The sequence below is a fragment of the Triticum urartu genome, chromosome 7 (genome assembly GCF_003073215.2).
Source record: "Triticum urartu cultivar G1812 chromosome 7, Tu2.1, whole genome shotgun sequence".
In the NCBI taxonomy this organism is placed as follows: Eukaryota; Viridiplantae; Streptophyta; class Magnoliopsida; order Poales; family Poaceae; genus Triticum; species Triticum urartu.
The window spans coordinates 552,897,301-552,965,992 of record NC_053028.1 but is presented as its reverse complement, the minus strand read 5'-3'; the positions used below and the strand labels follow the sequence as shown (position 1 = coordinate 552,965,992).

Here is a 68,692-nt window from a genome sequence, read left to right as displayed (position 1 = left end):
GTGTTGGTTGCGAGTAGCTATCGCTTTGTGCAGGTACGAGGGACTTGAGCGTGGCCTCCTACTGGATCGATACCTTGGTTCTCAAAAACTGAGGGAAATACTTACGCTACTCTGCTGCATCATCCCTTCCTCTTCGGGGAAAACCAACGCAAGCTCAAGATACGACTCACTATAGGGCGAATTCGAGCTCGGTACCCGGGGATCCTCTAGAGTCGACCTGCAGGCATGCAAGCTTTAGAGTTTGGCACAAACAAATTAACTTGGAACGGCAAGTAGATACCGTATATAGGCAGGTATGGTGGACTCATATGGAACAACTTTGGGGTTTATGGAGTTGGATGCACAAGCAGTATTCCCGCTTAGTACAAGTGAAGGCTAGAAAAAGACTGGGAAGCGACCAACTAGAGAGCGACAACAGTCATGAACATGCATTAAAATTAATCAACACCGAATGCAAGCATGAGTAGGATATAATGCACCATGAACATAAATATCGTAGAGGCTATGTTGATTTTGTTTCAACTACATGCGTGAACATGTGCCAAGTCAAGCCACTCGAATCGTTCAAAGGAGGATACCACCCTATCATACCACGTCACAACCATTTTAATAGCATGTTGGCATGCAAGGTAAACCATTATAAGATCCTAGCTAATTAAGCATGGCATAAGTAACTATAATCTCTAATTGTCATTGCAAATATGTTTCTTTCATAATAGGCTGAATCATGAACGACGAATTAATCATATTTACAAAAACAAGAGAAGTCGAGTTCATACCAGCTTTTCTCATCTCAATAAGTTCATCGTATAATCATCATTATCGCCTTTCACTTGCACGACCGAATGGTGTGGATAATAATAATAGTGCATGTGCATTGGACTAAGCTGGAATCTGCAAGCATTCAATTCAAGAGAGAAGACAAGGTAATATGGGATCTTTGTTAGATCAACAATAATGCATATAAGAGCCACTCAACATTTTCATTATGGTCTTCTCCTCTCGACCCCCAAAGAAAAGAAAAGAAACAAAACTATTTACACGGGAAAGCTCCCAACAAGCAAAAGAAGAACGAGAAATCTTTTTGGGGTTTCTTTTTAATTACTACTACTACAGACATGGAAAGTAAACTAACTAAAAGCTACAACTATTTTTTTTGTTTTTTCTTAAGGTTTATCAAACACACAAGAAGAAAGCATAAAAAGGGAAATAAACTAGCATGGATATTACAATGAAAAAGTATGAGCACCGACAACTAGTATGAGTGTGTGAACAGGAATGTAATGTCGGTGAGAAATACGTACTCCCCAAGCTTAGGCTTTTGGCCTAAGTTGGTCTATGCCTATGGATGGCCCAGTGGATATCCGAAGTTGTAACTGGGGTCGTACTGAGAAGGAGCCTCGGGTTGCCACTGGTTGGCAATCTCCTCCGGATCCCACTGGTAAACAGACTGTCGTGAAGGATCAAATTGTGGTTCCGGCTCTGGCTCTGTAGCTGATGTGGGGTTTCGGTAGGCATGAATGGCCTCCGGTGGAACAAGGTACTTGCCTGCAGATAAGTCAAACAAGGAAGGAGCAGGCAAAGTGATAGTCTCAGGGTGATTTTTATCAAAAATCAGCTTGTATGTAAGCATCTTTTCCTTATTCTTAACGATAAAATCATGTGCTACCATACTCTTATAGTCTAGAAAAACAGGAGGGAGCAACTTTTCTTCTTTCTCATAATGTCTAATAGGTATGTTAAAACGTGCAGCGAGGCGCGAGGCGAAGATGCTTCCAAGGACGGGGCCCTTAGTACGGTTCAGGTTTAACCGCTTTGCAACAATAGCGCCCATACTAAATGTGTCATCACGAAACAAGGCATGGCACAAAATAACAATATCAGGAGCACTAAGGTTGCCACAGCTTCCACGACCAATCAAGCATCTACTAGTACATATTGCAAAGTAACATAGAATAGCAAAATGTATGCTAGTGATTCTTGCATCGGAAACCTTCCTAGTTTCCCCTACAACAATCATATCAATAAACCCTTCCACATCACTACAATGTGGTTCTTCTATGCTGCCTGTAAAGGGTATCTTACAGACCTGGCAGAAATCAAAAAGGGACATCTCCTTATACTCATCATATAAATAGAAATCCACCGAAGGTGGTGACCTCCTAGCATGGAAATGAAAATTTTGCACAAAAATATTAGTGAGTAAGAGATAATGTTCGCGTTGGTCGTGGAGGAAGTCGGTGAGGCCTGCATTCTCAGCCAACTCATAAAAATCATCATAAATCCCGGCTGCTCTCAAGAAATCATCACAAGGCCATTCACACGGCCGAACTTCCACGGTGCGAGGGAGATTATATTTGGGCCTCTTATCCTCCTCACTTTGCTTATACTTCGAGCTTCGGCTCGATGAGCCTCTCAAAAATCTCTTCATCTTTTTCTGAAAATTTCTAAAAAATTTAGCAACTTCAAAATAAAAGTGAACCAAACTCAACAAAATTGATAGCAACTACTCCTACAAGTGCCTAGAGGATATATCATGCATTAAAACTACTTTTGACCATATAAATTTGACATGCAAGCTCAAGAACACGGTCACCTAAGCAGCAAAATTTTGCAATGAATAAAGCACTAGAACATAAACTAATTGGACCATTGGAGAAGTCACATACCAAAGAACAATCGCCCAAAGCAGTTTTGTGAATGGAGCTTTGAGCTAGGAGATCGAAAATGGCAGCAAGATGAGCTAAAACTCGTGCTTGAGCTGGTTGGTGATTTTTTTGGGAGGAAGAAGGTGTGGTGGCTGGAATAAGTGGAGGGGACCCCACGTGGGGTCCACGAGGCAGGGGCGCGCCCTCCACCCTCGTGGGCATGTGGCTGCTCCCCCTGCTATGTTTTCAGAGCCAGATATTCTCAAATATTCTAGAAAAAAATCATATTTAATTTTCAGGGCATTTGGAGAACTTTTATTTTTGGGGTATTTTTTATTGCACGGATAATTCAGAAAACGGACAGAAATGCTATTTTTGCTTTATTTGGTATAAATAACAGAAAGTAAAAGGAGGGTACAGAAAGTTGTGTTTTATAAATTCACCCATCTCATGCTCATCAAAAGGAATCCACTAACAAGGTTGATCATGTCTTGTTAACAAACTCATTTCGAATAACATGAAACCGGAGAATTTTCGAATAACACTAGCTTACCTCAACGGGGATATGCACATCCCCAACAACAAGAATATCATATTTCTTCTTGATAGTAGGAAGAGGAAATTCAAAACCTCCAATAGTAATTGTTGAAATTTTTCCAATAGAATTGATGCTCTGGACTTGAGGTTGTTTCCTCAGAAAGTGTACCATATGCTCATTACCATTAACATGAAAAGTGACATTGCCTTTGTTGCAATCAATAACTGCTCCTGCAGTATTCAAAAAGGGTCTTCCAAGAATAATAAACATACTATCGTCCTCGGGAATATCAAGAATAACAAAGTCCATTAAAATAGTAACGTTTGCAACCACAACAGGCACATCCTCACAAATACCGATAGGTATAGCAGTTGATTTGTCAGCCATTTGCAAAGATATTTTAGTAGGTGTCAACTTATTCAAATCAAGTCTACGATATAAAGAGAGAGTCATAACACTAACACCGGCTCCAAGATCACATAAAGCAGTTTTAACATAGTTTCTTTTAATGGAGCATGGTATAGTTGGTACTCCTGGATCTCCAAGTTTCTTTGGTATTCCACCCTTAAAAGTATAATTAGCAAGAATGGTGAAAATTTCAGCTTCCGGTATCTTTCTCTTATTTGTAACAATATCTTTCATATATTTAGCGTAAGGATTCATTTTAAGCATATCAGTCAAACGCATACGCAAAAAGATAGGTCTAATCATTTCAGCAAAGCGCTCAAAATCCTCATCATCCTTTTTCTTGGATGGTTTAGGAGGAAAATGCATGGGTTTCTGAACCCATGGTTCTCTTTCTTTACCGTGCTTCCTAGCAACAAAGTCTCTCTTATCATAACATTGATTCTTTGATTGGGTTATCAAGATCAACAGCAGGTTCAATTTCTACATCATTATTATTGCTAGGTTGAGCATCAACATGAACATCATCATTAACATTATCACTAGGTTCATGTTCATTACCAGATTGTGTTTCAGCATCAGAGATAGAAATATCATCGAGATTCTCAGGTGTGTCTACAACATGTTCACTAGAAGCATGCAAAGTCCTATCATTTTTCTTTTTCTTCCTCTTAGAAGGACTAGGTGCATCAATATTAATTCTCTGAGAATCTTGCTCAATTCTCTTAGGATGGCCCTCTGGATACAAAGGTTCCCGAGTCATTTTACCACCTATAGTCATAACTCTAACAACATTATCATTATTCTTACTATTCAATTCATTGAGCAAATCATTCTGAGCTTTAAGTACTTATTCTACTTGAGTGGTAACCATAGAAGCATGTTTACTAATAAGTTTAAGTTCACCTTTAACACTAGCCATATAATCACTCAAGTGTTCAATCATATAAGCATTATGTTTCAATTGTCTACCAACATAACCATTAAAATCTTCTTGATTAACCATAAAGTTATCAAATTCATCCAAACATTGGCTATCAAACTTAGCATGAGGGATTTCAGCTTTATCATATCTATAGAGATAATTTACCTTTACTACGTGTGTCGGGTTATCAAGATCATGTGTTTCTTCAATAGGTAATGAATTAAAACCATGTATTTCTTCAACAGGAGGTAAATTTTTAACATCTTCAGCTTTTATACCTTTTTCTTTCATAGATTTCTTTGCCTCTTGAATATCTTCAGGACTGAGAAATAGAATACCCCTTTTCTTCAGAGTTGGCTTAGGAGTTGGTTCAGGAAGTGTCCAATTATTTTCATTGGTCAACATATTATTCAATAGAATTTCATCTTGATCAATTGTTCTTTCCCTGAAAACACAACCAGCACAACTATCTAGGTAATCTCTGGAAGCATCGGTTAGTCCATTATAAAAGATATCAAGTATTTCATTTTTCTTGAGAGGATGATCAGGCAAAGCATTAAGTAATTGGAGAAGCCTCCCTCAAGCTTGTGGGAGAATCTCTTCTTTGATTTGCACAAAATTATATATTTCCCTCAAAGCAGCTTGTTTCTTATGAGCGGGGAAATATTTAGCAGAGAAGTAGTAAATCATATCCTGGGGACTACGCACACAACCAAGATCAAGAAAATTAAACCATATCTTAGCATCACCCTTTAATGAGAACGGAAATAATTTAAGGATATAATAGTAGCGATTATTCTCATCATTAGTGAACAGGGTAGCTATATCATTTAATTTAGTAAGATGCACCACAAGAGTTTCAGATTCATAGCCATAGAAAGGATCAGATTCAACCAAAGTAATTATATCAGGATCAATTGAGAAATCATAATCCTTATCAGTAATAAAGATAGATGGAGTAGCATAAGCAGGACCATAGTTCATTCTAGCATTCAGAGATTTTTCTTTAAGCTTAGCTAATAATTTCTTAAGATCACTTCTATCATTGCAGGCAAGAAAGTCTCTAGCAGTTTCTTCATCCATAACATAACCCTCAGGCACAACAGACAATTCATATCTAGGGGGAGAATCTTCATCATCACTTTCATCAAGGTTATCAGTTTCAATAATTTCATTCTCTCTAGCCCTAGCAAGTTGTTCATCAAGAAATTCACCAAGTGGCACAGTAGTATCAAGCATAGAAGTAGTTTCATCATAAGTATCATGCATAGCAGAAGTGGCATCATTAATAACATCGACATATTAGAATGAATAGCAGGTGTAGGTGTCGCAAGTTTACTCAAAACAGAAGGTGAATCAAGTGCAGAGCTAGATGGCAGTTCCTTACCTCCCCTCGTAGTTGAGGGACAAATCTTGGTTCTTGGATCTTTCAAGTTCTTCATAGTGATAAACAGATATAAATCCCAAGTGACTCAAAGAATAGAGCTATACTCCCCGGCAACGACGCTAGAAAATAGTCTTGATAACCCACAAGTATAGGGGATCGCAGCAGTTTTCGAGGGTAGAGTATTCAGCCCAAATTTATTGATTCGACACAAGGGGAGCCAAAGAATATTCTCAAGTATTTGCAGCTGAGTTGTCAATTCAACCACACCTGGATAACTTAATATCTGCAGCAAAGTGTTTAGTAGCAAAGTAATATGATAGTAGTGGTAACGGTGGCAAAAAGTAACGGTAGCAAAAGTAATATTTTTGGGTTCTATAGTGATTGTGACAATAGCAACGAAAAAGTAAATGAGCGAAGAACAATATATGAAAAGCTCATAGGCAATGGATCGGTGATGGAGAATTATGTCAGATGTGACCAATCATGCAACAGTTATAACATAGGGTGACACAGAACTAGCTCTAGTTCATCAATGTAATGTAGGCATGTATTCCGAATATAGTCATGCGTGCTTGTGGAAAAGAACCTGCATAACATCTTTTGTCCTACCCTCCCATTGTAGCGGGGTCCTACTGGAAACTAAGGGATATTAAGGCCTCCTTTTAATAGAGTACCGGACCAAAGCATTAACACTTAGTGAATACATGAACTCCTCAAACTACGGTCATCACCGGTAAGTATCCCGATTATTGTCACTTCGGGGTTAACGGATCATAACACATAATAGGTGACTATAGACTTGCAAGATAGGATCAAGAACTCACATATATTCATGAAAACATAATAGGTTCAGATCTGAAATCATGGCACTCGGGCTCTAGTGACAAGCATTAAGCATAGCAAAGTCATAGCAACATCAATAGAACATGGTGGATACTAGGGATCAAACCCTAACAAAACTAACTCGATTACATGATAAATCTCATCCAACCCATCACCGTCCAACAAGCCTACGATGGAATTACTCACGCACGGTAGTGAGTGATACGTCTCCAACATATCTATAATTTTTGATTGCTCCATGCTATATTATCTACTGTTTTGGACATTATTGGGCTTTATTATCCACTTTTATATTATTTTTGGGACTAACCTATTAACCGGAGGCCCAACCCAGAATTGCTGTTTTTTGCCTATTTTAGTGTTTCGGAGAAACAGAATATCAAACGGAGTCCAAACGGAATGAAACCTTAGAAAACATGATTTTCTCATCAGATAAGATCCAGGAGACTTGGACCCTCCGTCAAGAAAGCCACGAGGCGGCCACGAGGGTGGAGGGTGCGCCCCCCTAGGGCGCGCCCCCTGCCTCGTGGGCCCCTCGAAGCTCCACCAACGTACTTCTTCCTCCTATATATACCTACGTACCCCCAAACGATCAGGGGCGGAGCTAAAAACCTAATCCTGTTGGGGAACGTAGTAATTTCAAAAAACTTCATACGCACACGCAAGATCATGGTGATGCATAGCAACGAGAGGGGAGAGTGTTGTCTACATACCCTTGTAGACCGTTTGCGGAAGCGTTATATCAACACGGTTGATGTAGTCGTACGTTTTCACGATCCGACCGATCCAAGTACCGAAAGCATGACACCTCCGAGTTCTGCACACGTTCGGCTCGGTGACGTCCTCGCCTTCTCGATCCAGCAAGAGGGGCGAAGTAGTAGATGAGTTCCAGCAGCACGACGGCGTGGTGACGGTGTTGGTGAAGAACAATCTCCATAGGGCTTCGCCTAAGCACTACGAAAACTATGACGGAGGATAAACTAGAGGGGACGGGGTTGCCGGCACACGGCTTGGTGTTTCTTGATGTATTTTTGGTGCTAGCCCTGCCCCTCTATTTATATGTTGAGCCCTGGGGTCAAAACTTGGAGCAAAAGCCTCCTCAAAGTCAGTTTTTCCCGAAAGGCAAGAGTCCCACTCGGACTCCAGGAACAAACGCCACAATCCTTGGCGTCTGGCCCAGACACCATGGGCCTCGGCGTCTGGCCGAGGGCCAGACACCAGGGTCTCCGGCGTTTGGCCCCCTGGCCTCCGCAAAACTCCTTTTGCACCGACTTATAGCCCCATGGGCCTGACCCCTTGACCAAACCATATCATCCAATATATGAATATTTACCTCCGGACCATTACGGAGCTCCTCGTCATGTCCGTGATCTCATCCGGGACTCCGAACAACATTCGGTCACCAACATACATAACTCATAGTACTATATCGTCAACGAACATTAAGCGTGCGGACCCTACGGGTTCGAGAACTATGTAGACATGAACGAGACACCTCTCTGGTCAATAACCAATAGCGGGACCTGGATGCCCATATTGGCTCCTACGTATTCTACAAAGATCTTTATCGGTCAGACCGCATAACAACATACGTTGTTCCCTTTGTCATCGGTATGTTACTTGCCCGAGATTCGATCGTTGGTATCTCAATACCTAGTTCAATCTCGTTACTGGCAAGTCTCTTTACTCGTTCCGTAATACATCATCCCACAACTAACTCATTAGTTGCAATGCTTGCAAGGCTTATAGTGATGTGCATTACCGAGTGGGCCCAGAGATACCTCTCCGACAATCGGAGTGACAAATCCTAATCTCGAAATACGCCAACCCAACAAATACCTTTGGAGACACCTATAGAGCACCTTTATAATCACCCAGTTACGTTGTGATGTTTGGTGGCACACAAAGTGTTCCTCCGGTAAACGGGAGTTGCATAATCTCATAGTCATAGGAACATGTATAAGTCATGAAGAAAGCAATAGCAACAAACTAAATGATCAAGTGCTAAGCTAACGGAATGGGTCAAGTCAATCACATCATTCTCCTAATGATGTGATCCCGTTAATCAAATGACAACTCATTTCTATGGTTAGGAAACTTAACCATCTTTGATCAACGAGCTAGTCAAGTAGAGGCATACTAGTGACACTCTGTTTGTCTATGTATTCACACATGTATTATGTTTCCGGTTAATACAATTCTAGCATGAATAATAAACATTTATCATGATATGAGGAAATAAATAATAACTTTATTATTGCCTCTAGGGCATATTTCCTTCAGTCTCCCACTTGCACTAGAGTCAATAATCTAGTTCACATCGCCATGTGATTTAACATCAATAGTTCACATCACCATGTGATTAACACCCATAGTTCACATCGTCATGTGACCAACACCCAAAGGGTTTACTAGAGTAAATAATCTAGTTCACATCGATATGTGATTAACACCCAAAGAGTACTAAGGTGTGATCATGTTTTTCTTGTGAGAGAAGTTTAGTCAACAGGTCTGCCACATTCAGATCCGTAAGTATTTTGCAAATTTCTATGTCAACAATGCTCTGCACGGAGCTACTCTAGCTTATTGCTCCCACTTTCAATATGTATCCAGATTGAGACTTTGAGTCATTTCGATCAGTGTCAAAACTTGCATCCACGTAACCCTTTACGACGAACCTTTTGTCACCTCCATAATCGAGAAACATATCCTTATTCCACTAAGGATAATTTTGACCAATGTCCAGTGATCTACTCCTAGATCACTATTGTACTCCCTTGCCAAACTCAGGGCAGGGTATACAATAGGTCTGGTACACAGATGGCATATTTTATAGAACCTATGGCCAAGGCATAGGGAATGACTTTCATTCTCTTTCTATCTTCTGCCGTGGTCGGGCTTTGAGTCTTACTCAGTTTCACACCTTGTAACACAGGCAAGAACTCTTTCTTTGATTGTTCCATTTTGAACTACTTCAAAATCTCGTCAAGGTATGTACTCATTGAAAAACTTATCAAGCGTCTTGGTCTATCTCTATAGATCTTGATGCTCAACATGTAAGCAGCTTCACTAAGGTCTTTCTTTGAAAAACTCCTTTCCAACACTCCTTTATGCTTTGCAGAATAATTCTACATTATCTCCGATCAACAATATGTCATTCACATATACTTATCAGAAATGTTATAGTGCTCCCACTCACTTTCTTGTAAATACAGGCTTCACCGCAAGTCTGTATAAAACTATATGCTTTGATCAACTTATCAAAGCGTATATTCCAACTCCGAGATGCTTGCACCAGTCCATAGATGGATCGCTGGAGCTTGCATATTTTGTTAGCACCTTTAGGATTGACAAAACTTTCTTGTTGCATCATATACAACTCTTCTTTAATAAATCCATTAAGGAATGTAATTTTGTTTATCCATTTGCCAGATTTCATAAAATGTGGCAATTGCTAACATGATTCAGACAGACTTAAGCATAGATACGAGTGAGAAACTCTCATCGTAGTCAACACCTTGAACTTGTCGAAAACCTTTTTGCGACAATTCTAGCTTTGTAGATAGTAACACTACTATAAGCGTCCGTCTTCCTCTTGAAGATCCATTTAATCTCAATGGCTCGCCAATCATTGGGCAAGTCAATCAAAGTCCATACTTTGTTCTCATACATGGATCTCATCTCAGATTTCATGGCCTCAAGCCATTTCGTGGAATCTGGGCTCATCATCGCTTCCTCATAGTTTGTAGGTTTGTCATGGTCAAGTAACATGACCTCCAGAACAGGATTACCATACCACTCTGGTGTGGATCTCACTCTGGTTTACCTACGAGGTTCGGTAGTAACTTGATCTGAAGTTACATGATCATCATCATTAGCTTCCTCACTAATTGGTGTAGTAATCACATGAACAGTTTTCTGTGATGAACTACTTTCCAATAAGGGAGCAGGTACAGTTACCTCATCAAGTTCTTCTTTCCTCCCATTCACTTCTTTCGAGAGAAACTCCTTCTCTAGAAAGGATCCATTCTCATCAATGCATATCTTGCCTTCGGATCTGTGATAGAAGGTGTACCCAACATTTTTCTTTTGGGTATCCTATGAAGACGCATTTCTCTGATTTGGGTTTGAGCTTATCAGGTTGAAACTTTTTCACATAAGCATTGCAACCTCAAACTTTAAGAAACGACAACTTAGGTTTCTTGCCAAACCATAGTTCATATGGTGTCGTCTCAATGGATTTAGATGGTGCCCTATTTAACGTGAATGCAACTGTCTCTAATGCATAACCCCAAATCAATAGTGGTAAATCGGTAAGAAACATCATAGATTGCACTATATCAAATAAAGTACGGTTATGACGTTCGGACACACCATTACGCCGTGGTGTTCCAGGTGGCATGAGTAGAGAAACTATTTCACATTGTTTTAACTGAAGGCCAAACTCGTAACTCAAATATTTTACTTCTGCGATCATATCGTAGAAACTTTTATTTTTGTTACGATGATTCTCCACTTCACTCTAAAATTCTTTGAACTTTTCAAATGTTTCAGACTTGTGTTTCATCAAGTAGATATACTCATATCTGCTCAAATCATCTGTAAAGATCAGAAAATAATGATACCTGCCGTGAGCCTCAATATTCATCGGACCACATACATCAGTATGTATGATTTCCAACAAATCTGTTGCTCGCTCCATTGTTCCGGAGAACAGAGTCTTAGTCATCTTGCCCATGAGGCATGGTTCGCAAGCATCAACTGATTTATAATCAAGTGATTCTAAAAGCCATTCAGCATGGATTTTCTTCATGCGCTTTACACCAATATGACCTAAACGACAGTGCCATAAATAAGTTGCACTATCATTATTAACTTTGCATCTTTTGGCTTCAATATTATGAAAATGTGTATCACCACGATCGAGATCCAACAAACCATTTTTGTTGGGTGTATGACCATATAAGGTTTTATTCATGTAAACAGAACAACAATTATTCTCTAACTTACATGAATAACTGTATTGCAATAAACATGATCCAATCATATTCATGCTCAACGCAAACACTGAATAACATTTATTTTAGGTTTAACACTAATCCTGAAAGTATAGGGAGTGTGCGATGATGATCATATCAATCTTGGAACCATTTCCAATACACATCGCCACTTCACCCTTAACTAGTCTCTGTTCATTTTGCAACTCCCGTTTCGAGTTACTATTCTTAGCAACTGAACTAGTATCAAATACTGAGGGGTTGCTATAAACACTAGTAAAGTACACATCAATAACATGTATATCAAATATATCTATGTTCACTTTGCCATCCTTCTTATCCGCTAATTGCTTGGGTAGTTCCGCTTCCAGTGACCAGTTCCTTTGCAGTAGAAGCACTCAGTTTCAGGCTTAGGTTTAGACTTGGTTTTTTTCACTTGAGCAACAACTTGCTTGCCGTTTTTCTTGAAGTTCCCCTTTCTTCCCTTTGTCCCTTTACTTGAAACTAGTGGTTTTGTTTACCATCAACACTTGATGTTTTTCTTGATTTCTACCTCCGTCGATTTCAGCATCACGAAGAGCTTGGGAATCGTTTCCGTTATCCCTTGCATATTATAGTTCATCACAAAGTTCTACTAACTTGGTGATGGTGACTAGAGAATTCTGTCAATCACTATTTTATCTGGAAGATTAACTCCCACTTGATTCAAGCGATTGTAGTACCCAGACAATCTGAGCACATGCTCACTGCTTGAGCTATTCTCCTCCATCTTTTAGCTATAGAACTTGTTGGAGGCTTCATATCTCTCAACTCGGGTATTTGCTTGAAATATTAACTTCAACTCCTGGAACATCTCATATGGTCCATGACGTTCAAAACGTCTTTGAAGTCCCGATTCTAAGCCGTTTAAGCATGGTGCACTAAACTATCAAGTAGTCATCATATTGAGCTAGGCAAACGTTCGTAACATCTGCATCTGCTCCTGCAATAGGTTTGTCACCTAGCGGTGCATCAAGGATATAATTCTTCTATGCAGCAATGAGGATAAACCTCAGATCACGGATCCAATCCGCATCATTGCTACTAACATCTTTCAACTTAGTTTACTCTAGGAACATATCAAAAATAAAACAGGGGAGCTAAACGCGAGCTATTGATCTACAACATAGATATGCTAATACTACCAGGACTAAGATCATGATAAATTTAAGTTCAATTAATCATATTACTTAAGAACTCCCACTTAGATAGACATCCCTCTAATCCTCTAAGTGATCACGTGATCCAAATCAACTAAACCATGTCTGATCATCACGTGAGATGGAGTAGTTTCAATGGTGAACATCACTATGTTGATCATATCTACTATATGATTCATGCTCGACCTTTCGGTCTCCGTGTTCCGAGGCCATATCTGTTATATGCTAGGCTCGTCAAGTTTAACCTGAGTATTCCGCGTGTGCAACTGTTTTGCACCCATTGTATTTGAACATAGAGCCTATCACACCCAATCATCACGTGGTGTCTCAGCACGAAGAACTTCCGCAACGGTGCATACTCAGGGAGAACACTTATACCTTGATAATTTAGTGAGAGATCATCTTATAATGCTACCGTCAATCAAAGCAAGATAAGATACATAAAAGATAAACATCACATGAAATCAATATAAGTGATATGATATGGCCATCATCTTCTTGTGCTTGTGATCTCCATCTCCGAAGCACCGTCATGATTACCATCGTCACCGGCGCGACACCTTGATCTCCATCGTAGCATCGTTGTCGTCTCGCCAATCTTATGCTGGTACGACTATCGCTACCGCTTAGCGATAAAGTAAAGCATTACAGGGCGATTGCATTGCATACAATAAAGCGACAACCATATGGCTCCTGCCAGTTGCTGATAACTCGGTTACAAAACATGATCATCCCATACAATAAAATTTAGCATCATGTCTTGACCATATCACATCACAACATGTCCTGCAAAAACAAGTTAGACGTCCTCTACTTTGTTGTTGCAAGTTTTACGTGGCTGCTAATGGGCTTAGCAAGAACCGTTCTTACCTACGCATCAAAACCACAACGATAGTTCGTCAAGTTGGTGTTGTTTTAACCTTCGCAAGGACCGGGCGTAGCCACACTCGGTTCAACTAAAGTTGCAGAAACTAACACCCGCCAGCCACCTGTGTGCAAAGCAAGTCGGTAGAACCAGTCTCGCGTAAGCGTACGCGTAATGTCGGTCCGGGCCGCTTCATCCAACAATACCGCCGAACCAAAGTATGACATGCTGGTAAGCAGTATGACTTATATCGCCCACAAATCACTTGTGTTCTACTCGTGCATATGACATCTGCGCATAAAACCAGGCTCGGATGCCACTGTTGGGGAACGTAGTAATTTCAAAAAAATTCCTACGCACACGCAGGATCATGGTGATGCATAGCAACGAGAGGGGACAGTGTTGTCTACATACCCTTGTAGACCATTTGCGGAAGCGTTATATCAACGCGGTTGATGTAGTCGTACGTTTTCACGATCCGACCGATCCAAGTACCGAAAGCACGGCACCTCCAAGTTCTGCACACGTTCGGCTCGGTGACATCCTCGCCTTCTCGATCCAGCAAGAGGGGTGAAGTAGTAGATGAGTTCCAGCAGCACGACAGCGTGGTGACGGTGTTGGTGAAGAACAATCTCCATAGGGCTTCGCCTAAGCACTACGAAAACTATGACAGAGGATAAACTAGAGGGGACGGGGTTGTCGGCACACGGCTTGGTGTTTCTTCATGTGTTTTAGGTGCAAGCCCTGCCCCTCTATTTATATGTTGATCCATGGGGTCGAAACTTGGAGCAAAAGCCTCCTCAAAGTCGGTTTTGCCCGAAAGGCAAGAGTCCCACTCGGACTCCAGGACCAAACACCACAATCCTTGGCGTCTGGCCCAGGGCCAGACGCTAGGGTCTCCGGCGTTTGGCCCCCTGGCCTCCGCAAAATTCCTTTTGCACCGACTTATAGCCCCATGGGCCTGACCCCTTGGCCAAACCATATCATCCAATATATGAATCTTTACTTCCGAACCATTACGGAGCTCCTCGTCATGTCCGTGATCTCATTTGGGACTCCGAACAACATTCGGTCACCAACATACATAACTCATAGTACTATATCGTCAACGAACGTTAAGCGTGCGGACCCTATGGGTTCGAGAACTATGTAGGCATGACCGAGACACCTCTCTGGTCAATAACCAATAGCGGGACTTGTATGCCCATATTGGCTCCTACATATTCTACGAAGATCTTTATCGGTTAGACCGCATAACAACATACGTTGTTCCCTTTGTCATCGGTATGTTACTTGCCCGAGATTCGATCGTCGGTATCTCAATACCTAGTTCAATCTCGTTACCGGCAAGTCTGTTTACTCATTCCGTAATACATCATCCCGCAACTAACTCATTAGTTGCAATGCTTGCAAGGCTTATAGTGATGTGCATTACCGAGTGGGCCCAGAGATACCTCTCCGACAATCGGAGTGACAAATCCTAATCTCGAAATACGCCAACCCAACAAGTACCTTTGGAGACACCTTTAGATCACCTTTATAATCACCCAGTTATGTTGTGATGTTTGGTGGCACACAAAGTGTTCCTCCGGTAAACAGGAGTTGCATAATCTCATAGTCATAGGAACATGTATAAGTCATGAAGAAAGCAATAGCAACAAACTAAACGATCAAGTGCTAAGCTAATGGAATGGGTCAAGTCAATCACATCATTCTCCTAATGATGTGATCCTGTTAATCAAATGACAACTCATGTCTATGGTTAGGAAACTTAACCATCTTTGATCAACGAGCTAGTCAAGTTGAGGCATACTAGTGACACTCTGTTTGTCTATGTATTCACACATGTATTATGTTTCCGGTTAATACAATTCTAGCATGAATAATAAACATTTATCATGATATGAGGAAATAAATAATAACTTTATTATTGCCTCTAGGGCATATTTCCTTCAATTCCACCGCCGCAACTTTCTGTATCCACGAGATCCCATCTTGGGGCCTGTTCCGGAGCTTCGCCGGAGGGGGCATCGATCACGGAGGGCTTCTACATCATCATCCAAGCCCCTCCGATGAAGTGTGAGTAGTTTATTTCAGACCTACGGGTCCATAGTTAATAGCTAGATGGCTTCTTCTCTCTTTTTGGATCTCAATACAATGTTCTCCCCCTCTCTCGTGGAGATCTATTCGATGTAATTTTCTTTTTGCGGTGTGTTTGTTGAGACCGATGAATTGTGGGTTTATGATCAAGTCTATATATGAATAATATTTGAATCTTCTCTGAATTCTTTTATGTATGATTGGTTATCTTTGCAAGTCTCTTCGAATTATCAGTTTGGTTTGGCCTACTAGATTGGTTTTTCTTGCCATGGGAGAAGTGCTTAGCTTTGGGTTCGATCTTGCGGTGTCCTTTCCCAGTGACAGAAGGGGCAGCAAGACACGTATTGTATCGTTGCCATCGAGGATAACAAGATGTTTTTTATCATATTACATGAAATTACCCCTCTACATCATGTCATCTTGCTTAAGGCGTTACTCTGTTTTTAACTTAATACTCTAGATGCATGCTGGATAGCGGTTGATGAGTGGAGTAATAGTAGTAGATGCAGGCAGGAGTCGGTCTACTTGTCTCGGACGTGATGCCTATATACATGATCATACCTAGATATTCTCATAACTATGCTCAATTTTGTCAATTGCTCAACAGTAATTTGTTCACCCACCATAGAATACTTATGCTCTTGAGAGAAGCCACTAGTGAAACCTATGGCCCCCGGGTCTCTTAGTCATCATATCAATCTCCATCACTTTATTATTGCTTTGCTTTTACTTTGGTTTTACTTTTTACTTTGCATCTCTATACCAAAAATACCAAAAATATTATTTATCATCTCTATCAGATCTCACTTTCGTAAGTGACCGTGAAGGGATTGACAACCCCTAAGCGCGTTGGTTGCGTTGAGCTATTGTTTTTGTGTAGGTACGAGGGACTCACGCGTAGCCTCCTACTGGATTGATACATTGGTTCTCAAAAACTGAGGGAAATACTTACGCTACTTTGCTTCATCATCCTCTCCTCTTCGAGGAAATCCAACGCAGTGCTCAAGAGGTAGCAGTGAGCGTCATGAAATTGGTGATGGAGGAAGGTTGATGATGACGATGGCGACGGATTCCCCTCTCCGGAGCCCAGAACGGACTCCAGATCAGCCCTCCCGAGAGAGTTTAGGGCTTGGTGGCGGCTCCGTGATAACCCACAAGTATAGGGGATCGCAACAGTTTTCGATAAGTAAGAGTGTCGAACCCAACAAGGAGCTAAAGGTAGAACAAATATTCCCTCAAGTTCTATCGACCACCGATACAACTCTACGCACGCTTAACGTTCGCTTTACCTAGAACAAGTACAAAACTAGAAATACTTTGTAGGTGTTTTTGGATAGGTTTGCAAGATAATAAAGAGCACGTAAATAAAAGCTAGGGGCTGTTTAGATAAAGACACAACTAAGCTAGTTTTAGTAAAGAGCTTTTTGTTACGAGAAAGTTATTTGTCCCTAGGCAATCGATAACTAGACCGGTAATCATTATTGCAATTTTATTTGAGGGAGAGGCATAAGCTAACATACTTTATCTACTTGGATCATATGCACTTATGATTGGAACTCTAGCCAGCATCCGCAACTACTAAAGATCATTAAGGTAAAACCCAACCATAGCATTAAAGTATCAAGTCCTCTTTATCCCATACGCAACAACCCCCTTACTCGGGTTTGTGTTTCAGTCACTCACGCAACCCACTATAAGCGAATCATGAATGTATCGGGGATCCCTCACGCTTGTGCGGCACGGAGAGCACCATAGGAAACACCAATAATAAAACATGCAACTCAAACCAATCTTGATCATCAAATAGCCCATAGGACAAAACGGATCTACTCAAACATCATAGGATAGCCATACATCATTGGGAAATAATATATAGCGTTGAGCACCATGTTTAAGTAGAGATTACAGCGGGTAAGAGAGAGGTTACACTGCTGCATAGAGGGGGAAGAGTTGGTGATGATGGCGGTGAAGTTGTTGGTGAAGATTGCGGTGATGATGATGGCCACGGCAGCGTTCCGGCGCCACTGGAAGAGAAGGGGAGAGGGGGGCCCTTCGTCTTCTTATTTATTGACCTCCTCCCTAGATGGGAGAAAGGTTTCCCCTCTGGTCCTTGGCCTCCATGGCATGGGAGGGGAGAGAGCCCCTCCGAGATTGGATCTGTCTCTCTGTCTCTGTCTTTCTCTGTTTCTGCGTTGTGAGATTCTACCCTTCACCGTTTCTTATATTCCCGGAGATCCGTAACTCCGATTGGGCTGAAATTTTAACACGATATCTATCTGGATATTAGCTTTCTTGCGGCGAAAGAAGGCCACCAACCGCCTTACGGGGTGGCCACGAGGGTCAGGGGCGCGTCCCCTGCCTCGTGGCCCCCTCGGGCATCGTCTCGCGTGGATTTTTCTTCCCAAAAATCATATATATTCCAAAAAAACTCCATCAGTTTTTATCCTGTTTGGAGTCCGTTTGATATGGATATTCTGCGAAACAAAAAACATGCAACAAACAGGAACTGGCACTGGGCACTGGATCAATATGTTAGTCCCAAAAATAGCATAAAAAGTTGCCAAAAGTATATGAAAGTTGTAGAATATTGGCATGGAACAATCAAAAATTATAGATACGACGGAGACGTATCACTCCGTATCATAAAATGCGATGAATCCTTCTCTCTGATTTTTTCTCCCGAACACGAATATATGGAGTTGGAGTTGAGGTCGGTGGAGCGTCAGGGGGCCCACGAGGCAGGGGGCGCGCCCCCACCCTCGTGGACAGGGTGTGGGCCCCTTGACGTGGATCTTTTCGCCAATATTTTTTATATATTCCAAAAATAATCTCCGTTGATTTTCAGGTCATTCTGAGAACTTTTATTTCTGCACAAAAATAACACCATGGCAATTCTGCTGAAAACAGCGTCAGTCCGGGTTAGTTCCATTCAAATCATACAAGTTAGAGTCCAAAACAAAGGCAAAAGTGTTTGGAAAAGTAGATACGACGGAGACATATCAACCCACAAGTATAGGGGATCAATCGTAGTCCTTTCAATAAGTAAGAGTGTCGAACCCAACGAGGAGCAGAAGGAAATGACAAAGTAGTTTTCAGCAAGTGATACGTCTCCAATGTATCTATAATTTTTTATTGTTCCATACTATTATATATTTTGTTTTGGATGTTTAATGCGCTTCACTATACACTTTTATATTATTTTTGGGACTAACCTATTAACCCAAGGCCCAGTGCAAATTGCTGTTTTTTGTGCCTATTTCAGTGTTTCACAGAAAAGGAATATCAAACGGAGTCCAAACGGAATGAAACCTTTGGGAGCGTGATTTTTGGAAAAACGTGACCCAGAGGACTTGGACTGGATGTCAAGAAACAACCGAGGAGGCCACGAGGCAGGGGGCGCGCCCTCCCCCCTTGTGGGCCCCTCGTGGCTCAACCGACCTACTTCTTCCTCCTATATATACTCATATACCCTGAAAACATCCAGGAGCACCACGAAACCCTATTTCCACCGCCATAACCTTCTGTACCCAAGAGATCCCATCTTGGGGCCTTTTCCGGAGCTCCGCCGGAGGGGGCATCGATCACGGAGGGCCTCTACATCAACTCCATGGCCCCTCCGATGATGTGTGAGTAGTTTACTTCAGACCTTCGGGTCCATAGTTATTAGCTAGATGGCTTCTTCTCTCTCTTTGGATCTCAATACAAAGTTCTCCTCGATCTTCTTGGAGATCTATTCGATGTAACTCTTTTTGCGGTGTGTTTGTCGAGATCCGATGAATTGTGGGTTTATTATCAAGTCTATCTATGAACAATATTTAATTCTTCTCTGAATTTTTTAATGTATGATTGGTTATCTTTGCAAGTCTCTTCGAATTATCAGTTTGGTTTGGCCTACTAGATTGATCTTTCTTGAAATGGGAGAAGTGCTTAGCTTTGGGTTCAATCTTGCGGTGCTCGATCCCAGTGACAGAAAGGGAAATGACACTTATTGTATTGTTGCCATCGACGATAAAAAGATGGGGTTTATATCATATTGCTTGAGTTTATCCCACTATGTCATGTCATCTTACCTAATGCGTTACTCTATTCTTATGAACTTAATACTCTAGATGCATGCTGGATAGCGGTCGATGTGCGGAGTAATAGTAGTAGATGCAGGCAGGAGTCGGTCTACTTGTCACGGATGTGATGCCTATATACATGATCATGCCTAGATATTCTCATAATTATTCGTTTTTCTATCAATTGCTCGACAGTAATTTTTCACCCACCATAATACTTATGCTATCTTGAGAGAAGCCACTAGTGAAACCTATGGCCCCCGGGTCTATTCTCCATTATATTAATCTCCCGTCAACAAGCTATTTCTATTACCTTTTACTTTTCAATCTTTACTTTTAATCTTTACCATAAAAATACCAAAAATATTATCTTATCATCTCTATTAGATCTCACTCTCGTAAGTGACTGTGAAGGGACTGACAACCCCTTTATCGCGTTGGTTGCGAGGTTCTTATTTGTTTGTGTAGGTACGAGGGACTTATAACAAGACTTCTCCCATGTCCTCAGGAACAAACATAACTACTCACAAAGCATGTTCCAGATCAGAGGGGTAATAAATATCATTAAGGATTTGAACATATAATATTCCACCAACTAAACCAACTAGCATCAACTACAAGGAGTAATAAACACTACTAGCAACTCACTGGTACCAATCTGAGGTTCTGATACAAAGATTGAGTACAAGAGATGAACTAGGGTTTGAGAGGAGATGGTTCAGGTGAAGATGTTGATGAATATTGACCCTCCCTCCATGAGAGAATCGTTGGTGATGACGATGGCTTCAATTTCCCCCTCCTAGAGGCAAGTTTCCCCAGCATAATAGCTCCGCCAGAGTCCTAGATTGCTTTTGCCCAGGTTCCGCCTCGAGACGGCGACGCTTTGTCTCGAAAGCTTCCTTATGATTTTTCTAGGTCAAAACCCTCCATATAGTAGAAGATGGGAACCGGGGGTTGGCTAGGGGGGCCACAAGCTCAGGGGCGCCCTCAAGCTTGTGGCCACCTGGTGGGTCCCCTTCTGTTGTTTCTTCGCCCAATATTTTTATATATTCCAAAACAATTCTCCGTAAAGTTTCAAGACATTTGGAGTTGTGCAAAATAGGTATCTCAGATTTGCTCCTTTCCGTTCCACAATTCCAGTTGCCGGCATTCTCCCTCTTCATGTAAACCTTGTAAAATAAGAGAGAAAAGGCATAAGAATTGTATCTTAAACTATAAAAACACCCATAATGCAATAAATATCAACATAAAAACATGATGCAAAATGGACGTATCATGCTCATAGATGATATGGGTGCAATCATTTTTTCATCTTGCAGATAAGTTTTTTCTTGGAGAGATGCACTTGAAGCTAGATCGTCTGCATGCATGGAAGGCCTTTCATTTGCCATTCAAAGAAGTGAACTCCCAATTATAGTTGAGATGGATTCCATCTTGCAACAAAGCGCATTCAATCCAAGGGAATAGATAGATCGGTTTTTTCTTCTCTTGTCAAAGAAATTAGGTTTGTTTTGAGTCTTTGCGATTCTTGCATTACTCATGTAACTCGATCTCAAAATAGGGTTAGCGATAGTCTAGCTAAGTTTTCTCGTATTAAAGGGAGAACTATGACTTGGTTATGTTCTGGCTCCTTTTATTAAGATGCAAGGCCATTAGCAGCAAGATGAAAAATAATTGGTGACAAAAGCATCCTTTGTCTCAATTAAATGTGGTGAAACAAGGCTAATTTATCCATTGACTTTAAACGTCTACTCTTATCCACTATCACATTTCAATATCCATTCACACAAAGCACTTAGGGGCATTTTCTAATTCTATAATATTATATATGAATGGTCATTTTATTCAATCATAGGCCCTTCCAAATCAACTTTAAACTTGTAGTAGAATTTTTTTATAGTGTTCAAAGTCCCATGTAGCACCACACCCCTTTCATCATGTTCCTTCTTCAATAAAAGTTGTCTGGCCACTAAATATGGTATAGTCATCAACACTTTTATAATAATTTTAAATATCAGAAAAAAGTAACCAGATGGGCCTAATTCTTTGAATTCAAACAACATCTTTACCTTTAGGCACCAAAGTAATGACTCCAAAGTTCAATATGAATATCATCTATCCTCATTTAAGACCAAACTGGATAAGATCATAGGGAAAATAATATAACTTATCGTTAAATACATCAGGTCTAGGGATTTTTGTTATGATCCATTTCGAGCACCACTTTTCTTAGCTATTCCATGGTGAAGAGTTGAATCAAAGACACAACATTGGTTAACTCGGTTATTCCTTCAACATGCAAAGGCAATGAAGTTTGAGCATAGCGTCCAAAAAGACATTCTATAAAAGTTTGTACTCGTCGAGTTCTCTACCCCTCAATTTTCACCTTCTTGCTCAAGATAAACTATCCTAAATTTTCTCCTTCTCCCATTTGCTTTATAATGGTAATATCTAGTATTCTTGTCATCATCGTTTACAGCTTCCTCTTCGACCTTTGCAACCATGTCATCTCTTTCTTGATTTTCATGTATTTAAAAGTGCAACTCTAAGGATATTTTTATTTCCAAATCATTCAAACAATATTCAATTATGTTATATAGCTCACATGTTCCTTTAAAACTGCCATATTTCAATATTCTTGCATAATTCCTTTCCATCCCCTTAAAATTTGTCTTGCATTCCTTATTCTGGTTTGTCAATTATCAACACTAGTTTGTGTTCCTTCAGTGGATGTGGACCACACTTCGAAAGCAATGTCTCTCAAATCCTCCCTCATGTACCAGCTATTCTCAAACTTTAAAAAGTTGGATGTTGGAACATCTTCCCTATCTTCAAAAGCAAATCCACGTGATCAGACAAGACTACGCCAAGCAGTGATATGATTGTGGTTAAGGGGAATTAATCCTCTAGATCAGAACAAGTAAACCTCTAGGTGTCAAAATTCTCAAAGTTTGATCGACTTGGATGTTACTCCATGCAATTTTTCTGCCACTTAGATCCTTCTAACTCAATTTACATCTCTCAACATAGACATTTTTAAGTACATACTCTATCATGTAGAGTGTTTTTCTTTTCTTTTTTATCCCATACTTTCTAGTGATGTTGAAAATAACCTGCTACCATTTTTGGTCCACCAAAAGCCTGGAAGATATGAGGTTAGTTAATTAGGATTTCCTCCCCCTATAGTTTCACTAGATTTTGAGTAAATTCATCGTTCTTGTAACTCAATTTTAATTTCAAACAACACTTCCCATCCATATTACACAGAATATGCAAAGAGTAGTTCCTGATACCTACTAACACAACCCTAACAAAACCCCTAGATGGTATCCATTTTCAGTAAATAAAATATTGATTAATACCACTTAGATTTTTAAGCTCATAATTGTCGAATTGTTCTTTCCTTGTTTCGTAAAGCCCAACAAATTATAAATGTTTATTAAAGACAACTTCTCTGATCAACCTTTGTTTTCATATCACATATGCCCAAGACATTCCAAATTAAACCTCTTTGCTTCTATCCTCACAAAATTAGTTTTGGGTTTAACAAGGGCAATTCAAGGCTCTCACACATCTTTTTGTTTTTTACCAGAAGTGACTAAGTTTGCCTCCACATATAAGCTAGGGCTATCATCACCTGACAATACTTCTTTGGGTTATTCTCGCAAATCACTATAATTGTAAACCGATTTATTTTTAGCATTTTATGTAGCTCTAATTGTTTAGCAAAGTACATATCACACGAGCTTGCTCCATGTCTCCAACTAAAACAATATTAGAACCAATCCCCTATATAGCACAACACAGATAAACTCTCAGAACCAAAGCAATATTGAAGAGAGTAGGATTTGATTCAACAAGGAACTAAGGAAGGATTAGGTTCCATACCTTTTCCCACATCTAGGTTGTGTATTTGCGCCCCCTCAATTGCCATGCACATGGTTAAATCGGGTGGTGTTCCACCCATTTCGTCTATGTGGAGGCACGAGACCGCGACATACTGTTACTTCCTTTTGACCTTGCTCTTATTAGCCTTGCCTTGCCTCTTGACATGGAATCCTGGTCACCAATTTCTGGAGCCATTGCACAAAAGAACAGAAGCACAACAAATGAGGAGGTCAGAGCTCTCATCTAGATCTGCTTCCTAGTAGTTCCAGTTGACCGTTGTTCACATGGTGAAGGTTGTTATTGTGCCATAATGATTTGTATGTTTTATTTTCATTATTATTGAACTTCGTCGTACATATGGTTTCATTCAAGTAAAAAAAAGTAAAGGGATGGGAGCTCCTCTTGTTGATTTCTTTTTTTTAAGACTATACATTAACCAGATGCACTCCTTCCAAATTATAATATATTTTGGATATTTCTTTTGACAAATACATACAGACTGAAATGAGTGAACAAAGATAATTAGACGCGTCAATATACATCCGATTTAAGAAAATGTTAGGACATCTTATATTTGTGAACGGAGGGAATACATCGTGTATCCGCGCGACTTTGCAAAGTTGAGCCTCCCTAGTAGTCCCTGCATCCTTGGTTTTAAATTTCGGTACAATGTAAATTCTAGGCCTCACCAAAATATCCAAATTTTTGATAGTTTAGAAACTCGTTCGAGCTTGATTTTTTTTTCGAAGCGGGACTCGATGTTTCGAAATTCACTGAATTTTAACCAAATCTCGGGGTAACGAATATTTCAATACCCAGCAGAAACTTGTTTTGTTTAGAGCAGTCAAACTTGGCTGAAGTTTTGAACCCTGCCAGCATCTACGTGGCATCCCGGTAACTGCAACCACAAGAAGGGATCGATCATACGTGTCACTTGTCAGCAACCGATCATGGGGAGACGGTAATGGCCAGCCTCTAACTCCCCACCCACGCGCCCACGCGAGTCTCTCCTTCTTCCCATCGCCGCCGGCACGTCTGCCCGCCCGCCCGCGCGCGTTGTGTCGGTCGGTTCCTCGACCGACGTCGCGCCTAATCAGTTGGCGACGCGTGCAGTTCCCCCGGTGGTCTTAATCCCTTCTGTTTCGTCGATGCGACCGATCGGCCGTCCCGGAGATCGATCGGTAATTTCGCGGGGTCGATCGGGCCGCTGATCCGCGGGAGGAACTAGGAGCCGTCGGGCGCGGCCATTCAGCAATGGCGAGCTGCGTGCGGGGCTGCTGCTGCGTCCTGGTGCTGCTGCTCGTCGCGCTCGGCATCACGGCGGCCATCGTGTTCGTCCGCAACCGGAACGGCGGCGGCGGCGGCGACCGCCCCGTCCCCGGCTCCGTCGACCACAAGTACGCCGAGGCGCTCGCCGTGGCCCTCCAGTTCTTCCAGGTCCAGAAATGTACGCACGCATGACACGCACGCATTATCCTTCGCAATCTGCGTGGCATCTGAATTGGAATTTGTGCTGTTCTTGGTTTTGTTCGATCGGCGGTGAAGCCGGGAAGCTGGTGAAGAACGAGATCCCGTGGAGGGGGGACTCGGCGGTGGACGACGGGCAGGCGGCCGGGCTGGACCTCTCCCGGGGGATGTACGACGCCGGCGACCACATCAAGTTCGGGTTCCCGCTGGCGTTCACGGCCACCATGCTGTCGTGGTCCGTCCTCGAGTACGGCGGCGCCATGGAGGCCGCCAAGCAGCGGGACTCCGCCCTCGACGCGCTGCGCTGGATCATGGACTACCTCGTCAATGCGCACCCCGCCGACGACGTCCTCTACATCCAGGTGATCATGCAAAAAAAATATTATTTTTTGTTTCTTGACCATATCGTTTTGAAGTTCTTGATTTTTATAGACGCAAAAAACCAAGACACGCACCAAAAAATAAGGTCCTACCGAGACTTGAACTCGGGTTACTGGATTCAGAGTCCAATGTCCTAACCACTAGACCATAGGACCTCTTGATGTTCTTACTCAGTGGAAAATTGTACTTATTTATTCAAAGTTCATAGCCCCCTCACTAGTGATCTCCAATCTCACACACCCCGGAGCCACATGGAGTCAGATTTTACATAACGCATTATGGCAACCTTCCCTAGGTAGGACTGTGTGACTTAATTCACCGAACGTTGCACCCAATCAATCCTAAACTCCTGAAACTTTGTGAGCAAAACCTTAATCTCTTCAACAAGTTGCCCATTAGCTGAAAGATCATTTTCCTCGCTTCTAATATTTCAAACCACCTCTTTGTGAATTCGTCTTGAGAATCACCTTTTGGATGTTGAGTTCTTGCACCGAGTGGATGGACCTGCGATATGCGAGCAGCTCCCACCGTTTCTGAGTCGACGACGAGTGAAGAAAATGGCAAGCTCCAGCTATGAAGTTGCCATGGTTGTCCCAAAGGACAACACCTCCCCCACTAGAACCTTGATGTTTAGCTAGGGCGCCGTCGAAGTTGATCTTGAGACACCCATCCTCTGGTCTTCTCCAGCATTCCAGCTCACACAGCATTGGCGGCTGCACGGCCGCCACATCCCTGAGCCTTCACTCCCCAGCTAGCCGAACCACTCTGTCCTTGATGCATAACGACTCTTCAACATACTCCCTCCGTCCCAAAATAAGTGTCTCAACTTTATATTAATTTTAATACAAAGTTGCACTAAGGTTAAGACAGTTATTTTAGGATGGAGTGTGTTTCTGTCCATTAAATTGTTCTTAGCTAGCCAGAGTTCATACCAGGCCCGTATTACCATCTTCTTCTCTTCCGCACTCACTCTTCCCAGCCATTCTAGTATCCATGCACGCATGCACTCAACTGTCTCCATGTCCTTCCCACGATTGTTGGAGACAGCATTGCCTCTAAGCTAGGGTCGACATTTGCTGCCTCTAAGGTTAGCCAAAACGCTGCAATGTATGGCATTTTAGTGGAGCCTCTACAACAGTCCCACAAAAAAAAATCAAGTTGTTATGTGATTCACTTTTCAGTTGGGAGGCTCCACAAAAGGGATGACATATAGGGACAGATGAATACTTTAATTGAAACGAAAGCTAGGAGGCGATGCTAAGATTTTTTTTTGTTAGAGGCACCTCCATGCAATGTATGGAGGCAACCTCCAAAGGCTTAGAGGCGGCAAAACTGCACATTGTGGATGCTCTAGCGCCACAAACTCATCATGTAGCAGTTTTTAAAAATCAACAAAATATGTACAGTGCTAGAATTGATACGTAATGGCATCTTCTCTGCCACACACGACACAAAATATCTACGTTTTAATCATGCGCCTATGTAGTTCAATTCCTCCAGCTAAAACCATTCCAAATCATTCACCAAGCATGTATCTTCATCTTGTTTGGGACGTTGGCCTCGTGTCCATGTCCTCAGAATAGTGAACCTTAAGAACTCTTGCACAAAGTGAACTAGGAACCATCAGAATACGTCAAACTTGTTTAGAGTGCAGGGCTGGCTTAACTGCATGTTCGGAAGCTCTCCAGTCTCATAACTCCACTCCGCGTGAGGAGCTGGGTTCGAGCCGCTCCCTGCAATTATGTTGGCGCTCCCTCCGCTCCGGGAGCTGCAGTTGGGGAGTGGAGAGGATCCAAACAAGGCCTAAATATCTTGAAATCTCTTAGACCCATTCCCCACCTCGCTTCCTTCTACGCAATTAATCCAAGGTCATCCATTGTACTTTCTACTTGCCATCGGCTGCCATCCACCAAAATTTAGAAGAGATGGAATTCAAGTTACCGCACATCTTCCTGGATAATCAGATTCAGCGAACTCTTTTTTTGTTGTTTCTCTGACCACATCATTTTGAAGTTCTTGATTTCGAGATAGAAAAAGTAATTGTTTCTCTGACCATATCATTTTGAAGTTCTTAGTTCTTAGACGGAAAAGAAAATTTAGAAGAGATGGATTTCGTGTTACCGCATTTCTTCTTGGATAATCAGACTCAACGAACTCTTTTTTTTTGTTTCTCTGACTATATGATTTTGAAGTTCTTGATATTTAAACAGAAAAAAGTAGTTGTTTCTCTGACCATATCATTTCGAAGTTCTTAATTCTTAGACGGAAAAGAGTAAGATACAAAAGCCAAACAAAAAAAAAATAAGGTCCTACCGAGACTTGAACTCGGGTTACTGGATTCAGAGTCCAATGTCCTAACCACTAGACCATAGGACCATTTGATGTTATATATTCAGCTTAAAGCCTACAAATATGTTCCGTCTCAAAAGGTTATTAATTAATCCGACAAAAATACTGGGTCGACATTGCTGCCTCTAAGATTAGCCAAAACGCTGCAATGTATGGCATTTTAGTTCATCCTCTACATCGGTCACACAAAAACAGGGATGACATATAGGGACAGATGAATACTTTAGTTGAAACAAAAGCTTGTAGGCAGTCTCTTAGCTTGGAGGCGATGCTAAGGATTTTTTGTTAGAGGCACCTCCATGCAGTGTATAGAGGCAGCCTCAAGCTTAGAGACAACTATAGAAACTAACCTATCTTCCTTGTAAAGGATTTCTCCATAATGACCATTACCAGTTGCTCCTGTAGTGGCCAAATAAGGTTTAGCTGCTCTTATAACAAAGGAATTCATATTTACAATGAATTTTTGACCAAATTTTTTATGTGCGATTTAAATAGACATACATTTTCACAAATAAATTGTCCAATGTTTTACGTCAAGCAATACGTAGAGTAACTCCCAATATAGGAGTAAAAACAAGACGTAATAAAAAAAGATCGACGCGGAAAGTTCCGATTGAAATAGGATCTAAACAAAGAAGATCACTTGCCATTCGTTGGTTATTAGAAGCATTTCAAAAGCTTTAGGATTATATTCCGCGTCGAAGATTTGTGCTTGTGGGCGTGAATATAGCGGACTAGCGGATCTGGTAGTTGACAATCGTTTGGACTTAGTAAAGGTTGTCGCATCACCTGTAGTAGGACAGAGGACTTATCGATGCCCACAACAAAACTACACATTGTGGATGCTCTGGCGCCACAACCTCATCACATAGCAGTTTCCAAAAATGAACAGAATGAGGACAACGCCAGAATTGATGCATAATTGCATCTTCTCTGCACAAAATATCCTCGGTTTAATCATGCGCATGTGTAGTTCAATTCCTACAGCTAAACCATCCCAAATCATTCACCACACATGTATCTTCATCTTGTTTGGGACGTCGGCCTCGCGTCCATGTCCTCAAAATAGCGAGCCTTAAAAACTCTTGCACAAAATGACTAGGAACCATCAGAATACGTCAAACTTGTTTAGAGAGGAGGGCTTGATTAAATATCTTGAAATCTCTAAAACCCATTCCCCGCCTTGCTTCCTTCTACACATTTAATCCAAGGCCATCCAGTGGAAATAGTGGGCCTTAAGAACTCTTGCACAAAGTGAACTAGAAACCATCAGAATACGTCAAACTTGTTTAGAGAGAAGGGCTTGATTAAATATCTTGAAATCTCTAAAACCCATTCCCCGCCTCGCTTCTTTCTACACATTTAACCCAAGGCCATCCAGTGGAAATAGTGAGCCTTAAGAAATCTTGCACAAAGTGAACTAGGAACCATCAGAATACGTCAAACTTGTTTAGTGAGGAGGGCTTGATTAAATATCTTGAAATCTCTAAAACACATTCCCCACCTCACTTCCTTCTACACATTTAATCCAAGGCCATCCAGTGGACTTTTAGCTCGCCATCGGCTGCCCTCCACCAGAACTTAGAAGAGATGGAATTCAGGTTACCGCACACCTTCTTGGATAATCAAATTCATCGAACTCTTTTTTTGTTGTTTCTCTGACCACATCATTTTTAAGTTCTTACTTTTTAGACAGAAAAAGTAGTTGTTTCTCTGACCATATCATTTTAAAGTTATTAATTTTTAGACGGAAAAGAAAATTTAGAAGAGATGGATTTCAGGTTACTGTGCATCTTCTTGGATAATCAGATTCAGCGAACTCTTTTGTTTGTTGTTTCTCGACCATATGATTTTGAAGTTCTTGATATTTAAACAGGAAAAAGTGGTTGTTTCTCTAACCATATCATTTCGAAGTTCTTAATTTTTAGACAGAAAATAGTAAGATACAAAAGGCAAACAAAAAAAACAAGACGGAAAAGAGTAAGAAAACCAAGGTCCTACCGAGACTTGAACTCGGGTTACTGGATTCAGAGTCCAATGTCCTAACCACTAGACCATAGGACCAATTGATGCTATATGATCAGCTTAAATACTACAAATATATTCCTCCTCAAAAGCTTATATTAATTAATCTGACAAAAATGCGAACAATTCGAACTGGACCGTCGTGCAAAATAGTTCAGGACTGACGTGGATGACAAAAACTTGCAAAATGCATATGCGAATTTCAGAAGAACCGATTGTGAAGAGGGATATACACATGTGTTGTTGACTTGTTGTGCTCATCGACCAGGTAGGCGACCCTGAAGCGGACCACAAGTGCTGGGAGAGACCGGAGACCATGTCGGAGAAGCGGCCGCTGACCAAGATCACCGCGAACTCCCCCGGCAGCGACGTGGCGGCCGAGACGGCGGCGGCGATGGCCGCGGCGTCGCTGGTCTACAAGCCCATCGACGCGCCCTACTCGTCGTCCCTCCTGGGCCACGCGGAGCAGCTCTTCGCGTTCGCGGACCGGCACAGGGCCGCCTACACGCGCACCTTCCCGGAGCTCGCCAAGTACTACAACTCCACCACGTACCAGGACGAGCTGCTGTGGGCGAGCGGCTGGCTCTTCCACGCCACCGGCAACGGCAGCTACCTCGCCTACGCCACCGGCAAGAACGGCGAGGACTTCGCCGACCTCGGCAACCCACGCTACTTCAGCTGGGACGACAAGCGCCCGGGCACCCAGGTCCTCCTGTCGAGGGTGAGCTTCTTCGCGTCGCAGGGGGCCGATGTCGCCGACGACAACGAAGGCCTGGAGTCGTACAAGCAGACCGCCGACGCCGTCATGTGCATCCTTCTGCCGGACTCCGAAACCGCCGCGTTCAGAACGGAAGGTGGGTTGCTGTATGTGGCCGACTGGAACTCGCTCCAGCACCCCGTGGCCTCCGCCTTCCTCGCCGCCGTTTACGGCGACTACATGCTCACCTCGGGCAAGACGGAGCTCACCTGCGGCGGGCAGAGCTTCTCGCCGGCCGACCTGCGCAAGTTCGCCCAGTCCCAGGTCAGTGCTCTTCCCAGAAATCGTTCAGAGAAATGGCTATGTCAGTGCACTTTCCAGAGTATTTCTTCAGTCAGATTGTCAGAGCCTGAGAATGCGACCGATGTATGTTTGGCAATGGCAGGCGGACTACGTGCTGGGGGACAACCCGATGAAGCTGAGCTACCTGGTCGGGTACGGCGACAGCTACCCGCAGCGGGTGCACCACCGCGGCGCGTCCATCCCGGCGGACGTCAACACGGGCTGCGGCGGCCAGGAGTGGCTCGAGTCGCCGGACCCCAACCCGAACGTGGCCGCGGGCGCGCTCGTCGGGGGCCCCTTCAAGAACGACTCGTTCGTGGACGAGCGGCAGAACGTGATGCAGAACGAGGCCACCACGTACAACAGCGCCCTCATCGTCGGCCTCCTCTCCGGGCTCCTCTCCACGTCCTCCGTCGCGCAGTCCTTGTCGACCTGATCGGTTCATCGATTGCTGTATCCTAACCTGTTAACTGCTAGCTGACTGTTTTGTGTAGATCAACTCGTGGTCCATCTGAGTTGACGAACTGATCGATGAATTGATCAGTCATTTCTCAGTAGGGAGATCACCGTGTTGTTGTGTCATGGAGAAGTTCAGAATGTGTACATGTGTGTTATGATGAGGAGTTTCTTAGGAATTTTGTTTGCTTGGTAATATTGTTGTTGACATCATGATCTTCAACTTCAAATTGTTGCATCAGTTCAGTTGTCTGAGCCTATTAACATCGAATTTTACATGACAACAAAAACCCCATTAACGAAACAGAGTTCCGTGGTGTGTAAATTGTTCAGTAATTCAGGGTGAAAACTTTAGCTCCAAAAATTACCCAGGAAATACAATATACATGCATCCATCTACGATAATTTCATAATAATCACATACAAGCATACCATCGAAGCCATTGTAAGCAGCAATTATCCATCGATCTTCTTTTCCGGTCACCCATCCCTTATCTTACCCGCCGAGCTATCTATCAAGAAACCTAGGCACTCGCTCTCGCTAGGAGCCGCGCAGGACGTCCGTGGGCGCCAGCGGCGGTGCGTCGAGCTGGTAGAGCCCGGTGGCGGGCCCGACGAAGCGGAACAGGATCCAGGCGCCGGCCATGATGAAGATGGAGGCGTAGGCGAACTTGTTGAGCCAGAAGAGGGCGCCCTTCTCCCCGACGTACAGCTCGTAGGCCTTCTCGCCGAGGCTCATCTCGTCCCACGTCTTCTTCCGCTTCTCCTTCTCCCTCCTCGGCGCCGCGGAAGCGTTCGCCTTGCCCTTGCCCCTCATCATCTTCACCTCCACCGGGGGCAGGTACGGCTCCTGGACGCGGCGGGCCTGGTTCCTCGACCGGAGGCGGGTCTTGACGCTGGTGGTGCCGGAGTTGGCGGACGGAGGCGCGGAGGGTGGCGGGCTGGGCTGGGTGTTCGTGGGAGGCGGCTCGGACGCGGCCGTGGAGGTGTCGCCGGAGTTGCCGTCGGGTGCCGCGCTTGGGGCGTGGCGGTGGCGCTGGCGGGCGTGGAGGAGTAGGGGCTTGGAGGCGCGGCCGTGGAGGAGGAGAGGGAGCTGGGAGGGGAGGAGGAGGTGCTTCATGGCGTCGCCGGATGGTGTCTGGTTTTCTTGGCGCCGGTTTGATGATGGGGTTTGGGTGGCTGGGGATACTAGGGGCAGGGCTGATCAACTGCGCCGTCCGTCGACGGTCCGATGGAGAATTCAATGTCTCGGATTAAACCGCCACTGGAAACAAAAAGAAAAATTCTACGTATATATTTTGTGCCCAATAGAAATTCTGTGGAGTTGTTTTTACGTAGAAATTCTGTAGAGTTAAAAAGGCTGAACTGTCCATTTAACTCTACTATTTCTTTATCAAAAAGTTAGGTCTACGGTAATACTAGACGAATCTCTGCTACTTATAAAAGAGCAAATATAATCTTCACTAAACGTATCACGTAAAACAAACACAGGCCCACTATCACCGCATGATTAGGCCCACTAAACTCAATCTAATGACCGGCCTTAATCTAACTCATTTTATGTGTGCACTTAGCAATTTACATTGAATAACCATACATCACCACAGATGAAATAACACGCCCGGTTAATTAGGAAAATATAATCACCGCGCATTCTATTAGGAAACAAATCACGCGCGTCCTATTATATAAGAAACTAATCAGAGGTGCATCCATCCTATTAGGAAACTAAATCACGAGCATATTATATATAGTGTTGTCGCTACCATCGTCTTCTGCCTGGAGGCCAGGGCGCTCTTGTGTCCGAGTGCGAAGACTCCATCCACATCCAGAGCATGCTCTCCGGCAGTGTCGGCTTCATCTCCGCCGGCATCACCCACGCCGACAACCACCCACCACCGACGCCCTCCAAGTACAAGCCGTCAACCGCCATCGTCCCCAGGGCGACGCCGGCCTCGAACGTGGCGCTGGAGGTGCCATTGTCTTGCTGGGCCTTCGAGAACCTCCTCCAGTTCTCCCTACGTACACCGTCGAGGGCATCAAAGGTCTATCACAAATCAATCAGGTGAATATTTAATTTGATTTGGTGGTATTCTGGGCTCTGCATGACTAATATTGTACCTTTGGCACTTGGTGGTCCATCAGGTTTTTTTGATCTGCAATTTCATCCACCAACCAATCCTCCTCTCATGCGTACTAGAAACCTCTTTTGGGAGAGGAAGAAATTGCTATTCCGGGCGCTTATTGATTAATCATTTCATAATTCCAAATACATGTGATCTGGGGCATGAAAATCATTCCAATATATAGATTAAGGAGGAAATGAGACTGATTGTAAGAGTGTATTTGTTTAGACCTACATAGTTATAATGAGGTTAATATTTAGACCAAGATGGACGAATTTGACTACATGCATAAGTTTGTCTGCCCTGGTAAAGTGTATGTTCAGTGGGTGCACGTACATTACAAATTAAATAAGAATCTTGGGACTTCAAGCAATCTAAAATTCTAGGTTTGAGATTATCTTAGGTTGCCAATGCTTGTACTGTAAGTGTATAATTTGATATGACACGTATATAAGAACTCTGCAGCACTCATGGCTTACAACTTATGATCAGAGGGATACTGAAGAAGTGAATATGCATGTCTCTCTTTCCCAGGGTTATTTCTACCGCCAGATGCATTAAACTGGACCTTATCAAGAGGTAACACCATCATCTTGATTAGAATTTCCTTATTTTGGTCTGATTCTGTTTACGGATGATGTCGCTTAGCCTGAAATTAAGGTGGGTGGAGCCTAGCACGAGGGGTTGGAAATCAGAATATATAGTCCGTTCTTACAGAAAACTTTACACACAGACTTCATGTGCTCATGTGTCAATTTAAAATAATTGCATACCAATCCAGTAATTGTACCGAGGATTCCCAACACAATGTTTGCTGGTTGTTTGTTGTTTCTATTGACTCCCGATTTCATTTTCTTTTTTGAGCAATTGAATCCTGATTTCTTGATCCATAACAAATACTCAGTGCTCTTCGGTTGTAACCGAGGGACGAACTGAATTATCGGTCCACCGAAGTCTCAGTCATTGATTTTTGGTAGGACCGAATTGTCAGTAAATTTAGGAAACCGAATTTTAAGATGACCCGAAGCACCGAACCAAACGGTTCGGCCTAACCGAATGTCCAGCCTGAGTTCTAACAGATAGATCCTTCAAAGGATATATTGTAATACAACTGCCGTATATACTGTTACAGAGAAATCATATAAATTGGATTCAGTCGGATTTTTTTCATGACAATGTAAGTTCTTATATTTATTCATGTGCATTTCATTGAGAACTTACTTCTTGTTTTATGCTCCTGCTTTACATAGCTATCCCAATATCAAGAAATATGTTGCAGCATTTCATTAAGAACCTTTTAACTGAAGTTGATTGTTCATGCAAACACAAGATGCGCCAAAAGATAATGGCGAAGAAAATGGAAGTATGTATGCACCTAAATTGTTAGGTTTGACTCTAGGTATGTTTAATTATTATTCCACGTTGTGCAATATATGCTTTCAAGATTTTTTTATAGGAGGTAGCAAAAGGAACTCAATGAGGGATACGCTGATTAAAAAAAGTAGTTGGAAAACATTGGGCTTAGTAAACATTGTGACCCTTCTCCTAAATTTTTTGATACATTGTAGAAGAAAATATTTTTTTTTGAATTTTTGAAAATAAAATTGTGATAACCGCTAATCTATAAATTCCATATTTGACAAGCAAGGTTATTTGGTTTAACTCTTCCAAAGTTTGTTGGAAGAAGTTTCACATACTTGGTGAAAGTAACAATGCTCGGAGATCAAGTCCTTTCCTATGTAGTGTAAACATTTGGAGGTATAATTAGTTTTCCTTATGTTTTTTGTAAGATAATAACGATGCATGCAGGGGAGGTTGAATAGTCTACATTACTTTTCTTATTTGAGGTTTCATCATGTTTTTGCAATTTAGAAGTTGACATGCCTGAAAGCTTGATAAGGTTAAGCTTGACAAATACACTAGAATACTTTTCCTTTCATCTTCTATTTTTGCACATATAGAAGTCGCTGTAGTCACATATCATCTTGTATTAATTTCCTATTATCCATTATATAGATAGCTTTATACTTTTGGTAGTACACATAACAAAATAATTTTGATCTAAATTAGTACTGAAATATATTTTGCTATGTAGATATTAGGAATTTTTGGTACTACACTTAACCAAAAATTATATATATTATCTTCCATTTGATTTATATATTTTTTGCAACATTTATTTTTATTTTATACTATGTGAATCTCAGATTTACGTTTGAGACGTGCGTTGCATGTGCACGCTTACTAGTTTGACCAAATTCATAAGTATTAGGCTTTAATTACACACCAGCTCTCCTAATATACAAAGCTAAAAAATGTCTTAAACCATGCAAAGTCAGTACCAATTACACATTACCTAGAGACTACTTTGGCTACTCCCATCTCTAAAGTAATGTAAGACGTTTGAAGTAATGTAAGACGTTTGAAGTAATGTAAGACATTTTTGTATACTTAAAAGGCCGTATGCATCCCTAGTTGGTGTAGAGAACGGGGAAGTGAAATTCTCCCCCAATTTTCTAGGCATCTGGTTATAGATGTTAGGTTTTAGTGCGATGTTCGTTTGGTATTTGGCCCAGATAGTCGGCACACCCTCATCAAGGGTATAGGACTAGCAATAGGTGTTGCCTAGATGGTGGCTTCAGGCTGGCTGATGTATTACTTTGTATGATATTTGTGATTAATTAATAAAATGGCTGCATGCATCGTTCAAATGCAGAGGCCGGGGGTTTATCCTCCTTTCCAAAAAAAGTAACTAATGTAAGAAGTTTTTGCAGTTCAAATTGAACTACAACTGCTAAAACGTCTTATATTAATGTACAGAGGTAGCACTTGATACTATTAGTTTTTTTATATATCACATGAACAGTTGATTATACAATGGTTTGGTTGGTTTTCTCAGCGTGCTTGGTGGGAGGGGGAGGGGCGGAGTTGGAGGCAACGAACAGGAGTTTAGGAATTAAAGAGCAGACAATTTTCACAATGGATAGCATCATGTGTTCTACGACATCCTTAAACGGTAATGTTTATGCTTTTTTGCCACAACTGATGTCATTGCACCTAAAGCGTTCAAGGAGGTAAGCCGTTGGATTGACATGTGAGATGCAATGCGGGAACATGCATATTAATAACATTTCAAAGGATTTGTCGAGTTTGTTGCAACTACTTTTTTTAACTAAATGTTAGTCAATTTTCCTGTTACAGATTGACACAAAGATACATTCATGCACTATCCTAGTATCCTTCTTCTTCATCATTTATAAGTGAGTAGTGACAACCTAAAAAATACCGCATGCTAAACCTACCTCATTGAATACCTATTCGTCTATTTGTTAGGTTAAACATATGTGATAAAAGGCTGTGTTGAATTTAGCCGTGGATCAACCACACTCCTATAGGTTCTAGAAGCCTCGTTGCGTTGGGTTATAGGTGGTGTTTGTGGGCAGTGGCGAATGTATATGTATTTTATGATGTCAAGTGACAACATAAAATGTGTTTAGCAAACTAATCCTAATTAAGTTTTAAGTGTATATGTTTACATACATATATAAGTTTGATCTGTCGACATCACTGGCCTCGATTGCTGGCCGCCACTGCTTGTGGGCCCACCTGTAAGTGGATGCCTCACAAGTACATCGTGTTTGGGCATGTTTTGTACTGGACGTGCCGCTGTTAGGTGAGCCCATGTAATAGCAATCTCTCCTACTAGAGCATCCCATTCGCTACAGAAACATCTTTCCTTCTCACTCGACAGCCCCAGCCTATAAGTGGGCAGACACGTGTAGCCATTGTTGCCTTCTACAAGTGTCGACCTCTTTCAAGTAGATGAACCCCATGTTGGGTCGCCCCGTATCACTGCTGCAGGCATGCCCAATGTACAACAAATACCTCCTCGCCGAGGCACTCTTCCACCTCCCCTTGAGTCCATGACATTCCTCCCTGTCTCGTGTATCCTTTAGCTTCTCCTACAAGTTCCATCCAAGAGGTGTGATGAGGCTTGCCCCAGCCCTAATCTCACCTACTTAAAAGAGCTTAAGGTTCAACTCTTGTTTTGATTTTTTTTCCTTCATTCTCAAATTTTCATCGTTTTTCCCCGAAGACAATAGTAATAACTATAGTAATAGTAAACAACACCATGTTGGGCAGCGTGTTTTACCTCTTGCAGTTGCTCACCAGATGCCATTGGTGACAACTTTGGAAATAAACTCAAAAGGCCCTATTTTCCAATCTCAACATGTGTATTGTGCCCAGCGAAAAAGAAAACTTCTCCGCACCCCTAGTTTTGTGCGCCTTATGCCCCAAAAAATTACATGCAATTTCCATCACATGCAGTTGCATGTCAAAGACGAGTGTGTGATTGGGTGGCAAGTTTTCAAAAGAAAAAAAACGAATCTTCTTTTACAATCTTAACTAATTATTTATGGCCACGTGATGTTAAAATAAAAACATATTTTTTGTTGCAATCATGTTGTTAGAAGCATGCGAACTTGCATATTCGAAATAAAATGAATGAAAATTTAAGTATTATAAAAGTACAAAGAAAACAAATTGTGACCAGGACAAAAATAATAAAGTAAAAAAGCAGGATTTTTAAAAAAAATTCAAATACATATAAGGTTAAATGGAAATCACAAAAAAGAAGGGAAATGTAATAAAAATAAAAATAAAAAGGCAAAGATAGGCATTGAGACGGGGCCTTGAAAAAGGCCCAAGAAACAAAATGGAAAGAGCTTGAAATCAGGATGGGTTGCTATTACGGATGCGGCGAAAAAAAATGAAATCACTAATTAAGGAGTACTAGTTGCAAAGAACACTCCACTTTCTCAGGTCACGACAAGTGGCACACATGCAGCGCGCCACTTGTCGCAACCTGGGAGTTTTCCCTTTTTCTGTAGATCCGTTTATTCAAACCGTTTTATCTTTTAAACCATGCGTCCAAATCTCGAACCGTTTTCACCACTGAATTCCTCGCGTCGAAATCTTCAAAATTAGATCCCATGTTGATAGGTCTAGACGAACTTTTTTCACGAAAAAAATCGGACGAAAAAAAACCGAACCGGAAGCACGGTTTTTTCCCTTTTCGAAAGAGGCACGCCCGTGCCTCTCGCGAAATAACACCGGTGCCTCTCATGGAAGCAAAACCGTGACTCTCGTGGAAGAAAAAAAACAAAAAACGTATTTTTTCGTTTCTGAAAGGCACGGCCGTGACTCTCGCGAAAGCACAACCGTTCCTCTTGCGGAACCAAAACCGTGACTCTCGCAAAAGAAAAAAAACAGAAAACGCATATTTTTTTGCTTTCTGAGAGGCACAGCCGTGACTCTCGCGAAAGCACAACCGTGGCTTTCGCGGAAGCAAAACCATGACTCCCGCAAAAGAAAAAAATAGGAAACGCGTTTTGTTTTTCCCTTTCTGATAGAGGCGGGGGTGTCCCGATCTTTCGATGAGATGATAACTATCGATTTGATGGAGTCAACTTTTACGATCCGACTACAAACGTGCACGACGTTGCGCCTTAGCAATCGCTAAACCAATCTTCTGAGGTTACTGACGATGCCGGAAGCACGGTCAGCCTGACCACGAAGGTCTATTCCTGCAATCAATCGAAGAACGAACAAGAATATGATAAAGCAATCTGAATATTGCGAATATATATATGAAGCATTGATAATGATGGGGATCCGTAAGCGGTCTTTGTCTGGTCGTTGGACACAAACGAAGTACACGAAGTTGCAATGGCTAACTTTTAACTAAACAAATCCCGAGGAAAAAGCTACTAGATGGATCTACTTATACAGGAGCAAGGGGTGGCGGCCAAGGAGGTGGAAGGACGTCCCAAGGCAACCTAAAACTAACACTAGGTCGTACAAGGCTCATGGGCCCAAGTGGAGGTGGTGCAACACCTTTGGACTTGTTGTTTGACTCGGATTCTACTGCAGCGTCAGATTGTTTCGTCGATATCTCAATGCTCAAGACGAATTTGAAGGTGATTCCAATTGGGTTGGAAATATCACGGAATCTACTTTCCAACAAAAAAAGAATCACCCAATTCAGAGTCCGTATGAAAAAGTTGTTGACATTTTGAGTCAGGTATGTCTGTGTAGTCCGAATCTGAATCCAGAATGTGAGAGACTTGGACTCTATCTTCTCTTAGCCCAAAAGTGACGTGAGAAGACTTTTTGAACAGAACCTAAACTTATCCTTTTTCCCTTATCTTCATATGTGGATTGTACAAATGTCCCATACACCTGCAATTAGACAAAGCACAAAAGTGTGTGAAGTATTTTTGTTCTGGATAACATAAATAGATTATTGAATAGTTTGCACTAGTAATCACCTGACAAATATGCATGTATGCAATATTTTTGGTCGTATCCAAGGTAGTCATGTCCTTATCATCCCCCCCTTCTTGAAAACAAAGCCGTCCTCGGCATTGCTTAATCTGAAATGTGGCTAACAAAAGAGACAAGGTGTACATGTTGTATATGTATATGCCATCCATTTTTACTTCCCTTGATTTTTGCACATATGACACATGTATACATGAGTAAATTTCATAGTTCATAAAATCTAAAGCCAAAAAATTATCACAAGAAGTAGAAGGCATGAAAATATTGCAACTCAGTTTGCACATATAAGTGAAGCTGTTATTCATTTCAAAAGATTGACAATGTTCATCATTAAACCATCCCAACATTGGTGAATAAACCTTACTTGAATCAAATTTACAAGCTACAACATGCTTAAATAAGCAAACATGCAATAAGTCATTGGACATAGAATCATCACCAAGATTAGAGGTCATATCAAAATGATTAAACATCGGTTCTTTTGCATCAACGGTTAATTCAATGGGTGCACTCAAAATTGTTGGTATTTTAGTAATTTGATCACATGACGCATTCATGACAGTAACAAGATTCTCTAAAATAGGTGGTGTGCTCAAATCAACAGGTAACTCAACACAAGATGCATTCAAGTTAACTAGGCATGCATCATTCTCATGTGAAGTTATATCATCAATACCTTTATTGTTACCTTGTCGCAAAGACGTAGCTGATGTAGGTACGAACGTTGATAATGTACCATACTCTTGAGATGATGTCGCGCTCACAATTTGAGGTGGGGCTGCTCTAGTAGGTGCAACGGTGGAGGAACCAACTGGCGGTGGTGAGCATGAACTGGAATAGTTGTTGTTGTAGTCACCCAATGCATCCTCCTGTATCTGTCTCTCAAAGGTACAAGCACGAACATACATACCAGTAATGCAACAAGGAAAATACTAAAATCTTGCCTGAATATCATGGTTCAAACCACCAAAGAATCTTTTCATTGTATCATCCTCAGATTCTTCTATGTCACAATGATGCATATAAGATTTAAACTCTTAGTAGTAAGCATGAACAGTGTTGTTGCCTTGTTTAAATTGTTCAAATTTGCGAAGTAATTCACGACAATAGTAAGGAGGGAAAAATTGTTGTCTCATTACATATTTCAAATCTTTCCAAGTTGTGGGTTGGTTATCAATGTTTTTTTGCTTACAATGCACACTCCACCAAACAGAAGCAAAACCAGTAAATGCTCTAGTGATAGCTCGTACTCTCTCAAGTTCAGAAAAATCATAGTGAGTAAAAACTTGTTCTACTTCAAGCTCCCAAGCTAGATAAATAGCAGGATTAAATCTACCCTCAAATGATGGTAAAGAGATAACCTGATCATATGCTTGTGTGTGTTGTCCCAACTCTCGCGATGGTGAAGATGTGTCCATCGTCCAAGAACTTCTATCTCCGGAATCTGTCATGATTAGTAGAAACAAGAAACAAATTCGAGAATAATGTTCCTATGAACTACTAGGATGTGGTTGTAAAGTGCTCACAGTAAAGCAAATATCAATATCTTACAAGTTCTTACCATGCGGTAGGTGGTGGCAGGCAACCAGCAGTGTCAAATAACTCTGAAGATTGTGTAAAGCAATTGCCAGGGGAATGTACGTATACATGATGTAGAAATATGTGGAGCTGGGTTGGCTATATGTGGTAGCAAAAGATTAGCAATAATCAATTCAGAGATGCAATGTTGAATAAACGCTCAACGACGGTACTGTGCTGGTCCTAGGCTAGACTAGACTAGAGACTCGAGCCTAGAACACTAATGAGGTCACGATGTAGCACAACTAGCATCAATGAAAAATACTAAATAGCTCTGGACTGCAAGATATAAGTGAAAATCACAACGGCAGTAAAGATAATGATGAAAAACAACTGCCAAGCAGGATATATCAATAACTTTCTCTCCAACTTTCCTCTGTAAAAGTTTGTGCCAATTTTTTGATATTTTTTTCAAGAATTGTATTGACTCAAGCTTTCAAACGCAAAAGGAATCACTCAATTCCGAGTTGATATGAGGAGTCAAAAAATTCTAAAACTAACCTGAAAAACTGGAGTAAGCTGTGTTTGTGAACTTCGGAGGGCAAAAAGACCTATTTAGAAGCCGATTTTGAGGTGCCAAATACCAAATATGCTTCTGCAACTATTTAGATGCGGTTCGTCGCTAGCTTTCATTTGAGTACTCGCGGAGCCAAAACGGACTTAGTATGAGAAAGTTATGCATGTTTTACTAAACAGTGCACAAAACAGATTCCAATCCAAATTTAACTACGAGATTGAGTCTAGACAGATCCAAATTTTTTTTTCTTCTCTCTTTTTTTCCTCACACTTTTTTCTTTTCTTTCTCTCTTTTTTTCTCTGACTTTTTTTTCTTTTTTTCTCTCTTTTTTTCTCTCTTTTTTTCTCTCTTTTTTTTCTCTGTCTTTTTTCTCTCCCTCTTTCCAAGACAAACTAGATAAGATGCAGATTGGATCAAGTGAAGATGTGAACGACCTCAACTATGATTGTGACAATGAACTATGGGTAGCACGTGATGGAAATTGATGGATGGTGTGGTGGACAACGGAAGGGATAACGATGCAGTGGCAACATGACTAATGTGAACAGAACTTGAAACTCTAAACGAACTAGACACTAAGACCAGCAACTCGACACGACGATGCAACCAATAATTCAACTATGCAAGCAATGAAAAGAAAATTGCAAAGGCTCAAACTGGCTTGGACGAAGGATGAATAGATCTAACTTTTTGTGGCTTTTTCTTAGACAATAGGTAAGAAAATAAATCTAATCTAGGAAAAACTGGAAATTCTCACCGAGCAATCTGAAAACTGATACCACTTGATAGAGGCGGGGGTGTCCCGATCTTTCGATGAGATGATAACTATCGATTTGGTGGAGTCGACTTTGACGATCCGACTACAAACGTGCACGACGTTGCGCCTTAGCAATCGCTAAACCAATCTCCTGAGGTTACTAACGATGCCGAAAGCACGGTGAGCCTGACCACGAAGGTCTATTCCTGCAAGCAATCGAAGAACGAGCAAAATATGATAAAGCAATCTGAATATTGCGAATATATATGAAGCATTGATAATGGTGGGGATCTGTAAGCGGTCTTTGTCTAGTCGTTGGACACAAACGAAGTACACGAAGTTGCAATGGCTAACTTTTAATTAAACAAATCCCAAGGAAAAAGCTACTAGATGGATCTACTTATATAGGAGCAAGGGGTGATGGCCAAGGAGGTGGAAGGACGTCCCAAGGCAACCTAAAACTAACACTAGTTCGTACAAGGCTCATGGGCCCAAGTGGAGGTGGTTTGGACTTGTTGTTTGACTCGGATTCTGCTGCAGCGTCAGATTATTTCGTCGATATCTCAATGCTCCGGACGAATTTGACGGTGATTCCAATTGGGTTGGAAAGAGCACGAAATCTACTTACCAACAAAAAAAGAATCACCCAATTCGGAGTCCGTATGAAAAATTTGTTGATGTTTAGAGTCAGGTATGTCTTTGCAGTCCGAATCTGAATCCAGAACGTGAGAGACTTGGACTCTATCTTCTCTTGGCTCAAAAGTGACATGAGAGGACTTTTTGAATAGAACCTAAACTTATCCTTTTCCCTTATCTTCATATGTAGATTGTACAAATGTCCCATACACCTGCAATTAGACAAAACACAAAAGTGTGTGAAGTATTTTTGTTCTGGATAACATAAATAGATTATTGAATAGTTTGCACTAGAAATCACCTAACAAATATGCATGTATGCAATATTTTTGGTCATATCCAAGGTAGTCATGTCCTCATCACTTTCCGAGAGGCACGGCCATGACTCTCACGAAAGCACAACCGTGCCTCTCGCGAAAGCAAAACCGTGACTCTCGCGAAAGAAAAAAAAACAGAAAATACGTTTCTTTTCCGTTTTCGAAAGGCACGGTCGTGACTCTCGCTAAAGCACAACCGTGCCTCTTGATACGTCTCCAACGTATCTACTTTTCCAAACACTTTTGCCCTTATTTTGGACTCTAACTTGCATGATTTGAATGGAACTAACCCGGACTGAAGCTGTTTTCAGCAGAATTACCATGGTGTTATTTATGTGCAGGAGCAAACGTTCTCGGAATGACCTGAAACTTCACGGAGACACTTTTTAGAAAATAAGAAAAATACCTGCCAAAGATGAAGACCAGGGGGGCCACCACCTTGCCACGAGGGTGGGGGGCGCGCCTGCCCCCTAGGGCGCGCCCCCCTACCTCATGGGCCCCCTGTTGCCTCTCTGACTCCAACTCCACCTCCATATATTGAGTTTCATGGAGGAAAAATCAAAGAGAAGAAATCATCATGTTTTACGATACGGAGCCGCCGCCAAGCCCTAAAACCTCTCGGGATGGCTGATCTGGAGTCTGTTCGGGGCTCTGGAGAGGGGAATCCGTTGTCATCGTCATCATCAACCATCCTCCATCACCAATTTCATGATGCTCACCGTCGTGCGTGAGTAATTCCATCATAGGCTTGCTGGACGGTGATGGGTTGGGTGGGATCTATCATGTAATCGAGTTAGTTTTGTTAGGCTTTGATCCCTAGTGTCCACTATGTTCTGAGATTGATGTTGCTATGACTTTGCTATGCTTAATGCTTGTCACTAGGGCCTGAGTGCCATGATTTCAGATCTGAACCTATTATGTTTTCATCAATATATGAGTGTTCTTGATCCTATCTTGCAAGTCTATAGTCACCTATTATGTGTTATGATCCGTTAACCCCGAAGTGACAATAATCGGGATACTTACCGGTGATGACCGTAGTTTGAGGAGTTCATGTATTCACTATGTGTTAATGCTTTGTTCCGGTCTCTATTAAAAGAAGACCTTAATATCCCTTAGTTTCCGTAAGGACCCCGCTGCCACGGGAGGGTAGGACAAAAGATGTCATGCAAGTTCTTTTCCATAAGCACGTATGACTATGTTCGGAATACATGCCTACATTATATCAATGAACTGGAGCTAGTTCTGTGTGACCCTAGGTTATGACTGTTACATGATGAATCGCATCTGGCATAATTCTTTATCACCGATCCATTGCCTACGAGCTTTCCACATATTGTTCTTCGCTTATTTATTTTTCCGTTGCTATTACTATCTGAAAGTGCGTTATATCGACTAGAGGGGGGGTGAATAGGCGATTTTTATGAAAGTCTTCAAAATGTGGAAGTTATGAAGACAAACGATAGAAATAAACCTATTACCATGCAGCGGAAGGTAGACTACACTAGGCAAGCCATAGTCAAGTATTCAATAAAGTGAAAGCACAATGACTTAATAGCAGCAATGTAGTAAGGATCAGGTAGGAAGATATTATGAAGCCATACAGAACATGCAGTCACTCAGTGAAGACAAAAGATAGTGCAAACATACAATGACTTCACAAGGAGCAACAGTAAGTAAAGGGAAGGGAAGATGACACCAGTGACTCGTTGAAGACAATGATTTGTTGGACCAGTTCTAGTTGCTGTGACAACTGTACGTCTGGTTGGGGCGGCTAGGTATTTAAACCTTAGGACACACAGTCCCGGACACCCAGTCCTGAACACACAGCTCAGGACACCCAGTCCTCACCGTATTCCCCTTGAGCTAAGGTCACACAGACCTCACCCAATCACTCTGGTAAGTCTTCAAGGTAGACTCCCAAACCTTCACAGACTTCGTTCACCGGCAATCCATAGTGTCTCTTGGATGCTCAGAACGCGATGCCTAACCGACTGGAGGATGCATAGTCCTCAAGTGTAATAAGTCTTCAGATCACACAGACAAGAAGACTTAAGTGATGCCCAATTCTCTTTGGCTCTGGGTGGTTAGGGATTTATCCTCCCAAGGAACTCTCTCTCAAAGGCTTCGAGGTGGGTTGCTCTCAAATGACAAAAGCCGTACTCTTAATCTGAGCAGCCAACCGTTTATGGTTGTGGGGGTGGGCTATTTATAGCCACTTGGCAACCCGACCTGATTTGTCCGAAATGACCCTGGGTCACTAAGGAACTGACACGTGTTCCAACGGTCAGATTTCAAACTCACACGGCAACTTTACTTGGGCTACAAGCAAAGCTGACTTGTCCGACTCTGGACAAGATTCGCTCTCATAGTCTTCACTCGAAGACATAGGTTTTGGTTAGGCATCACTTCAGTCATTCTGGCTGGTTCTCTTGGACCCCACTTAACAGTACAGTGGTTCCTATGACTCAACACAAAAGAAAAAGAACTACGAAAGATCTAAGTCTTCGAGCTCCATAGGCTTCATGTGGTGTCTTCTCTTGTCATAGTCTTCAATATGAATATCTTCATATACCACCTTTGACTTCAATGTCTTCATACATTTTTAGGGGTCATCTCTGGTAGGAAAACCAAATCAATGAGGGACTTCTACCTGTGTTATCCTGCAATTCTCATAAACACATTAGTCCCTCAACTAGGTTTGTCGTCAATACTCCAAAACCAACTAGGGGTGGCACTAGATGCACTTACAATCTCCCCCTTTTTGGTGATTGATGACAAACTAGTTGAAGTTTTCAACGGGGAATATAATCTGTGAAATTGTAAAGGATAAGGAATTGTCTTCATAAGTTGCAAGGGCTCCCCCTGAAGATGTGCATATAAGTAATTTGCTTTTGGAATGCAAATGCACATGGCAGGTTGTACTTGTGGAGATCCACTTCAACTTATGATGACAATCCACTATGCATGTGAAAGTATATGAAGATAATGACAATGCATAATGGAAAATGGACGTCTGCAGAATGATCTAAGTGCGGAATTTATCGTCGCACATGCAGAATTTATCATCGCAAAACAAAGTGGCAGATAAGTAGCAGATGACCATCGAGTTTAAGTGTTACAACTCAAAGAACCAAATGTAGCAAAACGAGAGTTGTAAGCACGAAGCAAAATATAAAGCACCCGCCCATATGGACCCGCTTGAAGACTATCAACCTCATATGCTTCTCCCCCTTTTGTCAGTAAGGACCAAAAAGGTTTGAAGACATAGAGCATCTACTCATTCCCATGCGGAGTAGGTGAAGTAGCAGGGTCGTTGGTGGTGTTTGGCGGTACTGAAGAGCTTGGAGCAGAGTTGACGCGTGCTGAAGGAGGTGGTGGTGAAGTAGCATCATCTTCATCCTCGATAACTCGGGCAGTCACTGTTGCAGCAGATGAAGAGAACTCAGAGTCTTCAAGGGATGGAGTTCCTAGCAGCACAGCTCTCCGAGGAGGTGTGGAGTCAAACTTGAATCGCTCAGTGAAGCCATCCTCTTGGAGATCATCTTCAGAACACATCATCGTTAGCCCTTTCCATGTGCGGCGACAGGTTTCATGGGCAACGAAAGCATTCTTGGTGGCAAGATTGCGAATGCGATTAACCTCCACCAAGAGGCTTTTCATCTGACGCTTCAGCCAGTCATGATGCCTATCCTGTTTCTGATGAAGAGCCACAAGAAGCTCTTGGTCGTTGAGAACACGAGTGCGCTTCTTGGGTCTTGGAGCAGTTGTACTATCAGTGGCTCCAGTAGACGCAGGGTGTGGTGCACGTGTAGTGCCAGCCAAAGGATACACCCGAGTGACTGCTTCAACTCCTTCAATGTTCTGTGAGAAACTCTGATGCTCTGCATTCTGAAGACTTAGAGGTTCCTTTGCAGGCTCAGGATAGATGGCTTCAGTAGAGATATCCACATCAGGCAGAAAAATCCTATGATTGCGAGCAGATGGCTGATATGAAATATCGGAGAGAAGTTTAATTAGCCGCATTACCCATGGGGCATAGAACTTTAAGCCAAACAGATCAGAGCCTGATGCAGCAAGTTGGCGGATGAATAAGTCCTGTGCATTGAAGCATTTTCCATGAAGAATATAGAAGACCATAGTCTTCATTGCACCCTCAAGCTTGGCATTTGGAGAGTGCCCTTTGATGGGCCAGAGAGTTCGCCTGATGATGTGATAGATGGTTCTTGGCAGATACTCAAGGTCTTCAACGAAGAACTCTGTTGGATAAGCAGCATCTTGGGGCAATGGCTTCATCATGCTGAGCATCTGACTCATATCAGGTTCCGGCCTCTTAAAGATGCTCTCAATAGCTTCACTATGCAGCTGACAGCCATGCTCGTAGAGATCGCCAGGAGTGGGCAAACCAGTGAGCTCAATGATGTCAAATGCATTGGCTTCGTGATGAACATTTCCGGTCATCCACTCCAGGACCCAAGTCTTCGGATCTCTGCTGTACCCGCGGATATGAAGTGTGGCATAGAATTGGAGCAGCAGCTCTTCATTCCAATGCTCTTGGTCAGTAACGAATGGCAGCAGTCCAACTTCCTTGAAGCAATCCAAAGCTTCTTCCAGACAAGGTAGACCAGCTATGGCTTCAATGTCAAGGCGCTTGTGTGGGAATATGCGACCTTGGTTGTAAAGAATGCATGAGTAATAGCTTCGCTGAGGATAGCTCTAGAACCAATCAGATGATATCCTTTCCCTTGAGTAGGGGTTCCTGGAGCTATCGAAGAATGTGTTGTCTGCCCTGAAGCCATTGATATTGAAGGAGCCAGGTGCTGATGCAGGACCTGGGAACCTTGGTAATCTTGGTATTGGCTTCTGTACCTGAGGACTGTGCTCAACATGATAGTCGAACTAGGGACCGGCAGTTGACTCAGGAACAGAAGTGACGGGGTCAGTGGCTTCGCTGTCTTCTTCTTCCGTTGGGGAGGGCTCCACATTAGCTTCATTGGTGGTTGTGGCAGCCGCAAGATTTTCATCCTCCACTTGACGAGCTGGAGGGTCGGTCACAAGCACGTTCTCCTTGAGAACTGCTTCTTGGTGGGACAGGAGAGTGGGAACTTGTGGGACTTCTTCTTCCGCGGCTGATGCAGCCGGATTGTCTTCAGCAGAGACTTGAGGCCTTGGACCTTTGCGAAGCCTGCGCAACGCGGGCGACGCCTGTGGAGTTGGAATGGGCTGGGCCTCATAGTCTTCTTCCTCTTGTGGGCGATCTGCCCATGAAGCATCATGTGCAATTGGCGTCAGTGTACGACCAATGCTGATGAGTTCGCTGTTCTGAGGAAGGACTGCACCATCTTCTACATTGTCATGTTGACCAATGTCTTCAGCAGCGATGGGATCAGCTGCTGGATAGTCTTCAGCTTCATGAGCCTCTGTGGAAGCAGGCTCATGGATAGTCAGTTGGCGTTCAGCTTCAGGATAGACCATAGAAATGGGTTCAACTATCAAGGGCTCTGTGGGAGCAGCCCGATCTTTCTTGGTCTTCCTCTTCTTCTTGGAGGGGGCAGTTGGAGAGGCTTCAGAATGTTTCCTCTTCCTGGCTTCAGCCTCAGCAGTCCTTGTCTTCTTGAGCTCTGAAGCGGTTGACCGGCTTTTTGGCTTCGAGCCAGTCAGTCTAGTTGGGAAGACAATCGGAACTGCTTCCTGCCGTGGTGCGTCAGGTTCAGCCGTAGCAGGCTTATTCTTCTTCTTTGCGGCCATCCTGGGGTCGATGCCAGGACGCCCAAGGGCCTTGCGCTTCTCAGCCTCATTGTAGGCTTGCACACATCTGTCAGCCAGAGTCTTCATGCGCTCACGCGAACCCTGAGCTTCTGCACGTTTCTTTACAAAGGCTTCCTTGAGCTCGTGCATCATACTCTTGAAGTTCTTCACTTCCTGCACGCTGGGCTTGGCCATATGCTTCTTGAACTGAGCCTTTTCATAGTCAATCTTTTGCTTCAGTTCAACAATGCGCTGGGTAATAGCGAGTTCTGAAGCAATGGCGCCTTGGAAGGCGACACTGAGGCCAATTGGTAGCTGCAGATCTTCAAAGCTGATGTTTGGCGTGTCAAACCACTCATCAATGAAGTTGTGGATGATGGTCACATCAAAGAGAGGCAGATCATTGAAGATTTCTGCTTCTTCTTTGCTCTTGATGAATTGCTCAAAAGCGTCATCTGCTAGATCTTCATCACTTGACAGATCAATGTCGTCATTGCGCAGAATGGCAGCAGCAGTTAGCTCTTGTCCAGTGTGAGGCAGAGGCATCTTGACTTTCCGGGGCTTGGAGATGCGAGATAAGTCTTCGGACTGCACACTGTCTTTAGGAGGTGCAGTTGCCAGTGGCTTCGCCCTTGAGATTTTTGGTGAGCGGGCAGGCTTTTAAGCTTTAGGCTTCTTGATCTTCTTTGTCTTTGGCGCTGTAGGAGCTTCTTCTGATTCAGTGTCAGCTGCAGGCTCATTCACTGCAGTCCCTTGAACTAAGATGCGGGTGATGAGGCCTTCAAGGTTGTAGAAAGGACCAATGACATTGGGTTCTGCATCTCGTGTGCCATCTGCCCTTGGTGCCGAGGGACCAGGGTTGAAGTCTAACCCCAAAGTCTTCTTGTTCTGCTTCGCTGAGTTCTGGGAAAATTGGAAGTTGCGCTTGAACAGATTGTCGTCACGACACCATAGTAGTGACGATGGGTGTGTATCAGCAGGCTATGGCCCACGGACCATGCAGGGATAGAAGCCCTGTTCAATGGCTTCATCTCTGGACCTGGGCAGAAGATTCTTGTATAGGATGTCTCCCCACGGTCTCTTGATGGCGTTTTCTCAGCATATTCCTGGGTTACAAATCGGTATTTGAACCATTGTTCTGCCCAATATCTTCGAATCCATTGGATTCGGGTCTTGCATTGATTGTAATCCTCTTCAGGATCTATCTTGTATAGTTCTGAGAGTTCATCTGGCAGATCTCTGGATGTTTCTCCATGACGCTTTCTGCCACCCTTCCTTGCTGCTTTCTCTGAAGCCATAAACTTTAACTTGAAAGGCTTCAACACGTTCAAAGGCTTCAAAGGTTTTCGCTTGCTGGACCAACAAGAACTGGCTTCGGGAGAATTAATGTGATGCTGTAAGAATTCTGCAAATGAATGCAGACTATGAGAACCAAAGGATTCTCCCACAGACATGTACCTGTGACAGCATTAAGGTGCGAGGGAAGGGGAAGAGGTCATATGCATTCTCAGAAGATTTTGAAGATAAATCAGTTTAGAAGACATTGACCTCATCGTGCGAAGACATTCACTCATAGATAAGGAGTTGGTTCTAGATTTGTACGAATCCACAGATCAGTACAAGTGAGGAATCTAACTACTTTGTGAAGCATAAGTGAATATACTAGGCATGTTATGAGATGCGGTATGAGAGAAATCTAACTTGTGTGAATAGAAACTGCTTGTGGTAGAAAGTGACAAATCCATAGGATCAACGGTGCTGTAAAAAGGAAGTTTTATTTACCACACTAAGAATTGCTAGACGAAGTGGAAGATGAGGCCGAGCAGTTCGATCTTCCGTGCCCTAACTTGGCGACGGAGGACACCTACGGCGACGGCGGAGAGGACGATGTCTGCGGTCGGCGTGAAGACAGCGTCGGAGAGGATGCGGTAGTGAAGCGCTTCATCGCCGGCGTCGTCGAGGGCTAGCGGTGGCGCTAGGGTTCGTGCGAGAGTGGAAGAAGAGATAATGACCGCTGTGAAGTGTGTATTTATAGGTACATGGGCGGCACTGCGCTATTACACAGGTGCCCCTGACGATTCGCATCTGAGGAACACGTGGCCATTATGCGGAATTTTGGGGTTTGTTCCATGTCCCACGCACGCCTTGATTGTCGGGTGGTCGTTCCTACTTCTCCGGGTTTCATGTGGAGGAATGAGCATTGAAAACGGACTTAATGGTTGTCTCTGTATCTTCTGCTGACAAGGATGCAGAGAAGACATTCGACAGTTTCAATAGAATGCATATGATTTGGAGAGATAGAATTTGAGATAGAAAGCATAGAGAGGTTAGGGTCCGATCACATTCACTTAGTTCAAAAGATTCAACAATGAAGACATAGTTATAAGTGAATGTTGTAGAGGACAGAACACTAATATATATATATATATATATAATCAACATAGTGAAGATAATCATGAAGATATGTTGAGATCGAAGCCAAACCAAATGTGAAGACATTGCAAGGTAACGCCATGAGTGAAACACTTCAAAATAGAACATTTGGTGGTGGCATTACCCACCGTATAGGAAGTATTAGACCCAGACACGGCGCACAATTATCGTGGCACTCCGAAGTCAAATTCCACATTAATGTATTCACACTTAGAATGTATGTCTTCATTGATTGAAGATATACTTTACTTCGTGTGTTGCACATCTAAGTCATCAATATGCATAAGGGTTAGGATGTGTGCCTGATCACAGGACATTTGAGGATTCCAGGATATTTAGCTCACACCGTAACTTGCAAAATCTCTTCTCATCCAAGGGCTTGGTGAAGATATCTGCCAATTGCTCTTCAGTGTTGACGTGTATGATATCAATATCTTCCTTCACAACATGATCTCTGAGAAAGTGATGACGAATTTCAATGTGCTTTGTCTTCGAGTGCTGAACTGGGTTGTTGGCGATCTTGATGGCGCTTTCGTTGTCGCAGTAAAGTGGCACTTGCTTCAGATGAATGCCATAGTCCTTGAGTGTTTGCTTCATCCACAGAAGCTGAGCGCAGCAAGATCCAGCAGCAATGTATTCAGATTCAGCAGTGGAGAGAGATACACAGTTCTGCTTCTTTGAAGACCAACATACAAGTGATCGTCCCAGAAAGTGACATGTTCCTGATGTAGACTTGCGATCAACTTTGTCACCAGCATAATCGGCATCCAAGAATCCAACCAGATCAAACTCTGAGCCCTTTGGATACCATAATCCTAGAGTTGGGGTGTGAGCCAAATATCGAAGAATTCGCTTCACAGCTAAGTGATGCGACTCCTTTGGTGCCGCTTGAAATCGAGTACACATGCAAACACTAAGCATAATATCTAGCCTAGATGCACATGGATAAAGTAAAGAACCAATCATGGAGCGGTATACCTTTTGATCGAACTCTTTACCATTGTCGTCGGGACCCAGATGATGTTTGGCTGGCATAGGTGTTGTGAAGCCTTTGCAGTCTTGCATACCAAACTTCTTCAGGAAATCTTTGAGATACTTCTCTTGAGATATGAAGATGCCGTTGCGTTGTTGTCGTATTTGAAGACCGAGGAAGAACTTCAGCTCTCCCATCATGGACATCTGATATTGCTCTTGCATCATATATCCAAACTCTTCACTGTACTTCTGATTGGTGCAGCCGAAGATAATGTCATCCACATATATTTGGCACACAAACAGTTCACCATCATATGTCTTTGTGAAGAGAGTGGGGTCTAGGGAACCAGGTATGAAGCCTTTGCTCTTCAGGAAGTATTTGAGTGTGTCATACCAGGCCCGAGGGGCTTGTTTGAGGCCATACAGTGCCTTGTTGAGCTTGTATACCAAGTCAGGATGTTTTGGATCTTCAAAGCCAGGCAGTTGTGCAACATACACTTCTTCTTCAATCTTGCCATTGAGAAAAGCACTCTTCACATCCATTTGATATAGAAGTATGTTGTGATGATCTGCATAGGCCAACAGTATGCGTATGGCTTCAAGTCTAGCCACAGGAGCAAATGTTTCATCGAAGTCAATGCCTTCCACTTGAGTATATCCTTGAGCAACGAGACGAGCTTTGTTTCTGACAACTTGACCATGCTCATCTTGCTTGTTGCGGTATATCCATTTGGTGCCTATTATATTGTGCTTCCGTGGATCAGGACGCTTAACTAGTTCCCATACATTATTCAGCTCAAACTGTTGAAGCTCTTCTTGCATAGCTTGAATCCATTCAGGTTCCATGAAGGCTTCTTCAACTTTCTTGGGTTCTGTTATTGAGACGAATGCGAAGTGCCCACAGAAATTTGCTAGCTGAGTTGCCCTTGAACGAGTGAGTGGACCGAGTGCATTGATGCTATCAATTATTCTTTCAATCTGCACTTCATTGGCAACGCGAGGATGTACAGGGCGAAGACTTTGCTCTTGATGATCATTGTCGTTGTTAGAAGGAATGTCTTCAGGCTGAGCATTGTCTTCATGTTGATCAGGTGCTGAGATGATAAGTTCTTCTTCAGGATGAGCTTCAGAAGGTATGATTTATCCAGTTCCCATTAGCTTGATTGATTCACTGGATGGAACTTCATCTAGCACATTTGGCAGTTGCTCTCTTTGTGAACCATTGGTCTCATCGAACCGCACATCCACTGTTTCAACCACTTTGTAATGAAAGAGATTGAAGACTTTGTAGGAGTGCGAATCCTTTCCATATCCAAGCATAAAACCCTCATGTGCTTTTGGTGCAAACTTTGAGGTGTGATGTGGGTCCTTGATCCAGCACCTTGCGCCAAATACTCTGAAGTAACTGACATTTGGCTTCTTGCCAGTAAGGATCTCATAAGATGTCTTGTTCAGAAGCTTGTGAAGATAAACACGATTGATTGTATGGCACGCAGTATCAATGGCTTCAGGCCAGAATTTTCTTGCGGTCTTGTATTCATCTAGTATCGTTCTGGCCATCTCAATGAGTGTTCTGTTCTTGCGTTCGACGACGCCATTCTGCTGTGGCGTGTATGGGGCTGAGAATTCATGTGTGATGCCCAAGGTATCAAGATATGTATCAAGGCCAGTGTTCTAGAATTCAGTGCCATTGTCACTTCTGATGTGCTTTATCTTGGCGCCATAATTGTTCATAGCTCGATTGGCGAAGCGTCTGAAAACATCCTGCACTTCAGTCTTGTAAAGGATTATGTGCACCCAAGTGTATTTAGAGTAATCATCAACAATAACGAAGCCATAGAGGCATGAAGTAGTAGTAAGAGTTGAGTAATGAGTGGGACCAAAAAGATCCATGTGAAGCAGTTCGAAGGGTCGAGTAGTGGTCATGATTGTCTTCGAGGGATGTTTGGCCCTCGTCATCTTTCCTGCCTCACAGGCACCGCATAAGTGATCTTTCTTGAACTTGACGCCCTCGATGCCTATGACATGCTTCTTCTTTGCCAGGGTGTGGAGGTTCCTCATGCCAGCATGCCCAAGCCTCCGATGCCAGAGCCAGCATTCTGAAGCTTTTGTTAGAAGACATATGGCAAGTTGTGGTCCTGCTGAGAAATCTACCACATACAAATCATCTTTTCGATACCCTTCAAACACTAGAGACTTGTCAGATTCCATTAGTACAAGGCAACGATATTTTCCAAAGATTACGATCATGTTCAAATCGCAAAGCATTGAGACAGACATTAAGTTGAAGCCAAGGGATTCAACAAACATGACTTTATCCATGTGTTGATCCCTTGAGATTGCAACTCTACCTAGACCCAATACCTTACTTTTACCAGTGTCAGCAAATGTGATGTGGCTCTTGTCGGATGGACGTAAGGTTGAGTCCATAAGAAGACTTCTTTTGCCAGTCATGTGATTTGTACACCCACTATCAATAATCCATTCCGAAGACGCTGGTGTCATACCCTACAATGCAGTTAGGGGGATAGGCTTCACCAAGAGCATTGTGAAGCAAAAACATTTGACGAACCAATGGGTTATGAAAGCTTAGATCCAGATTAGGACTAATAGGGAGAGTAGCAAGCGATTCAGGAACGAAGTACATAGTAAGACCATTCGGGCATTTGATCTTGCGCCCTACAAGATGTTTAAGGTCCCCAGCAATGGCGTCAGACGATTTTGGTTTTCTGCGGGAGACCTTTCCCTGCAAAAGAGAGTTAAGCTTTCTTAGCTACCCAAATCTTCAAGGGTGGCTGAGAAGCAATAAGTCTAAGTGCAGCATCTGAGAATTTTGGCTTTGGAGCCCTAGCAAACAGTCTTGCAGGTGGACAATAGGACTCATAAGAATAGGCAGAATAGTTCTTGGTCTTATGAACATGGCGGTTTGATGAACCGCTCTCATATTCATATGCCTGAGTATGGTTTCCCTGCAAAACATTTGCGTTAGTGCGACTCAGGTGAGTCCTCTGTCTGTATGAAGCCTTTGGACCGTATGAAGCCTTTGGTCTGAGGTTTGTCTTCTTCACGTGAGGTGTCATCATGACATTCACAGGAAGATTCTCCAGACACCTTTTCGGAACCCAGATCTTCTTCATAGGCGGTCCATTCCTGCAGTTAGTACCAATGTACCTGGCAAACACTTCACCATTCTGATTCTTAAACAGTATATAGTTTGCATCAAAGGATTCATCAATGATAATGGGGTTAGCACAAGTGAAGCCAGATAGATTGGATGGGTCTGCTGAAGGTTCTTTTGCAGCAACCCACATGGTTTTGGGGTACTGCTCAGGTTTCCAGTAAGAGCCATCAGCATTCATTTTCCTTACGAACCCAACACCCTCTTTCCTCGGGTTTCGGTTCAGTATCTGCTTTTTGAGGACATCACATAGTGTCTGATGCCCTTTAAGACTTTTGTACATCCCTGTTTCAAGTAATGTCTTCAACCTAGCATTCTCATCAGCAATAGCAGTGGTATCCTCAGCAGAGGGGTTAGTTACCACATCAACAGTTGAAGATATTGCAACAGTAGTAGCAGTAGAACATTCAGCAACAGAAGTAGCATTATCACGCTCAATGCATTTAAGACATGGTGGTTCAAATCCTTCCTGAGCGGGACTGATCTGTTTGGCGCGAAGTGACTCATTTTCCTTTTGAAGATCTTCATGAACCGCTCTCAATTTCTCAAGATCTTGCTTCCTTTGAAGATAATCATAGGAAAGCTTTTCATGAGTTGTTGAGAGAGTTTCATGACGACTTTCAAGTTCCTGATACTTAACATGAAGATTTTTTATGTCTTCAATTAAGGATTCAGATCGAGTCATTTCAGCACCTAACAGATCATCGCTTCTGTCTAGCAGTTTTTGAATATGTTCCATAGCTTTCTGTTGTTCAGTTGCAATTTTAGCAAGTGTTTTGTAGCTGGGTTTTGAGTCACAATCAGAGTCATCGTCACTAGATGTTTGATAGTGAGTAGTGCGTGTGTTTACCTTGGCACCGCGTGCCATGAAGCAGTAGGGAGAAGCGGAGTAGTCCTTATCATTTGCATCGGTGTCGGTGACAAGGTCATTGTCTTTAGTATTGAAGATGGACTTGGCAACGTATGCTGTAGCCAGACTTGCGACGCCTGAATCGGACTCCTCCTCAGACTCCACCTCCGCCTCCTCAGAAGCGGACTCCTCCTCTGAATCCATTTCCTTGCCAACAAACGCACGTGCCTTGCCAGATGAGCTCTTCTTGTGTGATGAAGACTTTGAGTAAGACTTGGACGAAGACTTTGAGTATTTCTTCTTCTTCTTGTCGTCAGAGTCATATTCCTTGCTCTTCTTCTTCTTTTTGTTCTCATTGTCCCACTGTGGACACTCAGAGATGAAGTGGCCAGGTTTCTTGCACTTGTGACATGTTTTCTTCTTGTAGTCATGAGCAGACGCTTCATCATTCCTTGAGCTTGATCGAGAAGACTTTCTGAAGCCTTTCTTCTTGGTGACTTTTTGGAACTTCTTCACAAGCATAGCAAGTTCCCTTCCAATGTCTTCAGGATCATCAGAACTGCTGTCAGATTCTTCTTCGGATGAGGAGACAGCTTTTGCCTTCAAGGCACGAGTTCGCCCATAGTTTGGACCGTAGATATCTCTTTTCTCAGAAAGCTGAAACTCATGTGTATTGAGCCTCTCAAGTATGTCAGATGGATCGAGTGTCTTAAAATCAGGACGTTCTTGAATCATCAGGGCTAGGATGTCAAACGAACTATCAAGTGATCTCAGTAGTGTCGAGGGCTTGAAGCTCATTTGTGATGTCAGTGAGTCGGTCAAATGTGTGCTGGACATTTCATTGTCATTTCGCTTGAAGCGGTTGAAGAGGTTACGAAGGACACTGATTCTCTGATCTCTCTGGGTTGAGATGCCTTCATTGACCTTGGAGAGCCAGTCCCAGACCAGCTTAGATGTCTTCAAAGCACTCACACGGCCATACTGTCCTTTGGTCAGGTGACCACAGATGATATTCTTGGCAGTAGAGTCCAGTTGAACAAATTTCTTGACATCAGCAGCAGTGACACCTTCTCCAGCCTTGGGAACGCCGTTTTCGACGACATACCATAGGTCGACATCAATGGCTTCAAGATGCATGCACATCTTATTCTTCCAGTAGGGATATTCAGTTCCATCGAAGACGGGGCACACAGCGGAGACTTTAATTATCCCTGCAGTCGACATAGCTAAAACTCCAGGTGGTTAAACCGAATCACACAGAACAAGGGAGCACCTTGCTCTGATACCAATTGAAAGTGCGTTATATCGACTAGAGGGGGGGTGAATAGGCGATTTTTATGAAAGTCTTCAAAACGTGGAAGTTATGAAGACAAACAATAGAAATAAACCTATTACCATGCAGCGGAAGGTAGACTACACTAGGCAAGCCATAGTCAAGTATTCAATAAAATGAAAGCACAATGACTTAATAGCAGCAATGTAGTAAGGATCGGGTAGGAAGATATTATGAAGCCATACAGAACATGCAGTCACTCAGTGAAGACAAAAGATAATGCAAACATACAATGACTTCACAAGGAGCAACAGTAAGTAAAGGGAAGGGAAGATGAAACCAATGACTCGTTGAAGACAATGATTTGTTGGACCAGTTCCAGTTGCTGTGACAACTGTACGTCTGGTTGGGGCGGCTAGGTATTTAAACCTTAGGACACACAGTCCCGGACACCCAGTCCTGAACACACAGCTCAGGACACCCAGTCCTCACCGTATTCCCCTTGAGCTAAGGTCACACAGACCTCACCCAATCACTCTGGTAAGTCTTCAAGGTAGACTCCCAAACCTTCACAGACTTCGTTCACCGGCAATCCACAATGTCTCTTGGATGCTCAGAACGCGACGCCTAACAAGCTGGAGGATGCACATTCCTCAAGTGTAATAAGTCTTCAGATCACACAGACAAGAAGACTTAAGTGATGCCCAATTCTCTTTGGCTCTGGGTGGTTAGGGATTTATCCTCGCAAGGAATTCTCTCTCAAAGGCTTCGAGGTGGGTTGCTCTCAAACGAGAAAAGTCGTACTCTTAATCTGAGCAGCCAACCGTTTATGGTTGTGGGGGGTGGGCTATTTATAGCCACTTGGCAACCCGACCTGATTTGTCCGAAATGACCCTGGGTCACTAAGGAACTGACACGTGTTCCAACGGTCAGATTTCAAACTCACACGGCAACTTTACTTGGGCTACAAGCAAAGCTGACTTGTCCAACTCTGGACAAGATTCGCTCTCATAGTCTTCACTCGAAGACATAGGTTTTGGTTAGGCATCACTTCAGTCATTCTGACTGGTTCTCTTGGACCCCACTTAATAGTACGGTGGTTCCTATGACTCAACACAAAAGAAAAAGAACTACAAAAGATCTAAGTCTTCGAGCTCCATAGGCTTCATGTGGTGTCTTCTCTTGTCATAGTCTTCAATGTGAATATCTTCATATACCACCTTTGACTTCAATGTCTTCATACATTTTTAGGGGTCATCTCTGGTAGGAAAACCGAATCAATGAGGGACTTCTACCTGTGTTATCCTGCAATTCTCATAAACACATTAGTCCCTCAACTAGGTTTGTCGTCAATACTCCAAAACCAACTAGGGGTGGCACTAGATGCACTTACACTATCGTCACTACAAAATACCAAAAACATTGCTTTTACTACCGTTACCTTTTGTTACCGTTATCATCACTATCATATTACTTTGCTACTAAACACTTTGCTGCAGATATTAAATTTCCAGGTGTGGTTGAATTGACAACTCAGCTGCTAATACTTGAGAATATTCTTTGGCTCCCCTTGTGTCGAATCAATAAATTTGGGTTGAATACTCTACCCTCGAGAACTGTTGCGATCCCCTATACTTGTGGGTTATCAAGACTATTTTCTGGCGCCGTTGCCGGGGAGCATAGCTCTATTCTTTGAGTCACTTGGGATATATATCTGCTTATCATTATGAAGAACTTGAGAGATCCAAAACCAAGATCTATCCCTCAACTACGAGGGGAGGTAAGGAACTGCCATCTAGCTTTGCACTTGATTCACCTTCTGTTTTGAGTAAGCTTGCGACACCTACACCTGCTTCTTCTATTCGTTCTGATATGTCGCATGTTATTGATGATGCCACTTCTGCTATGCATGATACTTATGATGAAACTACCTCTATGCCTGATACTACTATGCCACTTAGTGCTTTTCTTGATGAACAACTTGCTAGGGCTAGAGAAATTGAAAATATTGAATCTGATGATACTAATGAAAGTGATGATGAAGAACCACTTGCCATTCCTAAGGGTTATGTTTTTGATCAAGATGCTTCTTTAGCTATTTTAGCTTGCAGAAATAGAACTGAACTTAAAAGATTATTAGCTAAATGGAGTAAGCAATCTCCAAATGTTAGAATGAAACCTGACCCTGTTTTTGCTAATTCACCTATCTTTGTTACTAATAAGGATTATGAATTCTCTGTTGATCCTGATATAATTACTTTGGTTGAATCTGATCCTTTTCATGGTTATGAATCTGAAACTGTTGTGGCACATCTTACTAAACTGAATGATATAGCTACCCTGTTCACTAAAGATGAGAGAACTCGCTACTTTTACATCCTTAAAATATTTTCGTTCTCATTAAAGGGTGATGCTAAGATATGGTTTAATTCTCTTGATCCTGGTTGTGTGCGTAGTCCACAGAATATGATTTATTACTTCTCTACTAAATATTTCCCCGCTCATAAGTGTAAGTGCATCTAGTGCCACCCCTAGTTGGTTTTGGAGTATTGACGACAAACTTGGTTGAGGGACTAATGTGTTTGTGAGAATTGCAGGATAACACAGGTAGTAGTCCCTCACTGATTCGGTTTACCTACCGGAGATGACCCCTAAAAATGTATGAAGACATTGAAGACAAAGGTGGTATGTGAAGGTATTCACATTGAAGTCTATGACAAGAGAAGACATTGTGTGAAGACTATGGAGCACGAAGACTTAGTTGTTTCGTAGTTTCGTTTTCTTCTTTGTTGAGTCATAGGAACCACCGTACTGTTAAGTGGGGTCCAAGTGAACCAGTCAGAATGACTGAAGTGATGCTTAACCAAAATCCTATGTCTTCGAGCGAAGACAATGAGAGCAAATCTTATCCAGAGCTGGATAAGTCAGCTTTTCTTGTAGCTCAAGTAAAGTTGTCATGTGTGTTTGAAATCTGACCGTTGGAACACGTGTCAGTTCCTTAGTGACCCAGGGTCATTTCGGACAAATCAGGTCGGGTTGCCTAGTGGCTATAAATAGCCCACCCCTACACCATAAATTGGTTGGCTGCTCAGAGTTAGTGCACGGCTTTTGTCGGTTGAGAGCAACCCACCTCGAAGCCTTTGAGAGAGAAATCCTTGCGAGGACAAAGACCTAAACACCTAGAGCCAAAGAGTGTTAGGCATCACTTGAGTCTTCTTGTTTGTGTGATCTGAAGACTTATTACACTTGAGGACTGTGAATCCTCCAGCCGGTTAGGCGTCGCGTTCTGAGCATCCAAGAGTCATTGTGGATCGCCGGTGAACAAAGTCTGTGAAGGTTTGGAAGTCTACCTTGAAGACTTACCAGAGTGATTGGGCGAGGACTGGGTGTCCTTAGCTCAAGGGGAATATGGTGAAGACATGGTCTTTTGAGTTAAATCTCAGCCTCCCTATCCAGACGTACAGTTGTCACAGCAACTAGAACTGGTCCAACAAATCATTGTCTTCAACGAGCAACTGGTTCTATCCTTTCCATCTCTTTATTTATAGTTGGTCCTTGTGAAGTCATTGCCTGTTTGCATTATCTTTTGTCTTCACTGAGTGACTGCTTGTTCTGATTGGTTTCATACTATCTTCCATCCTGATCTATACTGCCTAGCCGCTATTAGTCTTTGTGCTTTCATTTCATTGAATACTTAACTATGGCTTGCCTAGAGTAGTCTACCTTCCGCTGCATGGTAATAGGTTTATTTCTATCGTTTGTCTTCGAAACTTCCATGTTTTGAAGACTTTCATAAAAATTGCCTATTCACCCCCCTCTAGTCGATCACTAGCACTTTCAATTGGTATCAGAGCCTGGTACTCCCTTGTTCTGTGTGATTCGGTTTAACCACCTGGAGTTTTAGCTATGTCGACTGCAGAGATAATCAAAGTCTCCGCTGCATGCCCAGTCTTCGATGGAACTGAATATCCCTACTGGAAGAATAAGATGCGCATGCATCTTGAAGCCATTGATGTCGACCTCTGGTATGTCGTCAAGAATGGCATTCCCAAGGCTGGTGAAAGTGTCACCGCTGTTGATGTCAAGAAGTTCGTTCAACTGGACTCCACTACCAAGAACATCATTTGTGGTCATTTGACCAAAGGGCAGTATGACCGTGTGAGTGCTCTGGAAACATCCAAGCTAGTCTGGGACTGGCTCTCCAAGGTCAACGAAGGCGTCTCAACCCAGAGAGATCAAAGAATCAGTGTCCTTCACAACCTCTTCAACCGCTTCAATAGAAATGACAATGAGAATGTTCAGCTCACGTTTGATCGACTCACTGACATCACAAATGAGCTTCAAGCTCTCGGCGCTACTGAGATCACCAAGCATGAAATCGTCAAGACACTCCTGAGATCACTTGACAGCTCCTTTGGCACCCTAGCCCTGATGATTCAAGAACGCCCTGACTTCAAGACACTCGATCCGCCTGACATACTTGAAAGGCTCAACACACATGAGTTTTAGCTTTTTGAGAAAAGAGACATCTACGGTTCCAACTATGGGCGAACTCATGCTTTGAAGGCAAAAGTTGTTTCCTCATCTGAAGAAGAATCTGACTGCGGTTCTGATGATCCTGAAGACATTGGAAAGGAGCTTGATATGCTTGTGAAGAAGTTCCAGAAATTCACCAAGGAGAAAGGCTTCAGAAAGTCCTCATGATCCATCTTAAGGAATGATGAAGCTTCTGCTCATGACTACAAGAAGAGAACATGCCACAAGTGCAAGAAACCTGGTCGCTACATCTCTGAGTGTCCGCAGTGGGACAATGAGAACAACAAGAAGAAGAAGAGCAAGGAATATGATTTTGACGACAAGAAGAAGAAGAAATACTCAAAGTCTTCTTCCAAGTCATCCTCAAAGTCTTCATCACACAAGAAGAGCACATCTGGCAAGGCTCGTGCGTTTGTTGGCAAGGAAATGGATTCAGAGGAGGAGTCTGCTTCTGAGGAGGCGGAGGTGGAGTCTGAGGAGGAGTCCGATTCTGGCGTTGCAAGTCTGGCTACAGCCTACATTGCCAAGTCCATCTTCAACACTGAAGACAATGACTTCATCACTAACGCTGATGCTAATGACAAGGACAACTCCGCTCCCACCTATTGCTTCATGGCACGCGGTGCCAAGGTAAACTCACGCACTACTCACTATCAAACATCCAGTGAAGATGACTCTGATTGTGGTTCCAAACCCAGCTACAAAACACTTGCTAAAATTACAACTGAACAACAGAAAGCTATGGAACATATTCAAAAACTGTTAGACAAAAGCGATGACCTGTTAGACGCTTAAATGCATCGATCTCAGTCCTTAATTGAAGACATAAAAAAATCTTCATGTTAAGTATGAGGAACTTGAAAGTCGTCATGAAACGCTCTCAACAACTCATGAAAATCTTTCCTATGATTATCTTCAGAGGAAGTAAGATCTTGAGAAATTGAGAGCGGCTCATGAAGATCTTCAAAAGGAAAACGAGTCACTTCACGCCAAACAGATCAGTTCCGCTCAGGAAGGATTTGAACCACCATGTCTTAAATGCATTGAGCGTGACAATGCTACTTCTGTTGTTGGATGTTCTACTGCTGCTACTGTTGCAATATCTTCAACTGTTGATGTGGTAACTAACCCCTCTGCTGAGGATGCCACTGCTATTGCTGATGAAAATGCTAGGTTGAAGACATTGCTTGAAACAGGGATGTACAAAAGTCTCAAAGGGCATCAGACACTATGTGATGTCCTCAAATGGTAGATCCTGAACCGAAACCCTAGGAAAGAGGGTGTTGGGTTCGAAAGGAAAATGAATGCTGATGGCTCTTACTGGAAACCTGAGCAGTACCCCAAAACCACATGGGTTGCTGGCTTGCTGCAAAGGAACCTTCAGTGGATCCATCCACCCTATCTGGCTTCACTTGTACTAATCCCATTGTCATTGATGAATCCTTTGATGCAAACTATAAATTGTTTAAGAATCAGAATGGTGAAGTGTTTGCCAGGTATATTGGTACTAACTGCAGGAATGGGCCGCCTATGAAGAAAGTCTGGGTGCCGAAAAAGTGTCTGGAAAATCTTCCTGTGAATGTCGTCATGACACCACAAGTGAAGAAGACTAACCCCAGACCACGGGCTTCATATGGTCCAAAGGCTTCATACAGACAGAGAACTCATCTGAGTCACACTAACGCAACTGTTTTGCAGGGAAACCATACTCAGGCCTATGAATATGACCGTGTTTCATCAAACCGCCATGTTCATAAGACCAAGAACTACTCTGATTATTCTTATGAGTACTATTGTCCACCTGCAAGACTATTTGCTAGGGCTACAAAGCCAAAGTTCTCAGATGCTGCACTTAGACTCATTGCTTCAAAGCCACCCTTGAAGATGTGGGTGGCTAAGAAAGCTTAACTCTCTTTTGCAGGGAAAGGTATGCAGCCGAAAATCAAATGCGTCTAAAGCTATTGCTAGGGACCTTAAACATCTTGTAGGGTGCAAGATCAAATGCCCAAATGGTATTATCATGTATTTTGTTCCCGAGTCGCTTGCTACTTGCCCTATCAGTCCTAACCTCGATCTAAGATTTCATAATCCAGTTGCTCGTCAAATGTTTATGCTTCACAATTCTCTTCGTGAAGCCTATCCCCCTAACTGCACTGTAGGGTATGACACCAGCTGCTTTAGAATGGATTATTGACAGTGGATGTACTAATCACATGAATGGCAAGCGAAGTCTTCTCATGGACTCAACCTTACGTCCATCTGACAAGAGTCACATCACATTTGCTGATACTGGTAAAGGCAAGGTATTGGGTCTAGGTAGAGTTGCAATATCAAGGTATCAGCACATGGATAAAGTGATGCTTATTGAATCCCTTGGTTTCAACTTAATGTCTGTCTCAATGCTTTGCGATTTGAATATGATTGTGATGTTTGGAAAATATCATTGCCTTGTTCTAATGGAATCAGACAAGTCTCTAGTCTTTGAAGGGTATCGGAAAGATGATTTCTACATGGTAGATTTCTCAGCAGGACCACAGCTCGCCGTATGTCTTCTTGCAAAAGCTTCAGAATGCTGGCTCTAGCGTCGGAGGATAGGGCATGCTGGCATGAGGAACTTGCATACTCTTGCAAAGAAGAAGCACGTCATAGGCATCGAGGGTGTCAAGTTCAAGAAGGATCACTAATGCGGTGCATCCGAAGCTGGAAAGATGACGAGGGCCAAGCATCCCTCGAAGACAATCATGACAACGACTCAACCCTTCGAACTGCTACACATGGACCTCTTCGGTCCCACTCACTACTCAACTCTTACTACTACTGCTTGTCTCTATGGCTTCGTCATTGTTGATGATTATTCAAGATATACATGGGTGCATATAATCCTCTACAAGACTGAAGTGCAGGATGTCTTCAGACGCTTCGCCAATCGAGCCATGAACAACTATGGCGTCAAGATCAAGCACATCAGAAGTGACAATGGTATTGATTCAAGAACACCGGCCTCGACACTTATCTTGATGCTTTGGGCATCACTCATGAGTTCTCAGCTCCGTACACGCCGCAGCAGAATGGCATCGTGGAACGCAAGAACAGGACACTCATTGAGATGGCCCGGACGATGCTCAATGAATACAAGACTCCAAGAAAGTTCTAGCCTGAAGCCATTGATACTGCATGCCATGTCAGCAATCGTGTTTATCTTCACAAGCTTCTGAACAGAACATCCGACGAACTCCTCACTGGTAAGAAGCCAAATGTCAGTTACTTCAGAGTATTTGGTGCCAGGTGCTGGATCAAGGATCCACATCACACTTCAAAATTTGCACCGAAAGCACATGAAGGTTTTATGCTTGGTTACGGAAAGGATTCGCACTCCTACAGAGTCTTCAACCTCTTTCACTATAAAGTGGTTGAAACTGTGGACGTGTGGTTCGATGAGACTAACGGCTCGCAAAGAGAGCACCTACCAAATGTGCTAGATGAAGTTCCATCCAGTGAATCCATCAAGCTCATGGGAACTGGAGAAATCATACCGTCTGAAGCACAGCCTGAAGAGGAACTCATCATCTCTGCACCTGATCAACCTGAAGACAATACTCAGCCTGAAGACAATCCTTCTAACGATGACAATGATCAGCAAGAGAAAAATCTTCGTCCTGTTCATCCTCGTGTTGCAAATGAAGTACAGATTGAGAAAATAATTGATAGCATCAATGCACCTGGTCCACTCACTCGTTCTAGGGCAACACAACTAGCAAATTTCTGTGGGCACTTTGCATTCGTCTCAATATCTTAACCCAAGAAAGTTGATGAAGCCTTCATGGAACCTGAATGGATTCAAGCTATGCAAGAAGAGCTTCAACAGTTCGATCTGAATAATGTATGGGAACTGGTCAAGCGTCCTGATCCTCGTAAACACAATATCATAGGCACTAAATGGATATATCGCAACAAGCAAGATGATCATGGTCAAGTTTTCAGAAACAAGGCTCGTCTCGTTGCTCAAGGATACACTCAAGTTGAAGGAATTGACTTCGATGAAACATTTGCTCCTGTGGCTAGGCTTGAAGCTATACGCATACTGCTGGCCTATGCAAATCATCATAACATTCTTCTATATCAAATGGATGTGAAGAGTGCCTTTCTCAATGGCAAGATTGAAGAAGAAGTGTATGTTGCACAACCGCCTGGCTTTGAAGATCCAAAACATCCTGACATGGTTTACAAGCTCAACAAGGCACTGTATGGCCTCAAACAAGCCCCTCGTTCTTGGTATGACACACTCAAGGACTTCCTGAAGAGCAAAGGCTTCAAACCTGGTTCCCTGGATCCCATGCTCTTCACGAAGACATATGATGGTGAACTGTTTGTGTGCCAAATATATGTGGATGACATTATCTTCGGCTGCACTAATCAGAAATACAGTGATGAGTTTGGATACATGATGCAAGAGCAATATCAGATGTCCATGATGGGTGAGCTGAAGTTCTTTCTTGGTCTTCAAATACGACAGCAACGCAACGACATCTTCATATATCAAGAGAAATACCTCAAGGATTGCCTGAAGAAGTTTGGAATGCAAGACTGCAAAGGTTACACGACGCCAATGCCTACCAAGAGTCATCTAGATTCTGATGCCAATGGTAAAGAGTTCGATCAAAAGGTATATCGCTCCATGATTGGTTCTTTGCTTTATTTTTGTGCATCTAGGCCAGATGTCATGCTTAGTGTTTGCATGTGTGCCTGATTCCAAGCGGCACCAAAGGAATCGCATCACTTGGCTATGAAGCGAATTCTTCAATATTCGGCTCACACCCCAACACTAGGATTATGGTATCCAAAGGGCTCAGAGTTTGATCTAGTTGGATTCTCGGATGCTGATTATGCTGGTGACAAGGTGGATCGCATGTCTACATCAGGCACATGTCACTTTCTGGGACGATCACTTGTATGTTGGTCTTCAAAGAAGCAGAACTGTGTATCTCTCTCCACTGCTGAATCTGAATACATTGCTACTGGATCTTGCTGCGCTCAGCTTCTATGGATGAAGCAAACACTCAAAGACTATGACATTCATCTAAAGCAAGTGCCACTCTACTGCGACAATGAAAGCGCCATCAAGATCGCCAACAACCCAGTTCAGCATTCGAAGACAAAGCACATTCAGATCCGTCATCACTTTCTCAGAGATCATGTCATGAAGGAAGATATTGATATCATTCACGTCAGCACTGAAGAGCAACTGGCAGATATCTTCACAAAGCCCTTGGATAAGAAAAGGTTTTGCAAGTTGCGGTGTGAGCTAAATATCTTGGAATCCTCAAATGTCATGTGATCATGCACACATTCTAACACTTATGCATGTTGATGACTTAGATGTGCAAACACACGAAGTAACGTATATCTTCAACTAATGAAGACTTACACTCTAAGTGTGAATACATTAACGTGGAATTTGACTTCGGAGCACCACGATAATTGTGCGCCGTGTCTGGGTCTAATATTTCCTATACGGTGGGTAACGCCACCACCAAACTTTTGTTTGGAATACTTTCTGTTGGCGTTGCATTTGCAAATTCTTCGCATTTGGTTTGTCTTCATTGTTAACATGGCTTCATGTTTATCTTCAGTGTACTAATTTGGTTTCTGTCCTCTACAGCATTCACTTATAGCTATGTCTTCTAGTTGAATCTTTTGAACTAAGTGAATGTGATTGGACCCTGACCTTTCTATGCTCCCGTCTCAAGTCTATCTATCCAAATCATATGCATTCTATTGAAACTGTCAAAACGTCTTCTCTGCGTCCTTGTCAGCAGAAGACACAGAGACAAACATTAATCTGTTTTCAAT

At 42.7% G+C, this 68,692-nt stretch overlaps 2 protein-coding genes and 3 non-coding genes across 5 annotated transcripts; 1 reads left to right on the top strand and 4 right to left on the bottom strand.

The window, feature by feature from the left end:
• Positions 1-24,896: 24,896 nt before the first annotated feature.
• On the top strand, positions 24,897-31,994 carry LOC125522539 (endoglucanase 18-like). Its single transcript, XM_048687590.1, has 4 exons — positions 24,897-25,303; positions 25,402-25,685; positions 30,347-31,099; positions 31,221-31,994. The coding sequence occupies exons 1-4, from the start codon at positions 25,111-25,113 to the stop codon at positions 31,551-31,553; spliced, it is 1,563 nt and encodes a 520-aa protein (XP_048543547.1). The 5' UTR covers positions 24,897-25,110; the 3' UTR covers positions 31,554-31,994.
• Positions 25,788-25,859, bottom strand: TRNAQ-CUG. Its single transcript has one exon. It is a non-coding gene; the product is annotated as a tRNA-Gln (tRNA).
• TRNAQ-CUG lies at positions 28,009-28,080 on the bottom strand. The gene has a single exon. It is a non-coding gene; the product is annotated as a tRNA-Gln (tRNA).
• On the bottom strand, positions 30,046-30,117 carry TRNAQ-CUG. The gene has a single exon. It is a non-coding gene; the product is annotated as a tRNA-Gln (tRNA).
• Positions 31,910-32,755, bottom strand: LOC125522540. The gene has a single exon (XM_048687591.1). The coding sequence runs from the start codon at positions 32,691-32,693 to the stop codon at positions 32,115-32,117; it is 579 nt and encodes a 192-aa protein (XP_048543548.1). The 5' UTR covers positions 32,694-32,755; the 3' UTR covers positions 31,910-32,114.
• Between the last annotated feature and the right edge of the window lie 35,937 nt (positions 32,756-68,692).

What these genes read in the sequence shown, in the direction of transcription:
- LOC125522539 (XM_048687590.1), top strand. Translation starts at nt 25,111, where the DNA reads ATGGCGAGCTGCGTGCGGGGCTGCTGCTGCGTCCTGGTGCTGCTGCTC. An exon ending in GTTCTTCCAGGTCCAGAAAT is followed by an intron (nt 25,304 to 25,401) that starts GTACGCACGCAT and finishes TCGGCGGTGAAG; the next exon opens with CCGGGAAGCTGGTGAAGAAC. An exon ending in GCAAGTTCGCCCAGTCCCAG is followed by an intron (nt 31,100 to 31,220) that starts GTCAGTGCTCTT and finishes TGGCAATGGCAG; the next exon opens with GCGGACTACGTGCTGGGGGA.
- LOC125522540 (XM_048687591.1), bottom strand. Translation starts at nt 32,693, where the DNA reads ATGAAGCACCTCCTCCTCCCCTCCCAGCTCCCTCTCCTCCTCCACGGC.